Below are 72089 nucleotides of genomic sequence, written 5' to 3'. Positions count from 1 at the left end.
TGTGTACATATTTCATCATCAAACACGTTTATGTGAGAAGACACGTGGAGAGCATGCCGACCAAGTCATCAAAACATGATGACACACGCCCACATCCAAGAATCCCATCCCGTCGACGTCGGATCTTCGCCCGAACAAATCCAAGGGCAGAAGTTGAAGGATGTACCAAAAGCACGGTGTACTGCGGAGCACCAAATAACTCCCGAAGAGTTGCTTTATCTCATCCCCAAAAGAAGCCAAGATCAACGGTGAAGAGAAGGTTGACTGACATGGACGTGACAGGGGCAGAAGACACTTGTCTGACATGAGCATGCGTCTCAACTACCCGCATTAAACACTCTGAGCAGTGTACGTGTCGATCAACCCCTGGAACGAACGAGGATGACTCTGCGTGATCAAGCAATGAACGAAGACCTCTGCGTGATGGACACAAATCACAAGAAGATAAGGTTCCAACGGCTCTTAGAAACGGGTCCCACATTCTAACCCTATAAATACCCCCTCTCCACCAAGAGAGAGGGGATCGAAAAAGAGAGAGAGGTTGAGAGAGAAGTCGAGAGAGAAGAATTGTTAGTGTAAGTTTACCTTTTAAAATTCGACTACCTCTGTAATCATTCGACTACCTATGTAAACTCCAAAGTCATTCGACTACCTCTGTAATCGTCAAATCCATAGTGAAAGCGACAACCTCGTGGATGTAGGCCTTAGTGCTAAACCACGTAAATCCCAGTCTTATTTATATTTCAGCACTTTAGATCCATTTCATACTCCACGAGTATTACTTTTACACTTCGTTTTCTTTATCTTCCTCTATGTGAACGCCTCTGGTGATGATATTAGACGAGGCAATGATAAACCCGAAGGTTTTGAGCCAAGGAATCAATACAATCGTCTCATCAGTGCGAGCATGTGTATAGAATGCGAACATTTTTTGTGAACATATAGATGCCTTCGAGATTTACGTGTTCACATCCAGATACAATGAAAACTTTCTGGAAATTAAAATCTTCTTCGTTACAACTTCTAATTCATCACATAACTGAAACTATCTTCTTTCACCCACTCTGTTCGTCATAGTCTTCAACGGCAATAACTCCTTTTCTTCCTTGTATTTCCGTTTTCTTGTTGTCCAACGAATCTGAGAATAACCATTCTCTTCTAGTCCCATCGAAACTCTAGAACACCGCTCAATTTATACAATTAATCATATGCGACCAATGGCATGTTAGAATATATATTTGAATTAGAATCAGTTATGTTATGCTGATAAAGTTAGAAACCAGTTATGTTGGTAAGAATCGGTTTCATAGTTGCATCCTATTTAAGGAATGACTTTTGAATGTTAATGAATAGTAATGAGATAATCATCAATGTAGTCTATGTTCTTGTTCTTGTTCATGTGTTTCACTCTCTGCCGGATCTCTATGCCACTCTAACAGTGGTATCAGAACTAGGGTATAGAAAGGGTAGAGAGTGATTATTTAAGGAGAGAAAATTGAAAGTGAAGATTTTGATGTTTGAAAACTTATGTCCTGAAAAATTGAAGTTCGGCAAGCAAAAATCCGTGAAGAAATCAAAGATGATGTTGATTATGATGATGATGATATTGATGATGATCATGATGGCGTTCTTATGATGATGCCGGTATGATGATGTTGGTATTATGAATGTTTGAATTAAGGGGGTGATGCATAGAAATCTTATTATTTGTTGCCAAGAATTGTTTTCATGGTGTTTCTGTAGCGCAATATTCATTTCATGTCATCCAACAAGCAAGTGTAAGAGAACCGCAGTTCTGGCATGTTGGGTAGATGACGGAATTTAAAGTATCAAGGAATGATTCAAATGCATACTCGGCGAGTAAATGTAATAGAACCGCAGTTCTAGAAAAAGGGTGGTCTGTAAGCATATGGATCTCGTGAATTAATTTTCATGTATGTAATTGGCTATCCATGTATGCCTCTTTTCATGTAAACTTAACATTAGAAACGTTTCAGTTTAAGGGAGTGTGTTAGAAGATATATTTGAATTAGAATCAGTAGTTGATAAGGTTAGAAATCCAATGCAAACCTTGGCTCTCTTCTCTGAATAATCGTATTTTCCAAATAATTCCAATTTATGTTTTTCCATCTTCTCCATCTTTGGACCTAGATTTGCTCGGATTTATCTGAGATATCAGATATTCCGAGTAGATTTGGATTTGTGTAATTAGTTTTTTATGTTTTCAATAAAAAAATCACATTATTTGTGATTTTAGGTTTTAGGGTTTGTTTTATTTTTTAGTTTTACTGTTGATATCTCATGGCTTCTCTATGTCATGCAGTATTCGCCATTAGTGCGATTTTCTGTAGCCTTTGAGCATTTCAATTGGAACTCGATGATATATTCAAGTATATCTTCGAAGGCAATCAATTTCGATGTGACGATGATCAAGATTCAATCAAACAAGATCAATGGCTACTGGAATTCGTTATGATAATGATGTTTAGTGCAAATTATCCTTTTTACAAAGGATTTTCTCTTAATGAAGAAAAAGAATTTTCCAAATGGTGGATGTAGAATCAAAACACCATCCCTAAGATTATATCGATTACTTCTATGATCAACAATTATGTACGTTTGTTATATAACAATTCCTATGTTGTTGTAGTATTTTGCTTTTGTACTTCTTTGTTGTATATATTCGATGTACTTGAATTAGCCAGTTCATGACTTCCAATTAATATAATCTAAAGAGGTTCATCCTCTTTTTTCCTTTAAAAAAAAAAGGAAATCAGTTATGTTGGTTAGAGTCGGTTTCATAGTTGCAGCCTATTTAAGGAATGACTTTTGAATGTTAATGAATAGTAATGAGATAATCATCAATGTAGTCTCTGTTCTTGTTCATGTTTTCACTCTCTGCCCGATCTCTATGCCATTCTAACACGGCATCTAATTATTCTTTTCTCGTAACTTTTCGTTCTTGTTCATGTTTTCACTCTCTGCCCGATCTCTATGCCATTCTAACACGGCATCTAATTATTCTTTTCTCGTAACTTTTCGGCACAATTCACCTATTCAAAACCTTTAAGGGTTGATCCTTGGTGATCTGTGTTTAGACATTAGAGAACAGAATATTTTACGCTATGATTTGCATATAAAAACAAAAGTTGAATCACCTGATTTTCTTTCTAACACGATTTCCATACTAACAGTCTACGGTAACACAATTTCCTTAATTAGGCATTCAAAAGATGAATCACCAATTTCCTTTGTAACACGATTTCCTTAATTAAATGGTAAGCAAAGAGTATTACGATTTTCTAATTATTTTTTTTTAATGATTTTGATATAAGTTTCGTCCATGTTTGACGGTGTTCGTAACTTACAGTTAAGTTTTGGTGTAAACATGGTGTAATAAAATTATTTAAGTTCAAATTCTGACATAAGTGTTGTTCACCTACTTTTTTGTCTACACTGTTACTAACGAACAGTTAAGTAATTGATGTAAACAAAGTGTAACCAAATTTTAATTATCACAACCAATAGAGTTATGCCAAGTGTCCTCACCATAGCTTATCTATTACAAAAGGTCTATTCCAGCCAATAGAAAGCGAGGGTTTCATCACCGTTTAACGTGAGAGTATTTATCAATCTTTAAGGGACAAGGTGGTAGTTAACCATTGCTCTTCCGAGTCTTCGACTCGCCCGGATCTTACTTGAAATGCATTTGACTTGATGCAGGGAACGTGGTTTTCATTAATTTCTAGTAGCAGTGACTAACATTTTATCGAACATTTTAGTGCATGTTAGGTTTTTGATATGTACTAATTAAGCGGAAGTGATGGATCCGGCTGTGTGTACCGTGTGAGAGTGAGAGAGTGGTCCCCCTGACCCGGTGGTTTAACAGGGGTGGGTTTAGTGTGGGTCCCATCCCACACTCACTTTCTTTTCAGGAGACAATCCGTGCAATACAAATCATTCTGGCTAATCAAATCTGGTACATTTAAGAATTATAAGTAAACCATTTTAATGCATGTTAGCTCTAATTTTATTTAGTTAAAGAGGAATTCTTCCTTTTCTCATGGTACTGTATAATGTCCTCCATGAAAGTATGGGACGAACGAGTCATCACAATACTAAGCAGATTGATTGGACCTGCTGGTGATAAATTATCTGATAATAAAAAGTAGAAGTAACTCTGGTCTCATTGAAAGAGGCCAAAGGTTTTGGCGGAAGGGTAGTATTCCAATGGGTTATGCTATCTTTGTCTGATAATGTTTCCCTAAGTTGCAATTATTCTCCGAAAGACATGGCGTTCGGAGTATGTTCAACTTCGTCCATTATTAGAATCCTGTTAGAAATGTGATTGATTAAGTGTTTAAAGTTACGGGACTAAGTCTTATATAGACTTGTAGACTCAAAGAAAAAGAAAATAATAGGCGGTGACCGGCAACAGGACTAAGTCTTATAAGTCTTATATAGACTCGTAGACTCAAAGATACAGGACTAAGCCTATAATCCATGAATGTGTGGTCCATTTAGTTATCTAGTGTTTCCCCTTTATATATATTGTATTCATACAACTCTAAGAGACAGATGAATGGAAACTCTATTGCCTCTTTGTCTTCCATACATTTCCACTACAATAATTTTCCTCTTTTAACCTTCTATTTAGATTATTTAATTCAATTATGTGGAGTCATATCTTTGATCTCTTTGTTTCGCGAGAACCAATAGCAAATCCCACCGTATTAAGATTTCAGTTGATTGGTGATCCACCAGATGGCAAAATTAATAGGTTTTTGAGTTTAATTAGTTGTACGTGATGACAATTTTAATCCAAAAGCACACATCTGCGGATCTGATTAGAATCGTCAATCATGGGTCCATCACAATTTCAACAACATCAAAATAAATTTTTAGTCTCAATTTCAAGTTGGTAATAGACGATCCCAAATTTTATTTTCTAAAACCAAGATCTAATATGCTAAACCCTAAACACAGAAACCGTAAGTTCCATATTTAACAAAAAGGAAGTTCCATATTTTGTAATCATTCGAGTTACATCTTAATTTTGTTTCTCGGAAAACTGTGAACAGAAAATACAAAGGAAGAAGAACTAAGAACATGAGAGACGGAGAAGCGGAACAAACAAAAAAAAAGATACGTAGGAATTACCTATAGATACTATTATAGTGGTACTATATCCATTAAAGCCCAGTAACCAGAGGTCCATAATTTTAGAGAAGAAAAAAATTGGACCCAAAATTTTATTCCCAGGTCCTAGACACGTGCGAGACTATTGGTGTACATATTTATAATACCCAAATTAACCTTTAGTGCAATAAATATATAAACAAGGGATTGATTATTTTTTCCATATTTGCTTTTTCTTTTCTCTTTCCTCTCACTGCTGCTACTGGATTTTGTTGAAATCCAATTCATTTTCTTCATCCTCTCTCGTTTGTGTATCATGAAAAGTTCTAGTGATGAATATTTTTATAAGGTCTTGATCGATTCACGAATCCAAGATCGATTATGTTTATATGGAGCTTCTGGTAAGTTGATTTAATCATTAATTAGTTGATGTTTGATTATGTTTTCCGGTCTTCGTGCTTAATTAGATCTGATATTTTATTTTCATTTTGTTGGTCTTTGATTTGTTTTTAGTTTGATTTTGTATATTAATCATCAGTACGTATATGATGTACTGGTGGTTTATGATGAAAATAGTTCAGATCTAGTTATAAAATCATGTTTTATGTTCATTTCGTTACTAAATCTGATATTTTTAGTTTTGTTTTTGTTGGCTTTTGGTTTAGTTTCAGTTTGCTTTTGTGTATTAACCATCAGTACATGTATGACGTACTATTTTTCCGTGTTTACTATGCATCTATAGGTTTGGTTTCAGTTTTGGTTGTGTATTAACCATCAGTTCGTATATGACATACTGTTTTTATGCATCTTGATCGTAATTATTCGATCTTTTTGGGTTAGATTATGATTTTTTTTATCTTATTTGACCTTTCAATTTGATTATCTTGTTATTTTCGTTTCTTTATTTTCTCAAAATCATGTTTGTTTGTTGTTTCACGGGTATTATCCGGCAGTACATATGTTGCATACTAATTTGAACTTCTTTTGATTTTGTTTTATTCTTAGTTTTATCACTTGTTGTGGTTTGATCCATAAGTACATATCTTTCGTACTAAAATAAGACTCTCGATTATGTTTTTTTGATAGATTCATTACATGTGGTTTGTTTTTTAGTTCATGAATCAGCAGTACATATGTGTCATACTGATACGAACTGCTTTTGATTATGTTTTATTCTTAGTTATATCATTTGTTGTTGTTTCATCCATAGTACATATATGTGATACTGAAATAAGACTCTCTCGATTCTGTTATTTTTCTCCATGGAGCTGTTTTAGATAGTGAATTAGCAGTATATATATTGAATACTGAAAAACTGCTTTTTGAATCAGTTTTATCATGTTTGAATCAGTTTTATACATATATTTTGTTAATTCTTATGATTTTGGCCAGTCTTATACGCAGCAACAACAAAGTTAGGTCCTAATACACTCGACCAGTTCCGCTCATTTCATCTCAGTCTACAACCAAAATACGAAGAGCTGCTGCCAAGAGTTCACCGTTGTCCAACAAAGTCGACCAGCAGCTAGTCACAGTTCTTGTGGTCGTGTTTGAGGAGGAAAGGCGTGATCCAGAAGCTCAGAACAACACGACAGAGTGATAGATTAATACCGAGAAACCAGTTGGGAAAGAGTTGTTGTCTGTCATTGATTGGAATGAAGATCAAGGGATATCAGGACTGGGATCTCGAAGCTGAGAAGGAAATAAAGATTGGGTATTCAATTTTGGAGAGTTTAGTTTGATTTTGAAGTCGTTTTGCTGCCAAGAGAAGGCAGTGAAGAGAAGACAAGCTGCTGTCGTTATGATGATAAGTGATGATGAATGTTTCTGAGTTTTGAATGAATTAGTTGTGGATGCTTGTGTAATTTAATTATTGTTGTAGGGAAGGAGACTGAAAGAGCTTAGGATTCAACATCAAGCTCAGAGCGATATATAAGCAAACTGCACACAGGCTGTTTGTAGAAAGGCCGGAAAGGGCATTTATTCACGGTTTCAAGATCAGCTGCAACCAGCTTAGTATGTCAGATGTAGGAGATGTTAAAAATGCAGACAAGGGATTGTGCAACCAGTATTCACAAATCCAAGTAAGTCTTTTGCAGTTATCAGCCATGGTTACGTTGGTTGTACAAGGGTTCGACCAGACTTTCGACAAGAGTTTGAGGCGAGTAATCAGTGAAGAGGGCAACAATTATGCCCAAGTATTGTGTAGCTTCTAGTCTTGGCTCGAGGCTGTGCACAAGGGCTGTCTGGCAAAGGCAAAAGCTTGATTTAGAACTTGAGATAAACATGGAAACATTGGTCGAATATTCAAAGATTGGGTTTGTAAAACTTGGACGAAGATATGTACTCGAATTTATAAGTATATAAGATATTTACTCAAATTTTTAAGCAGTGCAGCGGATATGTACTCAATATAATAAAGGTGTAGACACGCACACGTTTGGTAGTAGAGGGTATTATGGTCATTTCAATGTTTTCAATTAATTTTGGACCTCCAGATAAAAGAAAGTTCCGGTTGGACCTTACTATAAATAACTATATGGGCCCAGGACCAACCAACAAATTTTCCAAAAGATATCGAACTATAATTTTGGGCATACCAAAATCTTTCAAGGCATACTGAATGAAGACAAAAAAGGTTGTGAAATAGCAAAATCATATAACCCCTTAACCCAAAAAATTTTTAATGGCAAATCAGCCCTTTATGTATTAGTGTTAATAATCTTGATTAGTGATTAAATATTTTGTTTAGTGATTAAAATAATTTTCAGAATTATAAGAGTTTTTTAGATGAAAAATTTGAGGAAAAAAAATCAAAGTTTTGGTTTGGTTAAGAAGGAGAGAAAGAGAAGGAGAAAGTGAGAAAATTCTAATTCTTGATTCAATGGAGGATGAGGAGGGTCATCATTCATCTAAAAAACCTAGGAAAATACATATCAACTACAACAATGATCCATAAATGGCTGATTTCTTAGATTATGAGAATGATTTTACACCCACTCAAACTCAACCTCAAACTCAAACACAAACTCAAGATGATGATTTTTATGAGCAAAATCCTGATGATAAAGACATTGATGAGGAACCCAATGCTTCTAATACACATATACACTTATATCCTATACTTAATCTCACTTTTATAGCTCTCAATTATCAAAAGTTAGGTTTTTTGAATCATGGTTCGGCGAAACAGGTTGAGGTTCGGCTCACATCTATGAGCCGAATCTACCAATTGATGAACGGTTCGGCTTACTGAATCTGTTTACTGCATGCGCCGAACCTATAATTTCCAATTCCAACCCTTTTGCTAGACACTAGTTCGGCTTATATGAAAGTTTCATAGTAAGCCGAACAACATCCTGAATAGCCCGGAATAGAATCATTACTAATTCGGCTTACATACCCAAAATCGTATGTGCCGAACATAATTTTTTAATTTCTGGGTTGAAATATTGTTACTGGTTCGGCACATATGGAGAATATCGTATCAGCCGAAACCTCTTATGTTCAAGGTTCGGCACATAATGTGATTATCGTCTGAGCCGAACATGAATTTGTTAATTTTTGGGTTAAAATATTGTTCGTGGTTCGGCACATATTGAAGATATCGTATAAGCCGAAACCTGTAAATGTTTATAATTCAGCACATAATGTGATTATCGAATGCGCCGAACCTTGTTATTATATTCCCTTTCTAGTGTTTAACCTTGTGATATTCTTTGTAGATCGTGCTTGGACCCATGGAAAATCAACCTGATCCAGTAGACATAATTCACGAGGATACCAAGGATCACTTCCAAAATTATTTGGTATGGTTCGGCAAACCAGGACTATGTTTTCTATTGTACAACCTTTTTATAGGATGAACCAAACAAAAAAAGTGGAAATTACTAAAAATGTTAAGAAAGTGAGGTCTAATGATGGAGAATACCAAGGTCCATATTAAACTCATTAAAATCAATTAGATCTTACCTTCAACTTCAAGAGAATGAAAAGACAAACACAACGCAAAAAGAATGAGGTCATTCCGACATCGGACGAAAAAGTTATGGACAAAACAAGATCGAAAAACTTGAGTGTGCAAAGAGAAGGTTCGGCTGATAACTCAACAACACGAGCTAGACGAACCTAGAGCCTGCAAATCAATATTTTCGAAGTGTTTACAGAGAGAGGTTCGGCTTGAAAGTGATCTAATCGAGTCAGCCGAACCTGACAACCACCTGGGGTAAATTTCACTTCTCAGGTTCGGCCGGGAAGGTTTGCAAGGTATTAGCCGAACCTGGCACTGTTCTGGGACGTATTCAATACACATTTTGGGGTTCGGCTAAAAACTCAACTCAATTATCAGCCGAACTGTTCATAGACACTTTCAGGGAGAAATTTCAAGAACAGTTCGTCTCAAAACTCAACTCAATTATCAGCCGAACCCGCTACTGTAACCGTCAAAAACCCTAAGTTTTTAGCAATTTAACCCATTCAATCCATGAAAAACAACAAATAAAAGACTCGGTTTGTAGGGAATACCTTATTATCCTCATTTTAGTATTTGGAGCTTCAAATGGTTGAATTTCCGATTCAATTTCCGGTTCAATTATAGTTTTTACACCTTCATCTTCAATTGGTTCTTCTTCTTTAATTCATGGATTGGAAGAGGATTTAGAACACCTGACATTTGCTTTTTTCTTTGTACGATCCATTATATAGTTCAATTTAACCGATGATCGAATTTTCACGAATCGATAATTAATTACAGTGATGAAAAAAAATCCGAGAGAAAAGGAAGGAGGTTTAGCTAGAGGAAGAAGAAGAGATGTTTAAGATAGTTTATTTTTTGATTTTAAGTTCAAGGGTATATAGGTAATTGAACTACCCAATAGACACCCCTTATAAGGTCACCTAGGATGGGAAAACTATTTTGTATGCCTTGAAAGATTTTGGTATGCCCAAAATTATAGTTCAAGATATCTGCTCTCTTTTACTTTTACTCCATGGGTATTTATGGAAATAATTTTTAATTTTTAATGAAATACTTGATTTACCGAGGCGCGCAATGAAGTCCACAGAGGTTCCATGAAAAGTGATGAAAACGAGAACCCAAATAGACATTTATACCCTTCTTAACTTGTGTACGAGAGCACAAGTTAACAAAACTCTTATTTTTATTTTACTTTGGTTAAATACTTTTTCACCTTGACCCTTGACAGATGGCCTCTTGCTCTTCAATATTCTCCACTCACTCACTTTAAACAAACTAACAGAAACTGACGTATTTTTCACTTCCTTATCTTCTAAATTTGAATTTGAATTACTTTTTGTACGTACATCACCAAGCTACGCGTTCGTTGTTGTTCCCTTTATATATAGATAGACACATAATTTACTAGACTGAACTGTTGATAATATGAGTTTCCCTGGTCAATAGTTTCTTTAATTTACTCGATACACAATAGGCGTTACTACCACTGTTTAGCATAAGTTTTTCGCAATTTTGATAAACTACCTCCATTTTTTTATATCCATAAAATTAATATTTTCGTTTTGTTCGAACTTTCTAAAATGCCCTTATCGTTTATTTTCATTCCTTTGGCCCGCATAATAGAGTCAACCGTCGTTTACCTAATCAAAAACTGGGTCAAATTACTTAACTATCCTATTAAACTCAAACGCCCTATTATACTCCAGCTTCTCCACCGTTCCTTCACTCTTCTCCATCTTTCTCACTGTTTCCTTCCTTTTCTTGTCTCATCTCCTTCACTCGGACAATAACAACGACAACAACTCGTCTTCTCAATAACTCCAACTTAAAAAAGACTCCTTTTTTATAAACGTGAGTTAGGGTTTGCATGATGTTAAGAGTAAAGTTGGGTTTGATTCTGCTAGTGGATCTTCATCTGTTGGTAATGAATGATTTGGTTTCGGTGATTGTGAAAAAGATTGAAAGGTTTTGGTGAAGTCCAATTCGAGTCTGCTAATGATGAGTTAGGGTTTGACGAATCAATTTTGAAGACTATAACAGCACATAAGCGACGGGTTTGCAATGTAAACAACAATAAAGAAGGAATATGGTAAAGGATTCGAGAAATTGTGGAGAAATTAGTCTACAACAACAAGAAGAAAACTAAATCATGAAGTGGGTAGTTGACTTTGTATATGAATTGATGCTTCTTCATTTTCTATTGATTCAATTTGGGAATTTCTTGAATTAGGGTTCTGATGTTCTTCATGAGATTTGGTATTTTGATTTGAGTAAAGCATAAATTAATGAGGTTGTGATGATTGTGCTGATGTTGGATGAAATTGGAGCAATTGATGATGATTTAGGGTTCCTAAAACACAATTCGGGCGGATTTCAGATTCCAGTGTTGAATTGATGAGGTTTGAGGAGCTAGTCATGGAACTGGCAGATTCATCAAGGGCGAGTTCTTCTGAATCCAACAAGGGGAAGAGACGTGAGTGGCTAAAGTGGGAGGATTTTGGGTGAAATTTTTGAGTGGGAAACGAGCAGAAGTTGGGGATCTTATGTTGATATGGGATATACTTTAAGCCATGAAATTCACTCGATTAAGAGGAGGATGCGAAGTCGTTTCAGCTGTGAAGAAGAAGAAAGATAGAGCGAATCTGTTGGTATTTTGGACTAGACAAAGGGAAGAATTTGAGCTATTGATGCCGCGTATTCTGTTGGGTGTTTGGGTTAATCAGCAGGTCGAGTTTGTGTGGTGGTTGTAGCCCAAGTTTGCAGGCTGAATTGGGTTCAAAATGATGTATTTGATGGAGTTTCAAGACTGAAACTTAGTTGAATTAATGATGTTGATGATAATGAAAACTGTGTTTGATTAAATGATTATGGTTTGTGAATGAATGTGAAATTGCAGGTTAAAGCGGCTCATACAATTTTTGTGGTTGTTTGCCTGGTGGATTGTTTTACATGGTTTGAGCTGGATTTATTGATGACAGAGTTTGATGAGATTGAAGGAACTGGAGGTAGAAAACATGAAAGATGATAATGGTGTTGTTGTGGATAAGATGGTGGTTGAGATCCACAGAAGATGTTGAGAGAAGGGTTCGAACCATGGAGTTGATGCTGCTGTTGTTCTGGTGAGTGCAGGTGGCCTGAGATAATATTGCAGACGGCTGCTTAGAAGTATGCTTAGGTTACATGAGGTGGATATACTATAGAGAGGTATGACATGAGGTAGAGGAGAAATGGGTTTTTGCCGTAAATTGGTTGTGGTGCTAGCTATTTTATGAAGTTGTAATGTCTAGAAGAGACTGGCAAGGGAAGTAGATGAATACTAGGTTGTGCGGATGTTGTTATTGCTTCTTGAAGTGTTAGATAAACTAAATGGGTTTGTGATGCAGTGAGAGTCACAAGATGGCTTTGAATACAAAAAGTTACAGCAAGAGAAGTTAATGGATGAATTGTGTGTTGAGAGGGTGCAATTGCATGTAGTATCCAGTGGTGGTGTGTAAATGAGCAACTATTGGTGGTAGTCAGGTTATGCTTTGCATTACATGGAGTATAAGATGGATTTCAATACAAGAAGTTACAGCAAGAGAACTTAATGTTGCAGCTGGATGTTGAGATGAGTTTCGGCAGTTGGTGACAAAAGACGAAGTTAAAACCATCAACAATGGTAAGAGTTAGGAGTTGCAGGTGAATGAATGTGGTGGACTGGTTTGTATTGTAGAGCATAGTGTTGGTGTTGCAGGCAACAAGAAGAAGTAGAGTTGATTTAGAGCAGCAGAAGGAGCCATTATGGTTGGGACTAGACTCGACTCAGCGTTTCATATCGGTGATTCAAGAAAATCCAACTCTACTCAGGAGGAAGGGTTTTTTGGACATTTTGACCCTGTCACCTAAGCGTTAACAGCTGCTAACTTCCGTTAACCGTTTTTTGAATAAAACGGTCAAGGCAAGGGTACTTTAACAAATTTCAAAAACAGGGGAACTTTTTTTAGTGTAAAGTAAAAAGTAGAGGTACTTTATCAAAAAGCCCTAAGTTTTTCTTTAGGACATCACCGCCTGCAACTTTGCAAATTAAATAAAAATTATATAAAATTGATAAATTAACCCAATAACGACAACTTCTGGATGAAAAAGATATGTAAAATTTGATATTGTCTAAATGGACGAGAATGTAAAAATAGTCAGGATGTAAACAGTTTCATCCTACCCATTTTCAAATACTTTTTCTTATTTTTAATTTACATTAGGATGCATCGAGTTTCACCCTCTTTATTTTTTAAGTTTAAGCCAGGATGAATCCAGATCCATTCTTGCTATTTTTTTGATGTCCATTTCACCAATACTAATTTTTACTTGTCAATTAGAACCATCTTCTAAAAATATTTTGACAATTGACCCGACTTCTCTAAAAATTATTGGCAATTTTTATTTAACGTTGTTACAAATTATTCGACATTATAGAAGGCCTTGGGAAAAAACTCGCCCAAGGCTTTTCTGGAAACAGAATCGGCTTTGTAGCCAGTTACATGTTTCTTTTAGCTTTTATCTACTTCTTCTTGTAAAATGAACATTCCTAAAGGGGGCATTTTTCGTTAGGAGCAAAGAAAATAAAATAAAAAGAATTGAAGATAATTAGTTGAGTTATGAAATTCTCTACAAATCAGTAAGGTAATTTGGCCATGTATAAGAATTCAAGAATAAACCACTATACTTGTAGTATTATTCTTCCCTAAGCGGAAAGCAACATCCCCAAAATAGATAGGTTTCCATGCAAACATCTCCCTTCTTTAAGGAAAACAAGTTTAATTGAAATTCTTACTCTTATTTTGGTTCACCAAACGGAAAATGGTTAACCAAACAGATCAGGGACTAAAATGTTAAACAAAATAGGGACTGTTTAGTTAAAAAATATAAATAAGGACTGAAATGCTTAACAGAATAGGGACTTGAAAATAATAATAATATACGAAATCGAAAGGCCATTTTTATAAAAATAAAGATAAATATTTTAAAACATCCTATCTTCCAAATAGTACGTCGGATTTTTGTGAATTTTATATATTTAGAAAGCTCTTTCAATCACCTACACAAAGAGTATAAACAACCATATCAAATTTTTACTTTTTAATATATTTATAGTTCTTCGGAAAAACTTATGTACTTTTTATATGTTGCCTATATAATGCTCAAATACTTCACTTGATATACTATAAAATTACTTAGAAGAATCTATAAATTTTAGTTTCGATACGAAAGATTACCTCTGTTTCATTAAAAGTGATAGTTTTTTTTTTCTTTCCATTTTCACCTAATATTAGGCTAAATTGAAAAGTAAAATGAAGGTACCACATTTCAGAAATGTAATGGAAAATTAATGTTGCAAATTAATGTTGTCGACGTGCATCGCACGTGCTCACTACTTGTGGTAATTAATATATGTTGCATGGTATTTGGTTTGAGCATAATACATTGAAGTTAAAGAGTGGTTTCTTTTCTTATTGTTTTCTTTCATTCTCACGGCTCATCGTGTTTTGCATTTTTTTTCTATTTTTTTCTTTTTTTGAGATCCTGAAATCATGTAAAATAGCGGATTTACCAAAGTACAAAGATAGAATTGTACACTTCTTGAAAAGTAAAAGATCACTTTTCCTCAAACAAAAAAGTAGGGCGTTAAAAAAATTTAAATTGGTCAGCAAAATTTTCTTATATTTCATATTCTCTCTGATCTTAGTCATAAATTTCATTGCTTGGTAGGCGGTGTGATTATATTTCCCCAAAAAATGTTTACTTATACAGGGAGTAGTCGGGTACAAAATGTATGAATCACTGGTCACACATTAAAGTTGGACGATTATCACATAAATAAGATGAAAGTAAACATCAAAGCTATTAAACGAAAAAAAAAAAAATCGTGATTGCGAGGTTAAAAAGAATGCATACAAACCTTTGCAATATACATAGGTTTCTCTTAAATATAGCCCAAGCTTTTATTTTATTTTTGAAGGAAACATCTTGATTTCATTAACATAACAACAATGAATATATCCTGCTCAAGTACATCAAAGATGAAAACAATGATAAAATACATATATCTCGATTTTGGGTTTGTTTGTTTGATTTCAGTAACCAATTATAGGGTTTCTGTAAATGTTTGATTTTAAGGTTTTCTGTACTTAAGGATACGGGTTTTGTTTCTGCAGTAATTGATGGTTGGGTTTCGATTGTGTGGATTGATTATAGGTTTGTGAATAGATTTTTGGGTTTCTGTTTTTTTGAAGTTTCAATTGATTATAGGTTTGATTATAGGTTTGTGACGAAATCATCTAATTATGCCAAGGAGGAAATCATTTGTGTCGTGAGCATTTTTTTTTTGCCTAAATTTATCTTAAATTTTATATACTTAAACCTTGAGAAAGTCCAGATTGGAAAGCAATATGTCCATGTTTTAAAACAGTACTCAGTTTTTTTTTAGTTGAAATTTTATCCACCCTTTTAGTAATAGTTCTGCCAATTTAGATGTGAAGTCGGGCTAGTTTTATGGTTGATCTGTTCGCACCACCATCCATTAATTATTGTAAGATACATGCATATATTGTGCCCAATGCTCAAAACCAAAGGCCGGTTTCTTCATTCCATAATATGTAATATCGTCGCCTCTTTAATGCGAATTAAAGAAACCTTCTCCGTTAGTTCCTACTTCCAAAATGCACTATGACTGCAAAAATTGTTTGTAACGGAACTTCCACTGTGTATAAGAAATATTATACGACTCCATGATTCTTTTTGTATTAGTGAATGATTAGATAAAATAGAAGAAGCTGGTGATTAACGTAGAATTAATTCTTGTTGCAATTCTCCTTTGTACTTGCAGATATAAGAGATTCAATTGTGATTTCTTCCCTAGAGCTTTGACAGGAAATATAATTATTGTCATTTAAACTCTTTGCCCAAAAAGCATAACAGACATAACAGCACACAATATGTGAATTGAATGAGTCATTTGTTTGTCACTCACATGCAAAATAAGATGATCTAGCAGTGTGAACATTGTAGGGTTGACAATATAAGCAAAAGCAGGTTGTTAACATGTTACTTCCCAAAAAGGTCACGGCTTTTCTTCCCTATTTTGATTAAAACTCTCATTAGTAAATATAGGATATGATCGTATGCGTCCATATACTCTCCCAATCATTCACGCATCTTCCCAAATCATCAACATACTCGACAATGTTTCCACGTACTTTCCAAAAGCAAAGCCAATAAACCTGAGAATATATCCCTTCTCTGTTTTCTTTGAGAACGAATGTTAAACTTCTCACACGTCTTCTGTGCTAATACAAACTCTCTTACCATCGCTGGTTTGTCACCAATACTCATTATCAATCCAACTTTATCCATTCCCGTGAATATTTATCGCACTGTCTTGCTCCAACACGATGCTGCAACGAGTTCCTCGCCAAAAAGCAAAAATTCAAATGTAGAAGATGACACCCCTTATCCTGCTGATGGGTGCTTTTAACACTTAGGGTGTCCTGGGTGTAAATAACAAGTAGGTTCCCCTTAGTAATTGAGTGCCCCTTATCCAAATAAAGAGTGTCTTTAGTGATTTCCTCCCACGAGCGCAAATACCACTTTTTTGAGCCAATTTTCGCGCAAAAGCTTATTTCTCCAAAAACACCTACAAAAACATAAAATAATCAAATAAGTATAAAAGCGAGCACTAACAATACACATAATTGAGATCAAAATAGACACATAAATGTGTCTATCAATACATGCATCTACTGTGCCCAATGCTCAAAACCAAAGGCCGGTTTCTTCATTCCATAATCTGTAATATCGTCGCCTCTTTAATGCAAATTAAAGAAACCTTCTCCGTTAGTTCCTACTTCCAAAATGCACTATGACTGCAAAAATTGTTTGTAACGGAACTTCCACTGTGTATAAGAAATATTATACGACTCCATGATTCTTTTTGTATTAGTGAATGATTAGATTAAATAGAAAAAGCTGGTGATCAACGTTGAATTAATTCTTGTTGCAATTCTCCTTTGTACTTGCAGCTTTGAGAGATTCAGTTGTGATTTCTTCCCTAGAGCTTTGACAGGAAATATAATTATGGTCATTTAAACTCTTTGCCCAAAAAGCATAACAGACATAGCAGCACACAATATGTGAATTGAATGAGTCATTTGTTTATCACTCACATGCAAAATAAGATGTGATTTGTAGATGGTGGTAAAAGTGGTTCGATTCTCAGACTTGTGAAGGATACTAATTAGACTTAAATTCTAATATTAAAATAGAAAACTTACTAAAAAATTTAGCAAACTCAATCAAAGATGATATCAATATTAAAAGAAACACTGAGGCTAAGATTCCACCATTTTCCAAGTTCAAAGTGATTAAACCAATACTTATATTTATGCAATTTTCTCGTTTAATTTGATTCTAAAATATTGCAACAAGTAGATTTTCAAAAGTAGTAATTGTAAATACCAAGTATGAAGCATCAAAAGTCTTAAAACTAAGCATACTCCATCAAATAGATCACAATCACTCAAATAAAAATCATATTCAATAATAGTTCAAGGAAATAATCATATAATTATTCCAAACAAAAAGATAAAATAGAATATACCACTTTTTGTTGGAAAAATAGCTTCCTCTATCGCCTCAGCAATGGGGTTTAGCTCCTCATATTAATCATGATCTCAAAATATGTGTTTGTTGCTCAAAAGATGATTAAAAGAGTGAAAAGTAATAACACAGACTGTTTCCAATAGTGTATTGGTGTTGCAAAACATCTGTTACAATGGAGCTGTTACAGAAAACTGTTGTAAATATTGTTGCTTTGTCGCTGATTTAAAGACCCCAGAAACGACTGTCTTCAATAGCCTTTTGTTCTTCGTGTTCTTCCTTGTGCACCAGCAGAAACGATTTCCTGCAACTCGATCTTTGGAGCTCTGTGGTGTTCTAAACTTCTCCTATGGTTTTGTTCCCTCCATGTTTCGGTACCAGCATCCTATTTATATAAACAAAAACCAAAACTACCGATTAAATCTCTGGTTTTCTTTTCCAAAAAGGTCACGGCTTTTCTTCCCTCTTTTGATTAAAACTCACATTAGTAAATATAGGATATGATCCTATGCGTCCATATACTCTCTAAATCATTCACGTATCTTCCCAAATCATCAACATACTCGACAATGTTTCCACGTACTTTCCAAAAGCAAAGCCAATAAACCCGAGAATATATCCCTTCTCTTTTTTCTTTGAGAACGAATGTTAATCTTCTCACACGTCTTCTGTGCTAATACAAACTCTCTTACCATCGCTGGTTTGTCGCCAATACTCATTATCGATCCAAGTTTATCCATTCCCGTGAATATCTATCGCACTGTCTTGCTCCAACACGATGCTCCAACGAGTTTCCCGCCAAAAAGCAAAAATTCATATGTAGAAGATGACGCCCCTTATCCTAATGCTGGGTGCTTTTAACACCTAGGGTGTCCTGAATGTAAATAACAAGTAGGTTCCCCTTAGTAATTGAGTACCCCTTATCCAAATAAAGAGTGTCTTTAGTGATTTCCTCCCACGATCTCAAATACCACTTTTTTGAGCCAATTTTCGCGCAAAAGCTTATTTCTCCAAAAACACCTACAAAAACATAAAATAATCAAATAAGTATAAAAGCGAGCACTAACAATACACATAATTGAGATCAAAATAGACACATAAATGTGTCTATCAATACATGCATCTACTGTGCCCAATGCTCAAAACCAAAGGCCGGTTTCTTCATTCCATAATCTGTAATATCGTCGCCTCTTTAATGCAAATTAAAGAAACCTTCTCCGTTAGTTCCTACTTCCAAAATGCACTATGACTGCAAAAATTGTTTGTAACGGAACTTCCACTGTGTATAAGAAATATTATACGACTCCATGATTCTTTTTGTATTAGTGAATGATTAGATTAAATAGAAAAAGCTGGTGATCAACGTTGAATTAATTCTTGTTGCAATTCTCCTTTGTACTTGCAGCTTTGAGAGATTCAGTTGTGATTTCTTCCCTAGAGCTTTGACAGGAAATATAATTATGGTCATTTAAACTCTTTGCCCAAAAAGCATAACAGACATAGCAGCACACAATATGTGAATTGAATGAGTCATTTGTTTGTCACTCACATGCAAAATAAGATGTGATTTGTAGATGGTGGTAAAAGTGGTTCGATTCTCAGACTTGTGAAGGATACTAATTAGACTTAAATTCTAATATTAAAATAGAAAACTTACTAAAAAATTTAGCAAACTCAATCAAAGATGATATCAATATTAAAAGAAACACTGAGGCTAAGATTCCACTATTTTTCAAGTTCAAAGTGATTAAACCAATACTTATATTTATGCAATTTTCTCTTTTAATTTGATTCTAAAATATTGCAACAAGTAGATTTTCAAAAGTAGTAATTGTAAATACCAAGTATGAAGCATCAAAAGTTTTAAAACTAAGCATACTCCATCAAATATATCACAATCACTCAAATAAAAATCATATTCAATAATAGTTCAAGGAAATAATCATATAATTATTGCAAATAAAAAGATAAAATAGAACATACCACTTTTTGTTGGAAAAATAGCTTCCTCTATCGCCTCAGCAATGGGGTTTAGATCCTCATATTAATCATGATCTCAAAATATGTGTTTGTTGCTCAAAAGATGATTAACAGAGTGAAAAGTAATAAACAGACTGTTTGCAATAGTGTATTGGTGTTGCAAAACAGCTGTTACAATGGAACTGTTACAGAAAACTGTTGTAAATATTGTTGCTTTGTCGCTGATTTTAAGACCCCAGAAACGACTGTCTTCAATGGCCTTTTGTTCTTCGTGTTCTTCCTTGTGCACCAGCAGAAACGATTTCCTGCAACTCGATCTCTGGAGCTCTGTGGTGTTCTAAACTTCTCCTAAGGTTTTGTTCCCTCCCTGTTTCGGTACCAGCATCCTATTTATATACACAACAACAAAAAATACCGATTAAATCTCTGGTTTTCTTTTCCAAAAAGGTCACGGCTTTTCTTCCCTGTTTTGATTAAAACTCTCATTAGTAAATATAGGATATGATCATATGCGTCCATATACTCTCTAAATCATTCACGTATCTTCCCAAATCATCAACATACTCGACAATGTTTCCACGTACTTTCCAAAAGCAAAGCCAATAAACCCGAGAATATATCCCTTCTCTTTTTTCTTTGAGAACGAATGTTAATCTTCTCACACGTCTTATGTGCTAATACAAACTCTCTTACCATCGCTGGTTTTTCGCCAATACTCATTATCAATCCAAGTTTATCCATTCCCGTGAATATCTATCGCACTGTCTTGCTCCAACACGATGCTCCAACGAGTTTCCCGCCAAAAAGCAAAAATTCAAATGTAGAAGATGACGCCCCTTATCCTGCTGCTGGGTGCTTTTAACACTTAGGGTGTCCTGGATGTAAATAACAAGTAGGTTCCCCTTAGTAATTGAGTGCCCCTTATCCAAATAAAGAGTGTGTTTAGTGATTTCCTCCCACGAGCACAAATACCACTTTTTTGAGCCTATTTTCGCGCAAAAGCTTATTTCTCCAAAAATACCTACAAAAACATAAAATAATCAAATAAGTATAAAAGCGAGCACTGAAATACACATAATTGAGATCAAAATAGACACATAAATGTGTCTATCAATACATGCATCTACTGTGCCCAATGCTCAAAACCAAAGGCCGGTTTCTTTATTCCATAATCTGTAATATCGTCGCCTCTTTAATGCAAATTAAAGAAACCTTCTCCGTTAGTTCCTACTTCCAAAATGCACGATGACTGCAAAAATTGTTTGTAACGGAACTTCCACTGTGTATAAGAAATATTATACGACTCCATGATTCTTTTTGTATTAGTGAATGATTATATAAAATAGAAAAAGATGGTGATCAACGTAGAATTAATTCTTGTTGCAATTCTCCTTTGTACTTGCAGCTATGAGAGATTCAGTTGTGATTTCTTCCCTAGAGCTTTGACAGGAAATATAATTATTGTCATTTAAACTCTTTGCCCAAAAAGCATAACAGACATAGCAACACACAATATGTGAATTGAATGAGTCATTTGTTTGTCACTCACATGCAAAATAAGATGTGATTTGTAGATGGTGGTAAAAGTGGTTCGATTTTCAGACTTGTGAAGGATACTAATTAGACTTAAATTCTAATATTAAAATAGAAAACTTACTAAAATTTTTAGCAAACTCAATCAAAGATGATATCAATATTAAAAGAAACACTGAGGCTAAGATTCCACTATTTTCCAAGTTCAAAGTGATTAAACCAATACTTATATTTATGCAATTTTCTCGTTTAATTTGATTCTAAAATATTGCAACAAGTAGATTTTCAAAAGTAGTAATTGTAAATACCAAGTATGAAGCATCAAAAGTCTTAAAACTAAGCATACTCCATCAAAATAGATCACAATCACTCAAATAAAAATCATATTCAATAATAGTTCAAGGAAATAATCATATAATTATTGCAAATAAAAAGATAAAATAGAATATACCACTTTTTGTTGGAAAAATAGCTTCCTCTATCGCCTCAGCAATGGGGTTTAGCTCCTCATATTAATCATGATCTCAAAATATGTGTTTGTTGCTCAAAAGATGATTAAAAGAGTGAAAAGTAATAACACAAATTGTTTGCAACAGTGTATTGGTGTTGCAAAACAGCTGTTACAATGGAACTGTTACAGAAAACTGTTGTAAATATTGTTGCTTTGTCGCTGATTTTAAGACCCCAGAAACGATTGTCTTCAATGGCCTTTTGTTCTTCGTGTTCTTCCTTGTGCACCAGCAGAAACGATTTCCTGCAACTCGATCTCTGGAGCTCTGTGGTGTTCTAAACTTCTCCTAAGGTTTTGTTCCCTCCCTGTTTCGGTACCAGCATCCTATTTATATACACAGCAACCAAAAATACCGATTAAATCTCTGGTTTTCTTTTCCAAAAAGGTCACGGCTTTTCTTCCCTGTTTTGATTAAAACTCTCATTAGTAAATATAGGATATGTCCAATGCGTCCATATACTCTCTCAATCATTCACGTATCTTCCGAAATCATCAATATACTCGACAATGTTTCCACGTACTTTCCAAAAGCAAAGCCAATAAACCTGAGTATATATCTCTTCTTTGTTTTCTTTGAGAATGAATGTTAATCTTCTCACACGTCTTCTGTACTAATGCAAACTCTCTTACCATCGCTGGTTTGTCACCAATACTCATTATCAATCCAAGTTTATCCATTCTCGTGAATATCTATTGCACTGTCTTGCTCCAACACGATGCTGCAACGAGTTTCCCGTCAAAAAGAAAAAATTCAAATGTAGAGGATGACGCCCCTTATCCTGCTGTTGGGTGATTTTAACACTTAGGGTGTCCTGGGTGTAAATAACAAGTAGGTGCCCCTTAGTAATTGAGTGCCCCTTAGTAATTGAGTGCCCCTTATCCAAATAAAGCGTGTCTTTAGTGATTTCCTCCCACGAGTGCAAATACCACTTTTTTGAGCCAATTTTCGCGCAAAAGCTTATTTCTCCAAAAACACCTACAAAAACATAAAATAATCAAATAAGTATAAAAGCGAGCACTAACAATACACATAATTGAGATCAAAATAGACACATAAATGCGTCTATGAAATACCCCCAAACTTATTATTTGCTAGTCCTCGAGAAAAAATAAAATAAAAATCCTAACTCACTGTCGCAAGCATTGTCGATTGCATTTAGCGTATGCAATAAGCCTTTAAACCCCTAGGTGTCCCTAGTGGCGGAGTGTTGTCTCCGGAGGGATTACCAGAGGTATACCCACAAAACCTTTATACTCCAGACCCTAGCTTTCTACATAGAACCTTGGAAGGCACTAAAGAATCTCCTTGGTTGGCATACTTACTGACTACAGGAGGAAGTACCCTGATGCGAAATTCCAATTGTTGTACACGAGTTTGCACTCAAGCATACTAAAATTCATATATAAGTGTCAGAGCTCTACTCAGATAGTTGCACTATGGACATCAATATCCGGAGTCGAAACTAATCAAATGGATAGATCAAGAAGATGGATATAGAAATACATAGATGGTTTTGATGTTTACTAGGTGAACGGTGTTTCTCATATCTGTCTGAAGGCCTCCGCCCAAATAAACCTATCCTAATGGACTGAGATACCGGTCTGACTAATATCAACACACTGGTATATACAAGGGTACCAGTGGTCGATAATCCTAACTCTAGGTCAACACAACTGGCATATACAAGGGTTCCAGTGGTCGACTTTATTGAATTTATTCCAGTTGGTCTGATGGTCTGGTCTCTTTTTCTTTTTTTCGTATCTCAATCACTCTAATTCACCCTAGCATTGGTAACAACTTGAATTGTGAGCCCCACCTAATCACTTAGAGAAACATAGTTTAAAAACAAAATAAAATAAAAATAGAAGTGAAAAGGACTCAACGAGTTATGGTGAAACTATCATGTTATTTCTAACCTGAGCTCTGTGCTTTTATGAATAGACTCTTTAGATGTTGCCATCTAGTCAGATTGGTTCCTCAACTCCTACAACCAAAATGCTTCCATCCACTTAGATTGGTTAGTGCCATCCTTAATAGGGATAAATTTCTAGGCTCTGGAGTTTATTTATTGCAACGAAAAGGTAACAAAAAGTTCTACCCCACCCCCAAACTTAAATCTAACGTTGTCCTCAATGTTTGTAATCAAAGAACAGTACCAAAAATATAAGTAACATGAGGAAATAGTAAAGAGAGAAGTCGGAAAGATAGTTACTGGGTGAAGTGTAACCAAAAACCTACAAAAATATTATACAACATACAAAATCGCCTCGATGGTCAATCAAGGTAAACAGGGTCCTCCAGAGGGACCTCCTCAACATCACCTGTAGGAAAAGGATCTAAAAAGGGCTTCAATCGCTGACCGTTAACCTTCAAAGAACTACTACCATCTGGTGTCTCAATCTCAACAGCGCCATGAGGAAAAACAGTACGGACCACAAAAGGACCGGTCCACCGAGAGTGCAACTTCCCGGGGAATAACTTTTTGACCTCGAGAAAATGACTTTCGTAAAATATTCCTATCATGCACAAGTTTCGTTTTGTTCTTATACTCGTGAGCACTACCGTATGCATCTCTACGAATCTCGTCCAACTCATTGAGATGGAGCTTTCTTTGATCTCCTGCCTTGTCAAGTGAAAAGTTTAAGTTCTTAATAGCCCAATAGGCTCGATGCTCTAACTCAACAGGCAGGTGACATGCCTTGACAAACACTAAACGATAAGGTGACATTCCAATGGGTGTCTTAAACGCAGTACGGTAAGCCCATAAGGCATCAGTAAGCCTCGACGACCAGTCTTTCCTATTTGGATTAACTGTTTTCTCTAGAATACGTTTAATTTTCCTATTGGAAACCTCTACCTGACCACTAGTCTGAGGGTGATATGGGGTTGCTACTTTATGGGTAATACCTTATTGTTTCATTAAAAGAGCAAATGGTCTATTACAAAAGTGTGAACTTCCATCACTAATTATAGCTCGCTGATGAGTGCTAAAAAGTGCATATTTCTATATATTTTTCTTGGCATTTAACTCATCTTTTGTGCATTAATTCTACATTTTATCCCATATTCTGTGTTTTCGTTGTTTTCAAGAATAAATACTTTTCTTAATTAATTTTGCATTTTTAGGTACTAAATAAAGCCTGGTTAACTCACGGAGCGAAAAGAGTAAAGGAACGGCAAAGACTCTCGCTAGGAGGAAGCAAAGAATGATGTTTGCAAGAGACGGATCAACTAGGAGTGGGCTTGAAGAGGAAGAACTGTTCTTAAAGAAGATATGGGCTTGGCATACCCAAGGCCCAAAACCCTTACCCAAATCCATTTCCATTATCCACACCCATTTCCATGAGAGCCGTCAGATTGGATCCATCTTGTCATCCAACGGTCGCCTCATCATTGTGCATCAAAATCCGAAGCTCCTGTCAAACACCATAGTACCTAACTCCATCTGAAGCCGTCAATTTTGTTGTATCTCATAATCCAACGGTCGCCACATACCTCTCCATCGTAGCCGTTCGATTCAATCTATATGGGATCATCCAACGCTCTTTACTCGATGTTCATCAAAGTTCGCTATCCCTGCTTCACACCCTAGTCACCGAACCCTATTACCCAACCAAACGGACCCTTCTTCTCCATCGGATTCTTCTTCTCATCTTCCCCAAACTGCAGAGAGCTGCTCCACAGTTCTGTAACTCCATCACCTCCACCAGCTACACCTTCTTCTCGAACCACACCACCACCACAACCACCCGACAACACCACGACATCTCTCTCTAGCCTAGACTTCTTTCCAAATTCACATCTCTGAACCCTAGGTGTGGGTTTGACAAGAAAGCTCGAGCTAGGGTTTCACCAACAGCGAGGAGAAGACAAAATTGAGGGCAGGAAAAGCTTCAGAAGAGCAGAGGGGACATACCCAAAGCATGGGTCGAGCTCAATTCAGGAAATTGGTGAGAGAATTTGATTTTCCCCAAAAAATTAGGGTTTCGAATTAGGGTTTTGTATTTTTGAAAAAACTATAAAAGGGAAGCTGTAGAGAATGCAAAGGTTGATCTTGGGTCATCCGAGAAACCCCCTAATTGGGTTAATTTAATTTAATGTCAATTTGATTTCACTGTTAATTTTTAGGGTTCTTCATTTACAATTTTCATTCACTGTTTAGTTGTTTAAATGCTATGTTATGTCACATGATCATGTTTAGTTCCATTTTAATGTTAATTATGTTCTGAGTTTACTGCTGAGGCTCAGATGAAACCTTAGTGCGCTATTGAATGATGAATTGCTAGGAAGGCCTGTTTTGCTTGAGTAATGGGAAGAAGTTGTTGCTATGATATGCGTGTGATTGACTGTGCTTTCAAAAGACATTCAATGCTAGGGGCAAATCAGTGAGCAAGCTGATTTTCTTCCCATTCTAGTTGGATGCTTAAGTTTTTAAATCTAGAATTGCATTGTTTAGCTAGGACACAAGGTGGATTCTAAGCCTTAGCTTAGCCACAGCTGCAAACTCCTCCCTGCCCTTGGCTAACAGCCTTGGTTTATTTGGATTTGTTTCCTGTTAACTGCCACTGTTACCTTTGCTTCACTGTCACATTTACTTCACTGCCTTGGTCTTTCTCTTTGCTTCATTTCCATTGCCATCCTCACTGCCATTTTCACCATTTCCTTTGCTTTTCTTCACTATCACTCTCCACTGCCACTGTCACCTGTTTTGTGTTTTGTATTTGTATCTGTTTTCTTGTGTTTATTGTTTTATCATCCATTGTCTTATTATTTCACTACCATCTTCATTGCCATTGTAAATTTGCATCCTTTTTCCCTGTGCTGCTTCCATGTATATACCATTGTCCCTTTTTCTTTGTACATGTCATTGTAAATGCCATCCTTGGCCCTGTGTGATTTAGTGCCCTGTCTGCCTAGAGCCTGCTTTACCTTGTCTGCCTGCACAGCTCCTTCTCTCCCTTTCCCTGCTGAGCACCTGCCCTTTGCACTGCTGCTGCTGCAACTGAGCTTGGCTCAGCTAAGACCAAAGTTTAGTTCAAGGCCCAGCCACAGTTCAGGTTAAGGCCTAAGGCCCAGGTCACTGTTACCAAGCCCAGTTCACATCAAAAGACCAAAAGCCCATAAGTTCACAGTCAATCCAAAAGCCCACTGAGCCCAAAACCATTTCATTGTTACAAAAACCCACTAAGCCCAATAGAAATTTAGAGCCCAAATAGCTAGAAACTCCAAACACCCCCAGTCTCTGTGGATCGACCCGTACTTGCACGAGCTATAACTGATGACCGTGCACTTGTTGTATTACTGTAGGCCCGTTTCATTTCGCTTCAATTTTATACGCTTTCCCGGGCCCACCAAGTTTTTGGCGCCGCTGCCAGGGACTCGGGTTTGTTTCTCTAGTAGTTTTATTAGCTATTTTTGCATTTCACTGTATAGCATTTGCATCTGCATCTGCTTCACTTCATTTGTTGTTGGACCTGCTGTTCTGAACTCGGTTTTTCCTCTGCTGGGACGCCACCAAGGAAAAGAACCAAAGCCCAACTGGGTTTTTGCAACAATATCAGAGCAGCTGGGCTGTGCTTAAAATGTAACCCATTTAAGAGAACCCGAATTGTGGGCTTCCAATTTTTTTGTGGGCTTGTAATATTAAAGCCAATTTTTGGGCTTTTTATTTTCTGTTGGGTTTGTAATTAATTTTTGTGGGGTTGTTTGTTTAATTTGTGGGCTTGTATTTAATTTTTGTGAGCTTGTTTAATTTGGACTGGTATTTTGTATTCTGGGTTTTTAAACCCAGCTGAGCTTGTAACCGATCATGCTAGGTTAACTCGTTAGTGGGCCGAGTACCCAAATTCTAGGCCGAGATTTTGGACTCAGTTTCACCAAACGTTTTCAAACCAGCTGAGCCAAAGCAAACACAAAACCAACAGTGGGTTTGCTCCCATTCAAAAACCAAATTTTATTTTCTGTTAAAAAAAAAAAAACCAAAATTTTGCTCCTAATTTCAAAAACCAAAACTTTTCTCCCATTCAAAAACCAAATTTTACTTGCTCCCATTTTAACAACCAAATTTTTTTTTTCTTCTTTAACCCATTAAAACCAAACTTGCTCCCAAAATTTTAAAAAACCAAAAAAATGTCTCCCGCCAAAACCAAATTTTTCCCAAAAATCCAAACCCTTTAAAAAACCAAATTTTGAGCTTTGTAAATTCTTTACTTAGCTTTTGAGCCAATCATGAATAGATCTTTTTCTACAGTTGGGGAGTACAACAAATCCCTTAGAGAACTTGCATATGGACAAACTTCACGTTATGAACCTTCCACGGACCATGATGTGAATAGTCATAGGAATTATTATGGACATTTTCAAAGTCCCGAGCCGCAATACATGAACCCTAATGACTATTCATACATGCATCATTCATCGCAACGTGAAAATGAACATTCTGCTAGAGCCTCACTCACACAATCATCACTTATGGATCAAATAGAAGCTCGAATCACAGCTTTAGAAATGCAATCACATGAGGAATCTGTCACATCTAATTTTCTTAGGCAACCTGAAATCTATGCATGTCCCGCATGTGGTAGTTTAGACCACCCTGTTGAGAATTGTCATATTTTGCATAATTTTAGGCAATATAGAGAAAGTCCAAGGTATGAAATGCCCATAAATTGTGAGAATGGTAGTCATTGGGACCATAATCAATCCTTTGAGGGTTGCGATCAATATTTTATAAACCCTAATGACCATGCACACATGTACCATTCACCACAATTTGAACATGAAGAATTTTGTACTCCCATGAATTTAGACTCCACCACAGAAGCTTTAAGACTCTGCAAGCAAGACTATGATAGATCTACATCACGAATTCATGCATATTTAGATCAGATTTTGCTTCACCTACAAAAGGAGGAAATTCATGAGGAAATGTATGTTGTCCCTAATGAAGTGTCTAGTCCCATTCATGTAAATAATGTTGAATATGAACCTAATTTAGAGGAACATGAATCGACTAATGACACCACCACTGTTAATGAGGACCAATATGCATGCTACCATGATGATGATTATGATGATGATGATATGTTAGAAGAACATGAAAATATTGTGGAACCTGTTGGTTCAAAAACATATGGCTTCTCGCCCTCGACCTTCATGCATGTTGTTCTTTCTAATACTCATTGTAATTCATATGATTTTGATATTGACATGGGATTCGTACAATTATTCTGTGAAGATGAGCATGACATAGGAATAGTTGAATCTTCTGTAGACACTAATATGCATGAAAATATATTTGATGTGTCTGATTCTCTACCTAGGTCACATTGTGATATTTCTCCTGATTTGCCGATGCATGAGAATGAATCTGTTGATGATGTTGATGACTCTGATTGTGATCTTGCCAATTTGTTTGATGATTGTGAGCATGTTGTGACACTTGTAGAAGACTTAGGAGATGTTGATGTGATTAGTAATTATGTGCCTATCGTCCTACATAAGTCACAATCGGATGGCCTTCCACCCAACCTAGATTTGGTTTGTACCGATATTGTCAAACCAATTTTTCTGAGAATTCCCAACCTAGGTTTGGAACTGTGTGCTTCCCAAGTCCTCTTGGACTATTTTGCTTCTAAGTATAATACATCTGAGGAACCACAGTTGGAATTAGCATGTTTGCCCGTCCCTAGTACAGTTCACTTTGAGCTAGACCTTGTGCATGATGAACCCCCAAAACTGCGAGATTTTGTTTCCAAAATTTTATCCGTTGAAAAATCCAGGTTTGGGGGTAGCTCATTTTGTTTCACAGCTTCACTTTCATGCCTATCATATTATTATTGTGTGAAGCTGTTGAAACCTCTACACTTTGTCTTTTGGGTTGATCCTCAACTCTTTAGATTGTTAGTGTATGGTGAATTTTTTGTATATAATCCAGTAGATAAAATTTCTTAAAAACCCTTTTGTTCCTTTTGTATATATTTTGCTAATCCAATATGATCTCGGCTGACATATGTTGGATTCTTGCCCTGAATAACGGAGTTCTAATATTGCTTTCGCCGAAATCGGGTATTCTCTTTCCTTTTTCTCTACTCAACATGATCCTCTTCATATGTTGTATTATAATTTTGTTCATATTTTGAAACGTTGAGGACAATGTTTAGTTTAGGTTTGGGGGTGAAAAGTAGATACTTTGATAATATGCCATAATTGAAAACAAGAACTCCTTCTTTTTGAAAAAAATGAAAATATCAAAATAAAAAAATTAAAAATTGAAAAAAAATTCGTAAAAATGGAGCTCATTTACCTTGAAATGTTGACTCTTGTGCAAATATGTAATTATTAGGAGTCTTAGTCTAGATATTTAGGCACCCTGATTCTAGCACAATTCACATAGTGATAAGAAATTTGCACGCGCACGATCTACCAATACATGTATAGCCTCGATCTTCAAGGTGTTTGATAGGAAGTCACGATTGCCAATCACTTTAGAATACTGAACGAAACTTGACTAACTTGTTCTTTGGTTGGTTGGGATAGAAGGTGGAGGTTACATTAAGAAAGACAACCATCGAATTTAACTGGGTGCATCAAAAAGGGCTACCTCTTGCAAAGTGTCATGTAATTTTTTTGTTTCTTGTTATGTATCAAAAGAGCTACCATATGTAAAAATCAATTTCAAGTTCTTGTGCAAATTAAAAAAAAAAAAATTCAAGTATTTATCAATTCCATCCTCTCTTGTTCCAAAAATAAAAGAGAGTAGTCAATGTAAATAAGAGTCATGTAAAGAGTCATCTTTTGTGTTTTATTGTAATAATCAAGGAAGGGTGTATGCCATTGATGTACAACGCGAGTAATTGTGAAATACCTCCAACTCATTCACAATTCTCGTAAAGTCCGGACAGCTAGCTAGATTTCGACCTTGGTTCTTAGCCTGAGAAACTATCTCTTGGTGATTAGTAGTCATAACATCCGATCTTTCTTTACACATGTGTAGATACACTTTACACTCTTATCACATGTTTTTTTTTGTTATCAGTGCTAGGATCGTGCCTTGATAGCTAGATTGACATCTCCATTTTGCTGTGAGCTTAACTGACTTGCACATGTCACATTTGATGGAATCTGAGCTTATATTTTGACCTAGAACTTTGTAGGTACGTTCTAAGCAAACCTTCACGAGACTTCAACTCGTCCACTAGGGACACTGAGTGGTTTAAAAGGCTTAGTGCATACGCTAAATGCATTCGAGAGACCAGCGACAGTGTTATAGGTAGGATTTCCTTAGTTTTGTTTTACTTGAGGACAAGTAAAATTCAGGTTTGGGGGTATTTGATGAGTGCTAAAAAGTGCATATTTCTATATATTTTTCTTGGCATTTAACTCATCTTTTGTGCATTAATTCTACATTTTATCCCATATTCTGTGTTTTCGTTGTTTTCAAGAATAAATACTTTTCTTAATTAATTTTGCATTTTTAGGTACTAAATAAAGCCTGGTTAACTCACGGAGCGAAAAGAGTAAAGGAACGGCAAAGACTCTCGCTAGGAGGAAGCAAAGAATGATGTTTGCAAGAGCCGGATCAACTAGGAGTGGGTTTGAAGAGGAAGAACTGTTCTTAAAGAAGATATGGGCTTGGCATACCCAAGGCCCAAAACCCTTACCCAAATCCATTTCCATTATCCACACCCATTTCCATGAGAGCCGTCAGATTGGATCCATCTTGTCATCCAACGGTCGCCTCATCATTGTGCATCAAAATCCGAGGCTCCTGTCAAACACCATAGTACCTAACTCCATCTGAAGCCATCAATTTTGTTGTATCTCATAATCCAACGGTCGCCACATACCTCTCCATCGTAGCCGTTCGATTCAATCTATATGGGATCATCCAACGCTCTTTACTCGATGTTCATCAAAGTTCGCTATCCCTGCTTCACACCCTAGTCACCGAACCCTATTACCCAACCAAACGGACCCTTCTTCTCCATCGGGTTCTTCTTCTCATCTTCCCCAAACTGCAGAGAGCTGCTCCACAGTTCTGCAACTCCATCACCTCCACCAGCTACACCTTCTTCTCGAACCACACCACCACCACAACCACCCGACAACACCACGACATCTCTCTCTAGCCTAGACTTCTTTCCAAATTCACATCTCTGAACCCTAGGTGTGGGTTTGACAAGAAATCTCGAGCTAGGGTTTCACCAACAGCGAGGAGAAGACAAAATTGAGGGCAGGAAAATCTTCAGAAGAGCAGAGGGGACATACCCAAAGCATGGGTCGAGCTCAATTCAGGAAATTGGTGAGAGAATTTGATTTTCCCCAAAAAATTAGGGTTTCGAATTAGGGTTTTGTATTTTTGAAAAAACTATAAAAGGGAAGCTGTAGAGAATGCAAAGGTTGTTCTTGGGTCATCCGAGAAACCCCCTAATTGGGTTAATTTAATTTAATGTCAATTTGTTTTCACTGTTAATTTTTAGGGTTCTTCATTTGCAATTTTCATTCATTGTTTAGTTGTTTAAATGCTATGTTATTTCACATGATCATGTTTAGTTCCATTTTAATGTTAATTATGTTCTGAGTTTACTGCTGAGGCTCAGATGAAACCTTAGTGCGCTATTGAATGATGAATTGCTAGGAAGGCCTGTTTCGCTTGAGTAATGGGAAGAAGTTGGTGCTCTGATATGCCTGTGATTGACTGTGCTTTCAAAAGACAGTCAATGCTAGGGGCAAATCAGTGAGCAAGTTGATTTTCTTCCCATTCTAGTTGGATGCTTAAGTTTTTAAATCTAGAATTGCATTGTTTAGCTAGGACACAAGGTGGATTCTAAGCCTTAGCTTAGCCACAGCTGCAAACTCCTCCCTGCCCTTGGCTAACATCCTTGGTTTATTTGGCTTTGTTTCCTGTTAACTGCCACTGTTACCTTTGCTTCACTGTCACATTTACTTCACTGCCTTGGTCTTTCTCTTTGCTTCATTTCCATTGCCATCCTCACTGCCATTTTCACCATTTCCTTTGCTTTTCTTCACTATCACTCTCCACTGCCACTGTCACCTGTTTTGTGTTTTGTATTTGTATCTGTTTTCTTGTGTTTATTGTTTTATCATCCATTGTCTCATTATTTCACTACCATCTTCATTGCCATTGTAAATTTGCATCCTTTTGCCCTGTGTTGCTTCCATGTATATACCATTGTCCCTTTTTATTTGTACATGTCATTGTAAATGCCATCCTTGGCCCTGTGTGATTTAGTGCCCTGTCTGCCTAGAGCCTGCTTTACCTTGTCTGCCTGCACAGCTCCTGCTCTCCCTTTCCCTGCTGAGCACCTGCCCTTTGCACTGCTGCTGCAACTGAGCTTGGCTCAGCTAAGACCAAAGTTTAGTTCAAGGCCCAGCCACAGTTCAGGTTAAGGCCTAAGGCCCAGTTCATTGTTACCAAGCCCAGTTCACATCAAAAGACCAAAAGCCCATAAGTTCACAGTCAATCCAAAAGCCCACTGAGCCCAAAACCATTTCATTGTTACAAAAACCCACTAAGCCCAATAGCAATTTAGAGCCCAAATAGCTAGAAACTCCAAACACCCCCAGTCTCTGTGGATCGACCCGTACTTGCACGAGCTACAACTGACGACCGTGCACTTGCGGTATTACTGTAGGCCCGTTTCATTTCGCTTCAATTTTATACGCTTTCCCGGGCCCACCAAGTTTTTGGCGCCGCTGCCGGGGACTCAGGTTTGTTTCTCTAGTAGTTTTATTAGCTATTTTTCCATTTCACTGTATAACATTTGCATCTGCATCTGCTTCACTTCATTTGCTGTTGGACCTGCTGTTCTGAACTCGGTTTTTCCTCTGCTGGGACGCCACCAAGGAAAAGAACCAAAGCCCAACTGGGTTTTTGCAACAATATCAGAGCAGCTGGGCTGTGCTTAAAAGGTAACCCATTTAAGAGAACCCGAATTGTGGGCTTCCAATTTTTTTGTGGGCTTGTAATATTAAAGCCAATTTTTGGGCTTTTTATTTTCTGTTGGGTTTGTAATTAATTTTTGTGGGCTTGTTTGTTTAATTTGTGGGCTTGTATTTAATTTTTGTGAGCTTGTTTAATTTGGACTGGTATTTTTTATTCTGGGTTTTTAAACCCAGCTGAGCTTGTAACCGATCACGCTAGGTTAACTCGTTAGTGGGCCGAGTACCCAAATTCTAGGCCGAGATTTTGGACTCAGTTTCACCAAACGTTTTCAAACCAGCTGAGCCAAAGCAAACACAAAACCAACAGTGGGCTTTCTCCCATTCAAAACAAGCATCATCAAAGACAAACTTAACATCTTTTGCAAGCAAATTGCAAAGAGGTCTAGAAATAAAGCTAAAATCCTTAATGAATCGACAGTAAAAACCTGCATGTCCTAGGAATGACCTAATATATTTTACGGTTTTTGGGACCTGTAAGTCTTAATAAGGTCAACTTTGGCTTTGTCTACCTCTATACCCTTTGAAGATACGATGTGCCCTAACACAATTCCCGATTTAACCATGAAATGATATTTTTTCCAATTAAGCACTAATTTTTTTCCTTACACCTAGTCAACACTAATGTCAAATGATGCAAGCACTCATCGAAAGATGAACCAAACACTGGAAAATCATCCATAAAGACCTCTAAGAACCGTTCTACCATATCAGAAAATATGCTCATCATACAGCGCTGAAAAGTTACAGGGGCATTACATATCCCGAAAGGCATGCTTCTATAAGCAAAGGTACCAAAGGGACAGGTAAAAGTGGTTTTATCTTGGTCTTCTGGGGCAATAACGATCTGATTATAACCGGAGTAGCCATCTAAGAAGCAATAGTGACTATGTCCAGCTAATCGCTCTAGCATTTGGTCGATAAAAGGAAGGGGAAAGTGATCCTTCCTTGTGACCTTGTTCAATTTCCTATAGTCAATACACACACGCCATCCCGTGGTCACTCGGGTTGGGATTAATTCATTATTATCATTCTGGACTACAGTGATACCTGATTTCTTGGGGACAACATGAACAAGGCTGACCCACTTACTGTCTGAAATTGGGTAAATAATACCCGCATCTAACAACTTAAGAACCTCTTTTCGAACTACCTCTTTCATGTTAGGGTTCAGTCGACGTTGCATCTACCTAGAAGGTTTGGAGTCTTCCTCTAAATGAATCTGATGCATACACACAGAAGGACTTATACCCTTAATGTCTGTTATAGTCCACCCTAAAGATCCCTTATTGTCTTGAAGTACATTTACTAGCCTACTTTCCTGATCACTATCCAAATCGGAAGCTATAATCACAGGTAAAGTCTTATATGGACCTAAAAACACATACTTTATAGTACCGGGTAGTGGTTTAGGGTCCAACTTTGGGGGATCTTCTAAAGAAGGAATGAGAGTAGTCTCAGAGACTGGTAATGGTTCGAACCTAGATTTCCATATATAAGTGTCTAACACAGGGGTAGAATTTAATAGAGCATTCACATGTTCAATAGTGCTATCGTCGTCAAAATCTAAACCAAAATGGGATAGACAACTTTCTAATGGGTCTTCAGACAAGATGTTTGGTAATGACTCCTGAACTAAGGACTCTATCATGTTCACCTCCTCAACACATGTGTCATCTAGCTCATGAGGTTGCTTACTGACATTAAAAATGTTCATCTCCATAGTCATATTACCAAAAGAAAAACTCATCACACCATTTCGACAGTTAATGATCGCATTAGACGTAGCTAAAAATGGGCGACCTAAAATCACAGGTATCTGGTTCTCTAGGTCAGGGACAGGTTGGGTATCTAGGACCACGAAATCCACTGGATAAATAAACTTGTCGACCTCAATAAGAACATCCTCGATAACACCTCGAGGGATTTTAACAGACCTATCAGCTAACTGCAGTGTCCTCTGAGTAGGTTTCATTTCACCAAGTCCTAGCTGTAAGTATACATGGAATGGCAGTAAGTTCACACTGGATCCTAAGTCAAGTAAATCTTTTTCTACCCGGAAGTTACCTATTGTGCAAGCAATGGTAGGAGAACCTGGGTCTTTGTACTTCGGAGTTGTGAATGATTGAACTTACGTGACTAGCTAAAAAGGCTTTCTTATGGACGCTAAGTTTTCGCTTTCGCGTACACATATCCTTAAGGAACTTGGCATAAGCAGGAATTTGCCTAATTGCATCTAATAAGGGAAGGTTTATGGTAACTTTCTTAAAAACCTCCACTATATCATTAAAGTTCGATTCCTTCTTTGTTGGTACTAATAACTGAGGAAATGGGGCTCTAGACCTAAAATCAGACCTTTCAGGAACCGAATTCACATCATCAAAAACTTTATCAGCCTCTTTAGCTACTGGTCCTGAGAGGTGAGATCCTGAGAGGTGAACTACAGTATGTTCACTATCGGGCATGGTTACCTTATTGCCTACAACTCTACCACTTCTAAGGGTTCTAACAACATTCAATTGATTCGATGGTTTTGCACCTAATTCATGAACTCCTCTAGGGTTGGGTTGTGTTTGACTAGGAAATTTACCTTTTTCTCTCAAAGAATCACTTATCAGACCAACCTAGGTTTTTAACTCGGAAATAGCCTGATTATTTTCTTGTCCAATCCTGTTACTAGTTTGTAGACTCTGTTCTACGGATAACTGAAATTTTGCAGTTTGCTGAGTTAACAAGGCGAGAGATTCCTATAAACTTAGGATTTTCTTATCTGACTGATTCTGAAACTGAGCTAGTCCTTAAGGATTCTTAGTATAGCCAAAACCTGGGGGAGCATTAGAATTACTAAACTGACCTTGACTTTGGCCCTTAGACCACGAAAGTTTCGGATGGTTTCTCCAACCAGGATTATAGGTTTCTGAATATGGGTCAATCTTTTGACGGTTATCAAATCTAGTTTTATTATAAAGAGCATTGTCCTGCTCTTCAATATTATGTCCTTCCCAAAAAGGCTCCACTCTACCATTAGTCTGGCCCACTTCTAAGGCTTCTAACCTTTTTGCTTTAGTAGCAATTTTGGCATCTGATTCATAGCCTCCTTCTACCCTATTAACGTTTCCTCTACTTAAAAGAATTGTTTTCTGGGGTGCCCTACTATTTTCCCATTGCTGGGTTTTTTTGGCGATTTCATTAAAAATTTCCATCGCCGTATCAACAGTTTGGTTTTCAAATCCACCAGTGCATAGAGACTCAACCATGGTCATTGTGGAACAATCTAAACCCTCATAAAGGATCTGAACTAGCCTAACCTTTTCTAAACCATGATGAGGACACTGGGATAATAAATCATTGAACCTTTCCAAATACCTATATAAAGATTCTCCCTCTTGTTGTGAAAATGTGCATATTTGCGTCCTAATAGACGATGTTTTGTGCCTAGTGAAAAACTTATTGAAGAAGGCAGATGTAAGTTGTTTATATGTCTCAATTGACTCGGAGTCCAAACTATACAGCCACGACTTGGCCTTATCTTTCAGGGAAAATGAGAATAACCTAAGTTTCAAAGCATCATCATCTAAGCCTCTAATTCTTAGAGTACTACAAATTTCCTCAAAATCCCTAACATGGTAATAAGGGTTTTCATTTTCTTTCCCTAAAAAGATTGGGAGCATCTGTAAGGTCCCAGGTTTCAGTTTATAGGGTGCCTCCGTTTCAGCTAACTTAATACACGAAGGACGAGTAGTCCTAGTTGGATTCAACAAAGCTTTAAAAGTTGCCATTTCTGGCGCTATCGGAGCAACATGGATTCTCTCCTCAGTCAAAGAACGTTCAAAAACAGACTCTTCAAAAGTCGGACTTTCTATATTAAGGTAATCGAGACGCTTCGAACTACTAGGTTTCTATTTAACAAATCTACCTAGTGCGTCTCTTTTACGTTCATGCATACAATCGAATTTTCTAAATTGGAAGGGTAAGCAAACACAGATCAAGGCCGACTCAACCAAATCAAACATATCGATTTCTAGCAAACAAAAAGCATGATGGCTCCACTTAGATTGTTTTTAGACCAACTTCTAATCCTTCGAACGGGAATTCGTTACAATTTAAGCAAACCCCTATGGAATCAATCCGAGTTAATGTAAGTTGAATAGAGGCGAGGGAAGCTCGGTAGAGATTTGATACCCAAGGCCTCACCGGTATTACAAGGCGGCGCAGTCACGCATTCAACTTACAGAAACCGTCAAGAATTTCGAAGTATGCTTAAAAGAGTAACCAATATTTTTCGAATGACTTTCCTGTTAAGCTCGCTACCCTATCGGTCTCGTTCTAGTCAAAATTTTAGGCTTAGGTTCGCGTAGGTTACGTGTTCCTAAAGCGGGCAAGAAGAGAACGGTGAAGAAATCCGAACCCTTATCTTGTATGGCCAGGCCTTTCCCTTTACTAGAAAAATAAATGTCCGTATTCAGTCCTCAACATATATGCATACGAAGGAGTCCAGTAACTCGCTGACAGGGGATTCGCGAGTGTTTAGAATCTTACCTCCCGTTCCAGACGGGGGATGAATCTGTTGAAGTCGACTCGGGCCACTGACTCCGATGTATAGTGTACGAACCCAAGGTGGAGAGACAATATCGTAATTGTTCTCCTTCTCTGCAAACAGTTTATATTTAAAGTACCCTTCCGTAGGGTAATAAAAAAATAACGTCCCAAAGTCCAAAAGTCCAAAAAAATAAAGAAAAATTACAAAAATAATAAACCCCAATACAATTTTTTTTAAAATAAAATAAACAAACCCTAAACTAAAATTGTCTTCTTTTCTGTTCTTTTTTGCTTTAACCTTTAGCTCCAAGTCTTTATGAAATCACCAAACTCCTTGGCTTAATTTCCTTTATGATCCAGAACCTGTAGACACAAGATAAATACCCAAAAACATAAAAAAGGACAAAAATAATAAAAAATAAAAAATCTAAAACCCTAAAAGCAATTCCGCGTCGGCGACGCCAAAAATTGATGTGATTTGTAGATGGTGGTAAAAGTGGTTTGATTCTCAGACTTGTGAAGGATACTAATTAGACTTAAATTCTAATATTAAAATAGAAAACTTACTAAAATTTTTAGCAAACTCAATCAAAGATGATATCAATATTAAAAGAAACACTGAGGCTAAGATTCCACTATTTTCCAAGTTCAAAGTGATTAAACCAATACTTATATTTATGCAATTTTCTCGTTTGATTTGATTATAAAATATTGCAACAAGTAGATTTTCAAAAGTAGTAATTGTAAATACCAAGTATGAAGCATCAAAAGTCTTAAAACTAAGCATACTCCATCAAAATAGATCACAATCACTCAAATAAAAATCATATTCAATAATAGTTCAAGGCAAATAATCATATATTTATTGCAAATAAAAAGATAAAATAGAATATACCACTTTTTGTTGGGAAAATCGCTTCCTCTATAGCAATGGGGTTTAGCTCCTCATATTAATCATGATCTCAAAATATCCGTTTGTTGTTCAAAAGATGATTAAAAGAGTGAAAAGTAATAACACAGACTGTTTGCAACAATGTATTAGTGTTGCAAAACAGCTGTTACAATGGAACTGTTACAGAAAACTGTTGTAAATACTGTTCCTTTCTCGCTGATTTTAAGACCCCAGAAACGACTGTCTTCAATGGCCTTTTGTTCTTCGTGTTCTTCCTTGTGCACCAGCAGAAACGATTTCCTGCAACCCGATCTCTGGAGCTCTGTGGTGTTCTAAACTTCTCCTAAGGTTTTCTTCCCTCCCTGTTTCGCTCCCAGCATCCTATTTATATACACAACAACCAAAAATACCGATTAAAACTCTGGTTTTCTTTTCCAAAAAGGTCACAGATTTTCTTCCCTATTTTGATTAAAACTCTCATTAGTAAATATAGGATATGATCCCAATATACTCTCCCAATCATTCACGCATCTTCCCAAATCATCAACATACTCGACAATGTTTCCACGTACTTTCCAAAAGCAAAGCCAATAAACCTGAGAATATATCCCTTCTCTGTTTTCTTTGAGAACGAATGTTAAACTTCTCACACGTCTTCTGTGCTAATACAAACTCTCTTACCATCGCTGGTTTGTCACCAATACTCATTATCAATCAAACTTTATCCATTCCCGTGAATATTTATCGCACTGTCTTGCTCCAACACGATGCTGCAACGAGTTCCTCGCCAAAAAGCAAAAATTCAAATGTAGAAGATGACACCCCTTATCCTGCTGATGGGTGCTTTTAACACTTAGGGTGTCCTGGGTGTAAATAACAAGTAGGTTCCCCTTAGTAATTGAGTGCCCCTTATCCAAATAAAGAGTGTCTTTAGTGATTTCCTCCCACGAGCGCAAATACCACTTTTTTGAGCCAATTTTCGCGCAAAAGCTTATTTCTCCAAAAACACCTACAAAAACATAAAATAATCAAATAAGTATAAAAGCGAGCACTAACAATACACATAATTGAGATCAAAATAGACACATAAATGTGTTTATCAATACATGCATCTACTGTGCCCAATGCTCAAAACCAAAGGCCGGTTTCTTCATTCCATAATCTGTAATATCGTCGCCTCTTTAATGCAAATTAAAGAAACCTTCTCCGTTAGTTCCTACTTCCAAAATGCACTATGACTGCAAAAATTGTTTGTAACGGAACTTCCACTGTGTATAAGAAATATTATACGATTCCATGATTCTTTTTGTATTAGTGAATGATTAGATAAAATAGAAGAAGCTGGTGATCAACGTAGAATTAATTCTTGTTGCAATTCTCCTTTGTACTTGCAGCTATAAGAGATTCAGTTGTGATTTCTTCCCTAGAGCTTTGACAGGAAATATAATTATTGTCATTTAAACTCTTTGCCCAAAAAGCATAACAGACATAACAGCACACAATATGTGAATTGAATGAGTCATTTGTTTGTTACTCACATGCAAAATAAGATGATCTAGCAGTGTGAACATTAGAGGGTTGACAATATAAGCACAAGCAGGCTGTTAACCTGTTACTATATTTGATTAAGCATTTTTGGTAGAATCCTGTCATTTGTAAACTCATTCTATGGCTGCTGACAGATAAACTAATATTATGTGAGCTAGTATCATGTAAAAAGAAGTATTATTGACTTTAAGCAAAAGAAAAAAAGAGGAGAATCCCGTAGAAGTAATTTACATATGCTGTGAAAGCTTTACTGTTGGTTATCACTACTCAACAACTTGTGTTGGAGGTCTAGTTGGAGGAAATCCTAAAGGATTCAAAGAAGACAATAGTTGATGCTCCACCAAAGAGAAAGTGCAAAGCTACAGCTGATGCAAATTCTGGAGGTTCATCTGCAGCAAATCCTCAACCTTCTGCTAGGGGTGGAAACAACAACAACAAATCAAATACTTCAACAAGTTTTGCTTCTTCTTCTCAGCCAACTGCAATATATTCTGCAAAAGCCAAAGGTGTCAAGAGAAAGGAAGGTGATGATTCTTGTTCTCAACCCACTTTCAGTCAGCACAACATCCATGTTGCATCTGTTAGCAACAACATTACCTTTACAACTCCAGGCCCAAAAAGAAAGAAGAAAGCAAAGAAGTATACGAAGCTTTAGATGTACCTAGTTTATTTTTATGTTTAGTATGATGGATTGTTATGTATCTTAAGACAATTTCTGGAATGTTATGTTAAGATAAGACAATGCAGTTTCTGAAATAGACAAGTCTTTGTTAAACTATTCCAGTTACATTTACATATTTCATGTACTTTTCCCATGATTTTGTTGTTGCTGATGCTTGAAGTTGAGGCTTTTGAAACATCCATCCCACCACCCGATCTGAAACAGTTACAAAAAAAAAGTAGAGAAAGTAGAGATGTGCGAGAGAGAGAATTATATATGGAAGAGAAAAAAATTTGCCACGTAGATGTATAGATATGACATGTACACAACTGACATTAAACAATGGACGAGTTGTCAAGTGAGTTGGCATGACTTAACTGTACACGTGGAGGATAATTCTCCGTTAGTCATTTTTTCAAAAAACGGTCCAAATCGGGATACATTTGTAAAAGTGAAAAAAACGGGATACATTTGTTTCCTCCCAAAATAACATGGGTACATCTGTATTTCACCCGAAGATATTTTGTTTTTTTTTCCGATCCTAAAAACCCAATATTGGTAAGATATTGCATCAGTTTCCCAAGAACAGTCGGTCAAAAACTCCATTAATGGAAACCCAGAATCTGCATCTTCAACATTTTGTCCACAACAGAAGGAATTGAGACAAGTACCGGTTACTTTTGGTATGCATTTATGCCCCCTAATTTCTCTATTCTCAATCTTTTAATAGGAAATGCTCAAATTTGGAGCCAATTCATCAATTCTGTTAGTTTGTACTGTATTAATTTCCTGAGAAAACAGAATCTGTGGTAGTTTAATTTATTTAGGAATTCCTGGAATTGGGTTTTATCTCTTGGTGTCAATTTAAAGAATCACAGATAGATGAAAATTCAGAGATGAATGGATTAAGAAATCTGTTGAAATACAAGAGCATTGTGAAAGAAGCATTTGATAAGACATTTCTAGCTGGAAAATTGTTTTGCGTTCTTCATGTTACTAACACCTACATCTGCAGTCCTCTTCTTGTAAGCAAATCCTAATTCCAATTCTCTATTATCTGAAACAATTATGTTCGAAAGGTTTGTCATTTTTTGCTGTTTCTTTTCAGGGGCATGGTCCTAGTATGCTTCCAACTCTGAAGCTAACAGGTGATTGGATTTTGTCAGAAAAGATATCGATTCGTTTAGGGAAGGTGCAAAATGGAGATATAGTGACTGCACGCTCACCTGAAAATCCAAAAAAGATTGTTGTTAAACGAATTATGGGTATGGAAGGAGATACTGTAACTTACATTGTCGACCCCAAGAATTCGGAGAAATGTCGAACTATTACGGTAAGGATTGTTGTTGTTCCGAAGCGTTTTGATTGGTACATCTTTGCAAAAATCAATAACCTATGAAACAAGTTATGTCTCTTATTTCAAGGTTCTCAACATATAAGCTTCTCTCAAGGATGTCGTTAAAATGTTACTACATTGTTGAACTTTTGTGTTTTACTTGTCTGGAACAGGTGCCGAAAGGACATGTTTGGATCCAGGGAGATAACATATATTCCTCAAATGATTCGCGCCATTTTGGTTCTATTCCGTATGGTCTTGTTCAAGGCAAGGTGTTTTTCAGGGTGAGCTTTTTTAGTTTGTTCTTTTCATTTATATATGTATGCTTGGTGTTAGGATTTTAAATTTTAATGTGTTGTCGATCAGAATTGAGCAGCAGAACTGTCAATAATGGTAGTAAGAAATGTTTCAAACAAAACGTAAAACATAGTTCGTGTGGGGGACAAAGATATAGCAAGACTAGGATTGTTTCCAAGTGAACAAAGAAGCGTGATAAGAAATGTAGTGTCCAGCTGCAAACCTGATTTTCACGAAATGATGTAGGTCTTAACCTTAGGTACATTCATAAGTAATGGTCAGTGAAGAAAAATTGAAGCTTTTTTGGGTTTAGCCCAAACCCTTTCAGTGTTCCTTGCTAGATGGTTGTTGGAACTATTTTCCAAAGAAAGTTATCAAGTATTGTATTTGATCTCAATCAGTGAACTGGTAACCTGACTATCACGGTGAAATTTGCATATAGAGGATGTTTTAAACTGAAAACCTTTGTAAGTTGAAATAGTAGAACAAAAGTGTTGCAAAGGGGTTTGCTTTTGGCTACAGAGATAAACTACCCTTCTATTACCCCAATCACAACCAATTTTAGGGACATCACAACAGTGCCGGGGCTTTTCGTTTTATCTTCAGCATCATATAACAGCATTGAAACAATCAGCATAGTTCAGACTAACACTTCCACCCTGCCAGAACTCATTTGCCCGACCTCCACATCACGGCATCCACCATTATCCCAACTTCTGAACACTGTCAGTCTTGTTGCCAAATTCGCTCTAAAAACTAGGGAATTCATCACATCTACTGTCAAAATCCTGTCCACCAACAACCCAACCGTGGCTTACCAACATATAGGTCTTTTGATGTATAAGTTCAATGTTTTTGCCAAATTGATGTCATAATTAACTTGGCTTCGATGTAATTGAAGGTGATTTTGCTATTTTGCAGTTCCAAGCGTTTTAGTCACTAATTTTGTTTTGGGAATGAAAGTTCACTTTTATTAGCTGCTGTTTTTGTAGATTTGGCCAGTCGATGGTTTTGGATCACTAGGACAAGAAGTCTAGTACTGGTTTGATAGCAAAGGTGATTTCCCAACTGTAACAATTTTACATTCTTTTTTTCAGTGCACTCCATTTTGTCTCTCGTTCTTATTTTATGGGCTCCCTGAGAGAGATTAAAGTACATAGTCTACATTGATTTACTATCATTCTTAATTGTGTATCTCTTAATTGTTTCAAAAGAATAAAATAGCACCAGAGATGTAAGGAAAGGACACGAGATTTGCTTGCCAGTATTTGTAACATGACTATCATTCTTGCTAATTTCAAGGTTATTACTCCTGGTGGTCACATGTCCTTCCAGGATTGTACAGTATGACAATTGCTGGTACTTAATTTGAGTTCAAAGCGTATTCTCTGAAATGAATGATGCATTTGTATTGGCTCTCTTTTTTGCTCTGCTCTCACACTCAGCTCTGGAATGAAGCTTGGGCCATTCTCGAAGCAGCGAAATGGGCTCATCAACAAGGCTAGCAACATGTCCAGTTTCAAACAGACAACACATCAGATTAGTGAATAGTGATGCTCTTAATGACAGTGATTATGGTTCCCCATGACAATGTCTAGCTATCCTTAACCAAATCGGTCCTGTGTCCATAGTTCTTCTGCGTGTAATACGACAGCGAACACACTTGTAAAACAAGTGAGGACTCATCAGCTCAGGCAAGATTTTTGTGAACCCTTGTGCACAAAATCGGACTCCTAATTTTAGTACATATTGTCAAAGAAATGGAAGGTAATTGGACACGTTACAGAAAAATCAAAGCTAATTTTAGTACATAGAATTTGACATAGCATCCATGTGGCACCCCAACCAATCTGACCCATTATGAATTTATCACAAAAATACAAAAAAAAATATGAAAATTGAGAGGACAAGAATAGAGAGGCTAAAAAACAGTTTGTGAGTTATCCACTCAAACAAAACAAAACAAGAAAGCCAGAAAGAAATCAAAAGATAAAAAAATGGCAATCATAGCATCATCTTCATCTTTGAAACTCTCAAACCCATTCCCATCTTCACTAAAATTCTCACCACCAAATTCTTCTTCAAGATCTCTACTACTTTCCTTAACAAGAAAAGCTACAGAATCTGAAAACAATGAGTCCTCCTCATCAGAAACCACTGAAACCCCAGCAGAATCCACAGACACCACATCAACCTCAACAGAAGACCAAGACAGTTTTGAGAACAAACTAGCACAAGTAAGACTAAGATACAAAAGTGGAACTGGAAAGAAAGCTGAGCTAAGAAAAGGAAAGAAGTCAAAGGGAACAAATGGTGGCAGTGGTGGTGGTGGTAATGTCTTTTTGCCACCAGTACCATTAAAAGAACCAGTGTCTGGTGGGGTGAAAGTGGAGATGGGGTTTAGTAGATATACAGAGAGGCTGAATGGAAGGTTGGCTGGTTTAGGATTAGCTGCATTGTTGTTGGTGGAATTGGCTACTGGTAAGAGCGTGTTGAATTATCATAGTCCATCTATTGTTTTCATTCAGATTTATTTTGTTGCTGCTGTTTCTGCAATGTATGTCAAATTTGAAAAGGAGAAGGTTAGTATTTGGCCTAGGTGATTGGGATTTCATTTGGGCAATTGGAATTTGATGGAAAACTAAGGTTACTGAGATTTGTATGGTTGATGTAAACAGAAATGTATAATTTTACAGTTTTTGCTGAGAACATATGCTTTGTTGATAAATTGTTCTCTATAGAAGAAATTACTGCTGCTACTAACAACTGCCCGTCTAGCTCAGTTGGTAGAGCGCAAGGCTCTTAACCTTGTGGTCGTGGGTTCGAGCCCCACGGTGGGCGCGTTTTCTTTTTGTTTTTCTTGTGCTTGGAGGCCAAACCCATCTCTTATTTTTATCCAAAAAAAAAAAAAAAAAACATCTCTTATAAATATTTGTTTTTCTTTTCCATCCAACGAAAGATCAGAGTATTTCTGAGCAGGGATATTATTTGGAGTTTCTGCCATTAGTAACCTACCTCACATATTCTGCCTGTCAGCTAATAGTTGATAGGTGTGATAGCTTAATCAATCAGTGAAAGGATCCAAGAATATGCATGAGAATGAGATGAAAGATCAAAAACAACAAGATACAACTGGAGTAGCCAAAAATGAAATAAAGGATCGATGCCTAGCACGAGGCTGAATCAGAAGTACAGGTCTTATGTCTGAATTTCAATTCAATCCTTCATCATTTTACTCATGTCATTTGTGGTGTTTCTGTTTGCCAATTAGAACCCCCAACTTGTATCTATAAACATAATTGGCATACAATGCATGTCCAGATTAGAAACCATCTCAGATGAAGCTTTTCTATTTTGTGTGAGGTCAGAAGTTCGGAATGATAAGAAATGTATGATCTCACAAAGGTCAGATTATGAAGTTTGAAATACTCTTCTTCATAGCACAAAAATAGTCTAACTTATTAGTTATTACCATATATCATACATGATCCTCAGATAAACTATTTAAACAAAGATGTGACCGTAAAGCTTCTAAGTATCAAGAAAAGTGAAATATTATCTCAGACCAAAGAATTTGAACTACCAAAAAATTGATGTAGTTGCTATTAAGCAAGCAGTTCCAAGTGATCCACAAGACTAGGAATTCAAGTCACTCCTCCACAAGACTAGCTAACAGGACAGTTTGAAAGCGTGTAACTCGTTCTATTTAGTTAGCTACTTTATCGTCTTTGAATACCTATCTTTGTAACAACTTCAAGTATAAATAAGAAATCAATCTCCACTAGTTATCTGTGGAAGATATTAAACCAAAAATCCTGTTCCAACTTGGTATCAACTTTTCATCCAAGCCACCTTCCGCAAATCAAAAACAAAACACAACCTAAAAAAAAAATCTGATCCATCAAAAATGGCAGATACTACAAACACCGTCCGACAAGTACAAATTCATCATCTAGTAACCTTGAAGCATACAGACACAAATCATCTGCTCTAGAAGGCTCAATTTAAATCTATCCTGAAAGGTCATGATCTCACAAGCTTTATAGATGGAACAAAACAAAAACCTTGACCAATCTATCCTGAAAGGTCATGATCTCACAAGCTTTATAGATGGTCAAGGTTCTCAGTATCATCAAAACACAAATCAATCTTTCAAGAGAAAAAACAACAATTCATACCAGCGCAATCACCAGCAGCAACCACAGAATGATAACAACACAGGGCCAATGTGCCAGATTTGCAAGAAGAGGAATCATCTTGCAGATAGATGTTGGTCTCGTTATGACAAACCTAACACCAATCAGCAGCGCCAACCGGCAGCTTACATATCTCTACCAGGAGGACACCAAGACACCCGATGGGTTACAGACACATGAGCTACACATCATCTGACAGCAGACATGAGAAATTTAACTATTCCTTATGAGTATGATGGCACTGAACAAGTGCAAGTGGGTAATGGTAATGCCTTGAATATTGCTCATATTGGTAACATTTCTTTTACAAAAAATTCCAGATATTTTTGCTTGAATAATGTTTATCATGTACCTGAGATCAAGTGTAATTTGATGTCGGTGTCTCAATTCTGTAAAGACAATGCAGTTTTCTTTGAATTTGACACTTCCTTTTTTGTTGTGAAGGACAAGCACACGGGGTTCCCACTGCTGAGAGGACTTGAAAGGAATGGACTGTACGCTTTTGATGGAGTTAATGTGCTAGATCATCCAATAAAGCCACAGGCACATGTTGCTTCTAGTTTACCACTGTGGCACCAACGATTAGGTCATCCCATGTTACGGACAGTCTCTAGAATCTGTCGCCAATTTTTCCTTCCTGTTGCAAATAAAAACCTTGATTATTGTCACTCTTGCCACATCAGTAAGAGCAAGAAGTTGTCTTTCTCTCTTAGTACTATTGTTTGACAAGCCTTTAAGCTTGGTTGTTTCTGATATTTGGGTCTCACCACATTTTTCAAGAAATGGTTTTCGTTATTACCTTTTGATAATGGATGTCTTTTCACATTATACTTGGGTATTTCCTCTTGCGCAAAGGTCAGATGCTCTAAAAACTTTCATTCTATTTCACAAACAGGTTGAAAATCTAACAGATCATAAAATCAAAGTTTTTCAGTCAGATAATGCCTTAGTGTTTAAGAAGTTCACATCTTATCTCAATGAAACAGGTATACAACACAGATTCTCATGTCCACACACATCACCTCAAAATGGCCAGGCAGAACGTAGAATTCGTCATGTAACCGAGTCTGGTTTAGCTCATTTGTTTCATGCTAACATGCCATGCTCCTTCTGGGCTGATGCCTTTACAACAGCCTATTATTTGATCAACAGGCTTTCAAAGTCCAACACAGAATCCAAAACTCCAATATAACTTCTTTTTCAGAAATCTCCAGATTACTCCTTCTTACGAGTTTGCGGTTGTCTCGCTTATCCCTGCCTTAGGCCCGTATAATGAAGATAAACTTGAACCTAGATCTCTACCACGTGTCTTCATAGGATACAATAGTGCACACAAGGGTTATATGTGTTTGCACCAAGCAACCAACAGGCTATATATATCGCGTCATGTTCGGTTTGAAGAGCAGTCATTCCCATTCCAGTCTTCTCGGAAGTAACATACTCCATTGTGTTGTTCAGGTAATGTACCATCAAGTACATCTGTTTTACTTTCTCCTCCTTTTATACAATGTAACTCACAAGTACATCAGGAATCTGCTCAATTAGCTCAAAGAGATAATGTACCATCACCGGCTGCATCATATGCTAGCTCCAGATTCTCCAGATCTCAGTGGCTCTCTTGTACCAATGATGGATGTAACAGAACCTGATTCTGCATCGTCTAATACTATAGCAGCTTCAACAGGTATTTCTATTGAGCAACCAATTCAACCAGCAACTGTGGTTCATCCTATGAGAACACGTGCAAAATATGGCATCACAAAACCCATCCAGAAGCTGTGTTTAACTGCCACAATGCATCCACTCTTGGAGGGAGACTTCATGGAACCCACCTGCTATTTTATGGCCTGCAAACTTCCGAAATGGATAAAGGCTATGGACGTTCAAATCAATGAACTAATTCGAAATGGTACATACTCATTGGTACCTTATGAATAAGGAATGAATGTCGTAGGATTAAAATGGGTCTTTCGTGTTAAATAAAATCCAGATGGCAACTGTTTGAGGGTGAAAACGGTTTCTGCTGATTTCGGTAATTTCACGTGAGTGGGTGAGAAACGAGTCTAAACCCTAAACAATGTAATGAAAGGGAGTACTTTAGATTCGAGAGATCAATCTGTACAAATCCGGCCTAAACCAAGAAATGGTCGTTCTAGACTTGCTTCGGTCACAAAGAGGATGAGAAGGGTTGGTTTTGGGGAAGGAAGCGAAGAGAGTGTTGAGACCAGAATAGTCGGTTCTGGAAGAGTAGTTGTTTGACTTTTATAAGAAAGTGAAAGCTAACAGATGGGAAAGCTAACAAGTGATTTCTGAGTGTTGTATGTTCCTGACCGAAAACTTGTTGTTCGGTGGAAATAGGTAATGCCTATTTATACAAGTCGAAGTGAAACGTACTCTGGTCTCATTAAGAAATGGAAAACGGGTGAGTAAATGGGAGGAGGTGGTAACCGGTAACGCTTGGAATTGATGTTCCATAAAAGAAAGTGTTTCACCATTACTCCCTGTATTTACTAACCGCCTCATCCTTATGACATTTTCTTATAACGAGCGTAGTGTACGCCGCACGCTGTAAACCGCCAAACCAATACCCAATGAGCATCCCCCAGTTTGTGACATGTGTTGATGTCTCGAGTGTTTTCGTGGAAAACATGTAGCATGTTGTTGTTGTCTGGCAAGTTGAGCTTGGTAGACTTGCCGGCTCGGTGGCGACCTTCAACGGTCGAGATTTTGCATCTTAAGAGGAAGGTAGTCGTTGATTATTGCCACCTTTCGTTTGGTATCCAGTGGCATGAAAGTATGATGAGTATGGATTTAATGTGTCCCAGTTTAGGCGCGGCCAAAAGTTAGGGTTTTGGCTTTGTTTAGGCGCGACCAAACTAGGTCCAAAGGTTTCCATGCGTTAGCTGGTAACCTTGGACGGCTAAGATCTGCATCTTAGATGAAAAAGTGGCCGTTGATTGTTGCAGGCATTCGTTTTGGCAGCCGCATAGGGAAGGTCGGCATGGTATGGCGCGGCAAGGTGGTTGGCATGCCATTGGAACATGTGGCATGGCATGCCTTGGCGCGGTTTGGCGTGGCCAAAACTAGGGTTATGGGCCAAAGGTTACCATGCGTTGTTTGGCGACCTTGGACGGCTAGGATTTGCATCTAGGATAGAGGGGTGGCCGTTGATCGTCGCACGCCTTCGTTTTGGTAGCCACATGGGGAAGGCCGTCATGGTATGGCGCGACAAGGTGGTTGGCATGCCATTGGCACATGTGGCATGGCATGCCTTGGCGCGGTTTGGCGTGGCGAAAACTAGGGTTTCGGGCCAAAGGTTACCATGCGTTGTTTGGCGACCTTGGACGGCTAGGATTTGCATCTAGGATAGAAGGGTGGTCGTTGATCGTCGCACGCCTTCGTTTTGGTATCCGCATAGGGAAGGCCGGAATGGTGTAGCGCGGCAAGGTGGTTGGCATGGCATTGGCACATGTGGCATGGCATTCCTTGGCACGGTTTGGCGTGGCAAAAACTAGGGTTTTGGGCCAAAGGTTACCATGCGTTTTTTGGCGACCTTGGACGGCTAAGATTTGCATCCAGGATGGAAGGGTGGTCGTTGATCGACGCACGCCTTCGTTTTGGTAGCCGCATAGGGAAGGTCGGCATGGTATGGCGCGGCAAGTTGGTTGGCATGCCATTGGCACGGTTTGGCGTGGCCAAAACTAGGATTTTGGGCCAAAGGTCACCATGCGTTGTTTGGCGACCTTGGACGACTAGGATTTGCATCCATGATGGAAGGGTGGTTGTTGATCGTTGCAATGGTAGGGCCAAGGCCAATGGCGCGGATGGCTTGACATAGTGGGGCCAAGGGTTTGGCATGCCATTGGCGCATGGTGCGGCTAGCATGGTTGGGGACAAGGCAATGTGCGGTTGGCTTGGCATAGTGGGGCCAAAGGTTTGGCACGGACGGCTTGGCATGGTGGGGCCAAGGCAAGGTGCGGTTGGCTTGGCATGGTGGGGCCAAGGGTTTGGAATGCCATTGGCGCATGGTGCGGCTAGCATGGTTGGGCCCAAGGCAAGGTGTGGTTGGCTTGGCATAGTGGGGTCAAGGGTTTGGCATGTCATTGGCGCATGGTGCGGCTAGCATGGTCGGTATGCCTTGGCACGATAAACGTGGATGGCATGGTTTGCCATTGGCGCATGGTGCGGCTAGCATGGTCGGCATGCCTTGGCGCGATAAACGTGGCTGGCATGGTTTGCCATTGGCACAGTGGTGTGGCTGGCATGGTTGGCATGCCTTGGCGCGGAGATGTAGCTGGCATGGTTTGCTATTGGCACAGTGGTGCGGCTGGGATGGTTGGCATGCCTTGGCGCGGAGATGTGGCTGGCATGTTTTGCCATTGGCACTGTGGTGCAGTTGACATGGTTGGCATGCATTGGCGCAGAGACGTGGCTGGCATGGTTTGCCATTGGCACGGTAGCGTGAGAATTAGGGTTTGGTATAGATGATGTCGGTCAATGCTAAGGGTTCTGCCGTGGAACATGACATATGTAGAAAAAAGGTACCATGGTAATTCTTACGTAGGAATGCTGATTGGTTCAATAAATGCGCTAATGGTCATAGTGACGTCATGTCGGATCCGCAATATCTCTTGCAGACGCATTCCCTATTTGAATAGAGCATATCACAATTCATTGTCTATTCTAAATTGTTCTGTCTAGGTCGGAAATAACATATCTACATAAAATGTCTTGATTGGGGTGTTCAAAATTTTACGTTACACAACAATTTAAGAAGTTGTACTTTTAACTTCTAAAAGCGACAAAACAACAACATAAAATTTCACCCTGAATAGATTTGGAAAACGACAATTCCTATACAAATAGTTTATAAGTCAAAACTTAAATCATGAGAGCAACAAAAAGATTTTTTTTTTTTTTTTTTGCTTTTGAAAAGTACTTTTACTTATGATTGTCGAATGCCTTCGTGGCATCTGTTTGGCAATTAGAAAAAGAATATATTTTCTCTGGAATCATGTGTATGTCTTAGAAGTCAAAAGTGAAATGGTGTTACTTCACAAAAGCTATTTATTTACTTTTACAAATTAAATCACTCTATATGTGAGTTTCATACTAAAGTTTGCAAGTTAAAAAAAAATCGGTGTCATATGTGAATCTGAACACTCTCATAGTCTTTAAATCAAGTTAACTTTGTTAGATCTAATTATCTAATCTACGGTTTAGGTTCAAAAGTATGAACATCTCCTCGATTTAGGGCAACATCAAAAAATTGATAGTTTTAAATGCGTAATCACAATTGTGCTAGAGACTCGATTCAACAAATGAAACGATAAGAGACAAAGCTACATATAAGTTAAAGATGGCTTTCGCCTCTTCCAAAACTTTAAAAATCTTTTCTAGTTCATGTTAACTTATTTTGTTAAAATTTTTTATTTTTAATAAATATTTTAAAAATTAGAGAATATATCAAAAGATATTTTATAATAAATTTATCATCATTTTAGTTAGGTTAATACCACGTATGACGATTTCTTTTGCAATTTTTTTAGCTCTAGTCTTTATTAACTTGTTTTTATTTTTAACATAACATTTTCTCTTTTGTTTTCATATCCACATAAAGATCAAAAAAGAAGTAAAAAGTGAACAAGAAAGTAGTAGCTAATAAACCGAAGGTGCTATTCACAACTCTAAAATACCTCTCTATTTCAAAACATCTAAACCCTATTTCTCTTAAATGTTAAATCATTTTACCTAACGGTGGGTTCCGACTGAACCGTCCTGAACCAGTACCCTTACAACACTTAGCACTGAGTGCTGAATAAAGCTCTGAATGGAGAGGTGAATACCATTTCCGCTAATAAACTCATGTACATTATATAAAGTTGGCTCAATGGCTGACCCGGTATCTAATTTTACCATGTTGCATTTCTACATGCAAACAAGTATATAAACAAGTTGGTTTTCTAATTTTCCAAGCCACGTCCAAAAAAGACTACAAATAAACACCTTAGTGTACTAGTTTAGTAGATTGAAACATTAAGAGATTACTTAGATCTTATTTATTTATTTTTTATATCTTGTTCTCCACTACTCTTGTATGCTTATTTGGTATTAATTTACAGATGAAATAGATATCTATAAGTCGGGCCTTAAATAGTACAATCCTTTAACTAGTTGCAATTAGTAATAGAGACGTGCGGAGAAGACTATAAAAGGTTTAATAACATTACAACACGTTATCGGCACGAATAACTCGATGTTATTCACATGTGGAGACGTTGCCGCGAAAAAAGAATAATTCTCTTTTACCCTTGCATATTCGATTTAATTATTCAGTAGTTATATGCATATGATTTTTATTATTTATAACTTGGTTCATGTTTGATTAGGACTTATTAAAGAGGAAGTTAGACATCTCACCGTTCCTTGTATGTGTTATTAGCAACACGAACAATTATGTTTTATAAGAAGAGATATGAAAGATAGGTACGTATTAGCAATGATTTATATTTTCTTGCTAAGAGTCGTCCTCTATAACCCAGGTTCTCCATGAACTGTATTCTAGGTTATGACTGTGAATACTTCACTTAGGAATTTGTGAATCCCGGTCATATTATCTTTTACCTTGATATTTCTTGTATTCGGACCTTGTTCTTATTGATCTTTGAGCTTTCGTAATTTCGGATCAGGAACGAGATAGATAGAAATCGTAAAGTTTTGTTAGTCTTAGACTTTGTGATTCCTCGATATAGATAAACTCTTATTTGATTTTATTTGGATTGTTCTCGAGAGGTGGTTAGTAATCCATACTTCTCAGCTAACTGAATGTAGGTATTTGATAGACACATTTATGTGTCTATTTTCTTCTCTTTTGTGTATTTTGTTAGTATCCATTTGTTCTTATTACGGTGTTTTTATGTTTGTTTAGGTGTTTTTGGAGAAAATACCCTTCTGTGGAAAGAGTTGCTCAAAAAGTGATGATTTACACCCCGGAGAAATGTACCGAAGGCACCCCAGAAATGCACCGGAAACGTCCCAGAAATGTACCGGAGGATCCCAGAAAAATTATCATTTCCACCCCAAAATTACTATTTCCACCCAAATTACTATTCGCACCCCAGCACTCTGGATAAGGGGCACCTTCTTCTCAAATTCAAATAAACTTTTTGGCGGGAAAATTGGTTCATCAACTGGCAGAAATTCAATCGACAAAATGAAGGTGTTGTGGTGCGATTCAATGGCTCAAACTTGGTAGGAAGATGTGATATAGGTTAAGGAACACGTTTTGGGCTTTTGGTTCGATCAAATTTGGCCATAATTAGCTGGACAATTCACGGAAGAAAAACAGGGAAACACGGGTTGGACACGGGATTGGAGAAGATTTGAACGTGTTCTTCTCATGCATGAGGGCTCTAGCAACGTTTTGGGACGTGTTTAAACACTTCTAGAGTGACCAGGATGGAAATATATGCGTACCAGAGCAAGAATGGAAAGAAAATATTCCCAAGAATATTTTTCTTTACTGCCGAGTTAAAGAGAATTATATGGAGTAATTGAGGGAGATTCAACGAGATGTAGGTGTATAAATATGTTCCCTGGGAGTACTAGTGAAGTTTAGGAAGAATTTGGAGAGGTTTAGAACACTACAGAGCAAGAAAATCCAACTTGCAGAGAGTCTGGTTCTGCTGCTGCTGCTGCGAGGAGGAAGAACGTGAAGAACAGACTCCCCAGGACAGACGTTTATCAACAGCAACATCGACTGTCTTCTTTGGGTCGTAGTTCTTCAGCGACAACAGCACTTTAGGTCTGTCGTTGATTCTGGACGCTTTTCGTGGGTCGCATAATCCTGTTTTACATCATTTTCTTGTCTTTCTCTCATTGTAAAACACTTTTGAGCATCAATGAAATATTTTGAGAGGTTTTCCAACATGATGAGCGGCTAAATTCTTGGTGATTGAGGCAATGGAGGATCTATTCACTCATGTTTGATTGGTAATATTTTTATTTATAATTTCTTTAATTATTTACTTTATTTAATTCACTTGGATAAATATAAAAAAAAGGATAAAATGGTTTTCTTAATTAGTTGTGAATCAGTTTGATGTTTTATGCTTAGAATAATTCTTTGATAAATCATGCTTAAGGATTACAACTTAATATTTGGACACCTTTTAAATTAAAAAGTGATGTAATAAGAAAAAGAGCTTAATAATAATTTATGAAATATTATTTATAACCAATCAACTTGGAGTGGTAGTGAATCCTGAGCCTCAATCCTTCTAAATCTTGACATTACTATTAATTTCCTTCATTTATTTATTTGTTTAAATCTAAAAAAAAGAGTTACCTTCACAAGTTCGAAAAGAACCCAGTTTTTATCACTATTACTACAACAACATTTGAAAATACAACAAGTTTTTGGCGCCGCTGCCGGGGACCTGTGCTTAGGTAGAATTTTTTTTTTAGGTTTATTATTTTTTTTTAGAATTGTTTGTTCCTTTTTACGTTTCTTTTTGTCTTTATTTTGCAGGTTCAAAGTGAAAACTAAGGACTTGGAGAGGAAAAAGCTTAAAGCGAAAAGCGAAAAGAGAAGAAAAAAGGACAATTTTAGGATTTAATTTTTAAATTTGTTTTTTTTTTTAGAGTGTGTGAGGAAAACTGTAAATTTTTTTTTTTATTTATTTTGGACTTTGACTTTATTCTGGACAATTGGACTTTATTCTTTTTTTAACCCTACGGAAGGGTATTATTATTAAAAAAAAAAAAAAATATTTATAAACTGTGTGCAGGGAAGGACGACGATTACTATATCGTCTCGGCCCCTCGGGTTCGCACACGGCATAGGAGTCGTGGCCCGAGTCGACGACAACGGTTCATCGCCCGTCTGGTACGGGAGGTAAGTCCATCGAGACACTCGCGAATCTCCTGTAAGCGAGTTACTGTCTGCCTTAAGGTGATAATTGTTTGAGGACGAACCGGACTGTTTTTAAATTCCTAGTAAAGGGCAAGGCCTGGCCAAATCAAGATAAGGACTCGGATTTCATCACCGTTTCCTTCTTGCCCGCCTTAGGAAAACAAAACCGAACGCGAACCTAAGCTTTAAAATTTGGAATAGAACGAGACCGATAGGGTAACGAGCTTAATAGGAAACTCGTTCGAAAAATATTGGTTGCTCTTTAAGCACACTTCAAAGTTCATGATGGTTTCTGTGAGTTGAATGCGTGACTGCGCCGCCTAATGCGGTGAGGCCTTGGGTATCAAAGCTCTACTAAGCTTCCCTCGCCTCAATTCAACTTACATTAGCTCGGATTGATTCCAGAGGGGTGTGCTCAAATTGTAACGAATTCCTTTTCGAAGGAATAGAAGCTGGTCTAGAAAACAATCTAAGTGGAGCCATCATGCTTTTTGTTTGCTAGAAATCTTTAGGTTTGTTTTGGTGGAGTCGAGTCGGCCTTGTTTGTGGTTGTGTAGAATTCCCTTGCAATTAAGAATGTCGAACTGGTATGATAGAAGCCAATACAATGAGTATCGACCTGAATTTGAATATGGACATCCTCATTTTTATGACCATGTTGGGAATAGTGGTTGGGAACGCCATCCTTTGGAAGGATATGGGTCATACCCTGGTGAGCCTAATTACTATCCACACATGCATCAGTCTTACGAGAAAGAAGATTATAGTACTAGTTCTTCGTCTCTAGAGGATACAATCAAACTATTGAAAAGTAGTCCTTTTTATGATCCTTCAGTTCCCATTCCTTCTCTAGAAGAGTCTCTCAGGAAATTAGAAGAGTCGACACGTAAGTTAGCAGAAATGAATAACTTAGTTTTTGACGAAAGAGAACTTTCTATAGAGGAATCCCTCAAGTTGATGGCTGAGACGAACGAAAGACTTGCTCGAAATAATCTAAATTTCCAAAATAGTGTTTCTAATTTTACCCTTGATATCAATAATGAATATTTGCCTAATTTAGAGGACGAGGTTAGAATAAAAGACACTACTTATTTAGATAAGGTTCAATCATTTTCGTACTATGATGATGAGGATAGCAGTAATGAAGAATCTGAAATATGTAGGCATAGTGATCAGGAGTCTAGTAATCCAATTGAGTTGTATAGTGATTATATTATTTCTAGTTCAAATCCAAATAATTTTTATGATTATTCACCTATTCAAAAGGACGAGGATTTGATTAGGGATACAACCGTTTTAGACGATGTAGTATTTCCTGCTTACGAAGCCGATAGTGGTTTAGAGGAACGAGTTCATTTCGAAAATACTGTTTTAGAGTCTAGCGACTTAGAAACAATAGTCTTGGAAGAAGAAGATAGACCCGTAGAGATGAGTAAAGATGCACTACCTGATAATAACTTAGAAGAATCTCTTGAATATTTTAAGGACTCTGAAGATACGGAAATTCAAGAAATAATTAGAGATCTATCTAAAGACACTGAAAACTCTAAGTTTGGGGGTGATTATCACTTCCCTAGTGCCTTACCTTTAACTCTCAGAAAGTCCCTACACTTAGGACTTGATATCTGTGCCTCGACCATTTTACAAGATTACCTTCATACTCGTTTTCCCGAGCCCAATGTTGTCCATGAAGGAGTTCAGTCGTTAGAAACCCATTCTCTGGTTGATGTGGTTTGCCCAGGCTATGATCACCAGATTGACTTTGTTTTCCCACCAAATAGTTTTCTTCCAATTGTGGGAACATATAAATTTCAGATGTGTCAATTATTAAGTTTTGAGACTAAACCTAATTACTTTAGGAGATTAGGGTCGACACATCTGTTTAAGGAAGACCACCACTCTCTTTGTGGTCAACTGTGTAAGTCAAATCTGATTGACTTTAAGGATCCCCATTTATTCAGGTTGTTATTATTTTTAATTGAGTTTTTCCAGACTTTTAAACCTGAACTGTTGGATCTTAGCTATGAGGAAGTGCATCCAATGAAAATTTTCTATCAAGATCCTTTCATAGAACCTGAACCTGAACCACAATGGGACATAGGTATCTTAATCAGGAAACTAGATAAGGGTATGCAGTACATGTTCATTTTCTTGGCTTGTTGCAGATTCCTTTTACTTGTGATAGCTCTATTTGGTTTCGATAACCCACAATTATTTCGGCTATTGCTATATGATTCGAGGAGATTAAACCTTTCTTAGTCTGGCTGAAGACTTTAAACTTAGCACTTCTTGGGAGGTAACCCAATCTCACGCAACACGGTAATATCCTTCCTTATCTCTTTTGCTTCAAGTGGTAACAGTTTCTCCTTGTTCATGCTTTTAGTTTCATCTTTAGAACATTGAGGACAATGTTAGATTTAAGTTTGGGGGTATGGGAGAAACTTTTTAGTTGCGTAATAAATAAACTCCAGAGCCTAGAAATTTATGCGTATTTAGGATAGCACTAACCAATCTAAGTGGATGGAAACATTTTTGTTTTAGGAGTTGAGGAACCAATCTGACTAGATGGAAACATCTATAGAGTCTATTCATAAAAGCACAGAGCTCAGGTGTTAGAAATAACATGATAGTTTCGCCATATCTTGTCGAGTCCTTTTCACTTTCTATTTTTAGTTTTCTTTTGTTTCAAGTGATTTGGTGGGGCACACGATTCAAGTTGTTACCTTTTCTAGGGTGAAATAGAGTGACTGAGTTACCTTTTTCAAAAAAAAAAAAAAAAAAAGACCGGACCAGTTAGACCAATCGGAATAAGTATTAACACTTGGATAGCAATATGCGTGTGTTCTCCCTGTTTCCGTCGCCTAAGCAAGCGTGGAATGCAGGACCCGTGGGAACTATCGTGTAATCTGCTGACAAGAAGCATGCGCTTGGATCCAAAAGATCTATTCATGCCGTTAAGTTAAAAAAAAATGATTATTGTTATGTGTAGTCAACTGCTGGTTCCCTTGTATATGCCAGTGTGTTAATATTAGTCAGACCGGTATCTCAGTCATTTAGGTTAGGTTCATCTTGGCAGAGGCCTTCAGACAGATATGGGAAACACCGTTCACTTTTCAACCATCTACATTTTTCTTTTTCCATCTTCTTAATCTTTTCATGTGATTAGTCTGACTCCGAGTATGATGTCCATCGTGAAACTATCTTAGTAGAGCTCTGTCACTTATATGAATTTTAGTATGCTTGAGTGCAAACTCGTGTACAGCAATTGGAATTTCGCATCAGGGTTCTTCCTCTTAGAGTCAATAATTGTATGCCAACCAAGGAGGTTCTTTAGTGCTTTCCAAGGTTCTGCGTAGATAGCTAGGGTCTGGAGTATTGGTTTTTGTGGGTACACCTCTGATAAACCCACCCGAGATTAACTCGGTCACTTTTCTAGATTAGATTTGCTCGGGACTAGCAAATAATAAGTTTGGGGGTATTTGATAGACACATTTATGTGTCTATTTTCTTCTCTTTTGTGTATTTTGTTAGTATCCATTTGTTCTTATTACGGTGTTTTTATGTTTGTTTAGGTGTTTTTGGAGAAAATACCCTTCTGTGGAAAGAGTTGCTCAAAAAGTGATGATTTACACCCCGGAGAAATGTACCGAAGGCACCCCAGAAATGCACCGGAAACGTCCCAGAAATGTACCGGAGGATCCCAGAAAAATTATCATTTCCACCCCAAAATTACTATTTCCACCCAAATTACTATTCGCACCCCAGCACTCTGGATAAGGGGCACCTTCTTCTCAAATTCAAATAAACTTTTTGGCGGGAAAATTGGTTCATCAACTGGCAGAAATTCAATCGACAAAATGAAGGTGTTGTGGTGCGATTCAATGGCTCAAACTTGGTAGGAAGATGTGATATAGGTTAAGGAACACGTTTTGGGCTTTTGGTTCGATCAAATTTGGCCATAATTAGCTGGACAATTCACGGAAGAAAAACAGGGAAACACGGGTTGGACACGGGATTGGAGAAGATTTGAACGTGTTCTTCTCATGCATGAGGGCTCTAGCAACGTTTTGGGACGTGTTTAAACACTTCTAGAGTGACCAGGATGGAAATCTATGCGTACCAGAGCAAGAATGGAAAGAAAATATTCCCAAGAATATTTTTCTTTACTGCCGAGTTAAAGAGAATTATATGGAGTAATTGAGGGAGATTCAACGAGATGTAGGTGTATAAATATGTTCCCTGGGAGTACTAGTGAAGTTTAGGAAGAATTTGGAGAGGTTTAGAACACTACAGAGCAAGAAAATCCAACTTGCAGAGAGTCTGGTTCTGCTGCTGCTGCTGCGAGGAGGAAGAACGTGAAGAACAGACTCCCCAGGACAGACGTTTATCAACAGCAACATCGACTGTCTTTTTTGGGTCGTAGTTCTTCAGCGACAACAGCACTTTAGGTCTGTCGTTGATTCTGGACGCTTTTCGTGGGTCGCATAATCCTGTTTTACATCATTTTCTTGTCTTTCTCTCATTGTAAAACACTTTTGAGCATCAATGAAATATTTTGAGAGGTTTTCCAACATGATGAGCGGCTAAATTCTTGGTGATTGAGGCAATGGAGGATCTATTCACTCATGTTTGATTGGTAATATTTTTATTTATAATTTCTTTAATTATTTACTTTATTTAATTCACTTGGATAAATATAAAAAAAAGGATAAAATGGTTTTCTTAATTAGTTGTGAATCAGTTTGATGTTTTATGCTTAGAATAATTCTTTGATAAATCATGCTTAAGGATTACAACTTAATATTTGGACACCTTTTAAATTAAAAAGTGATGTAATAAGAAAAAGAGCTTAATAATAATTTATGAAATATTATTTATAACCAATCAACTTGGAGTGGTAGTGAATCCTGAGCCTCAATCCTTCTAAATCTTGACATTACTATTAATTTCCTTCATTTATTTATTTGTTTAAATCTAAAAAAAAGAGTTACCTTCACAAGTTCGAAAAGAACCCAGTTTTTATCACTATTACTACAACAACATTTGAAAATACAACAGTATTCCAGATTCGTCAGGTTTGCTTGACTTTATCTACTGCAAACATATTTCCAAAACTATATTAAAAAATCAAAAGAGAAATCAAATAGGTTTATATGTAAGAGGCGGATTGGTATCAAAAGTCTTTACTGAGGTTGAAGCAACTCTTAGGATGTAAAGGACGTCGGCTAAGGGAACCAATTGCGTAGAATCTTGAGAGGTTCAAAAGTCATAAAGAACACGACTGCAATTGAATTCTTTGGAGGGTTAGTTCGATCTCAACTATATTTCAGTCTGAAGTCTGATAATAGGTTGTAGCGGCTTAATACAGTTTGGTGCTCAAAGCTGGAAGAAGTCCCGGGGTTTATCTGTAGGAGCATTTTTGCTCATTAATAAAACTTCTGGTGTCTTGTATTTTTGTTTTTCCGCATTATATGGTTTAATTCCTTATTAACTGTGATAAAAAAAAAACAAGACTTTATCTTGTTGAATTCGTATCTTGAAAGATAGATTTCAATTTTCATACTTGTTAGAATTTGGATCCTCTTGATATACGAATAGGTTGATCTTGGATACTGATTTTTGAGATCGTCCAAGAACTCTTCTACACTATCAGGTTCACGTACTTTTAGTCTAAACATATTGATTGTGTGAGAGAAATGAGAACTCTACATACATATTTGTCAAGGATCTTTGCTTTATGTCTACTTGCAATTGTATCGGATTTTGTCCATACAGGTTGTCGAACGAAAAGTTTGCGGTGTACTTGGTACCTCTCCTTTTTCAGTCACCGTATTAGTGTATAAAAGATTGCGAGTCAATCTGATTTCTGAAAGTTATCTTATCAAGATGTATGTTTGCGTAGTAGTTTTTCCTTTCAAACTAAATCTAAATCATGTTAATTTAGTTTGCAGGTGAATTATATTATGTGATTTTTTTTTTTTTGCTTTCATCTGAAAAGAAAGAAAATCGGAAGGTTTTGTGCAAAGAGAGAAACTAAGACAACCAAAAAATCAATAGACCTTTAAGTCAATGCTACAACAATTTTTAGCTTGTGTTTCATCTTTTTAAGTACACAGAAACTAACACAACAAACAAAAAGAAAAATAAAAGAAAAATGTACCTACAAGATCATATAACTCCATTTTGCATCCGATTTGCAATTTTTCCTTTTCTTTCCGTAGAAGTACCATTTACGAAACAGTTCGCTCTTTGCAGTTTGCAGCACTAATAACAACTTGGCCCGAAAAACTTGATAATCATTCAACACGATTTTTTAGTTTTCAAGACTCTTTTCTACACCATCGCAAAAGATAAAAAAATCATCCACAAAGAATAAGTACGATGAATGTATGCCCTTTCTGATCACCGTTGGTCGAATATCAGAAGAATTTAATAGTTGGCTGATTTTCCTACTTAGAATGTCCCCTGCAATCAGAAAGAGAATGAGAGACAAGAGGTCGTCTTGCTTTAATCCTCTCCCAGTACCAAAGTAGCCCTCCGGACCACCATATAATAGAGATTTTGTTGTACCCGACCCGGAAGACCAAAATTTTACCCTTAAATTTTATATTGCAGGCGCATCCCACGTGCTCCCTGTTCTACTAGTGTATAAACCTAACCGCAGCAAAGAGATTTGGGTTTTTGTCGATCTCACGATGGCGGCTTCTTCTTCAGCTAGTAGAACTCGTTCATCACTATCGGACAATATCTTGATTGAGATTTTTACTTATCTTCCTCTGAATTCGATCTATAAGTTCAAATGCCTCTCAAAGGTATGGTTATCAAACTTTTCAAGCCCTAATTTCATTTACAAATGGTTTCAAATCAATAACAAATCTCTCCCATGGATACACTATCATACAATTGCTTACAGCGGTTCTAAGAGAAAATTGGGATTTAGAAATGCATATATTGATTTACATTCCGAGTTTATGCATAGAAATGAACATTTGTTCTCTTTTCAGTTTCTTATGAATGAGAAACCATTTCTGGGATGTAAATTAGACCTGCTAGGTTCCAGTAATGGTTTGGTGCTTTTTCAATCAGTGCCACGTTCAGGTTATCAGAAGAGGGGGTATTATGTTTGTAATCCACTTACTCAGAAATGGGTTTCACTTCCTTCCCCACCGCGTTCCAAGGCTAAAGGAGGACTTGCTACCAGTGGTATATTTTGTGATAATTCATCATTTAACAGTAGTTGTTATAAGGTTGTGCATATCCCAGAATTCGATACGCCTTCCAAGAATTTTAATGTTGATCTGTTTTGTTCTGATTTGGGTGTATGGAAAAGTTTTCAAGTTTCTTGTGATGAAAATGTTCAGTGGAGGCAGTCTATGTACCGTGAAGTTGTTATTCTTAATGGTGTTCTGTTTCGAATTGAAAAATTGAAGAGAATGTTTGTTTACAATCTCAATCAGAACAACGGAAGTGGTGGACATCAATGTAGTGTGATTAACATGCCAGATGAGGAGTCTGGTCTTCTTAACTTCAGTGGATGTATTGGAGAGTCAGAAGGAGGGGTTTGTTACACTAAAACCACATGGAAAGGAATGGAAATGGTTATGAGTATTTGGGTGCTCGACAAGGTTAACTGGCAAATATTACATAAGGATATTTCAGTAAACAATATCTTTGCAGAATTTCGTCGGGTAGGTGATGCAGCCCCAGTCCATGTTTTAGGTTTCAGTCCAGTAGACCGTAATGTTGTTTTTTTCGGTTGCAAGGACTGGTTATGGGGGTTCAATATCCAAACCAGAAGCCTTGAAGAGCTCTGCATGGGTAACGGACACTTATCTAATCCATGTTTGATGGTCCAGCCGTTTGTGCTAAAGCCAATGCCAACAGTACTTCCACCGCCCTCGTGTGATTGAACTTAAAAGTGATCTTTGCATTTCATATGCAGAAAGGACGAAGACAGCGTAAGTGGTCTTCTTACCTATTTTCGAAATCCTTGCGTATTCAGCATATCTAAGATTCACTCTATAACTGAATTTTCTTTCAAACCAAGTATATCGTGATGATATTCTGTTTTTGCTTACTGTTATAAATTCGGTGTGTTTAGGGAAGTAACTCTCGGACCAATTATTAAGAAGCTTTCAGTCAATTGATTATGGAGTTGTTGCTTTGGTTTATTTTTGAGTGCAATTCTTTCGACATGGTTTGTGAATATCATCTTATTGTTGAAATGAAATATGGGTTTCTTATAATTTTCTCTGTGTAGTAATAGTTTTCTTGGATTAGCACTGCCAACATTAGAATCGCTTAGCTTGTAACATTGTTAAGAAAATGCGCTTCTTAGGATTTCATAGGAGGTGCTCTGCAGAATTTGAGATACAGACTGCATATAAGTGTCTCTTTATTCCAAGTTTGGTGTAACAGATGTTTATAGCATCTTTTGTTTTTCGTTATGGTGTTTGGTGTTGTACTACACGGGTTTAAAAGATTATCAGTTGACTAGATGTTACCGTTTTTGTTCTCTCCATTCCATGTCTTAACTAGTGGATTTTGAAATTTATTTTTTTAAGAATGAAATAGCATAACATAGTGTGTGATGAATATTGTTCAAGAAAGCTTTAGTGATCAAGAATGATGTGAACTGTTTTAACCACAACTTTTTTTCCTTCCCCATCTGGAAGATGGATATGAATATGAATCATAAGCTTAACATGTTGTAAGCATTCTGACTTAGAAGTTAGAACTGTAGAGTCACTTATAAGCACCAGGACTCCCTATCGGAAATCCAGAGTTCAGTTTATTATATTTTTTATGATAAGGTCTAAATTGTAAGAAGTTATTTTTCAGTTCTTAATTGCTTCTTTTAATTCATTACTCAAGGTTTATCATATAAGTAGTTGGGTATATTGCTTCAAAAAAAAAGAAAAAAAAATAGTAAGTTGGAACGTAAAACATCTGTTACTGTATGGTTAGAATTCTGACAGAGCATACATTTTCAAAGGTTATGAACGTTCTGATCATACAAGTAGATATCCCTTTTAGCATGATATTGGTTTTTTTATGGATTCATGGAATAGAATATGAGATTCAAGGTTTTAAAAAGCGAAAGCGTGGGGCGAAGCGCTCTCATACCAAAGCGTAAAGCGCTGCGAAAGCGTAAAGCGAAAGCGAGCTTTCTGAAATATATAATACTATACAAAAATAAGAAGTTATCAACCTAGTAAAAGAAAACTACGAAGTTCAGACATAATGAAAGGGACAATTATACTAACTAAGCATATGGCATACTGATATTGCATATTGTACCCAAGAGCTATTTAAATATACTAGCCACGAAGGTCTGCATCATTCATATCATCTTGTAGATAGTCATCATCATCATGATCACCATGCCCTATAAATTAGGTTTATTAGTATTTAGTTAGAAAATGTGAAACAAACTCTACTTGGCTTCAAAGGCCGACTTTTCACTTTCTAATATAAACCAATTCGTAAAGTGGCGCTCTAAAAGAGCCTAGGACCTGAAGCGCAAAAAAGCGCCTTAAAGCGCGCCCCACAAACGCCTTTTTAAACCATGATGAGATTCCTACCTACTGAGATATCCAGTTTCATGGAATGGAAGTAAAAGAGTTCTGTTGTCTGCTCCTCATACTGACCAGTTAGTTATTATCTGCTTTGCAGGTCTACCTTCTAAGAATTATTTAGTCGATTGGTTGCACAAATTCTTGTAGATTAAAAATCTGATCAAAGTTATCTGCACTTGAGTCGGTTGTTAACCATTTAGCTTGTTGGAAATTTTGCAGGTAAGAAAAGCATGGGCCGCAAAGCTGGTGGATTGTACATTAATCCAAGGAAAAGAGATATTGCTTGCAACACTGTTACGAAAAAGCGCTGCATTCAGATGGCTCTTTATGCCAAGTTTAGTGTAAATGGTTCATGAGGAGGTTATAATAGAGTAGTGGTGATGAGTGTAAATCTGGAAGGAATAAAAAGCTTGATGATGGTTTGAAATACTTGACCAACTCATTTTGGAAAGGCTATTACCATCTATTGATACATTTAATCATGAATTGGGATCATTAACGAAGATTAAATGCTATTCAGATGCGATTATGTTGGCTAAGAAGATAAATCTTTTTGGAGCAAAACCTGATTTATATTACACCCCACAGAAAATCAAACAGCACAGGCTTCAAGCAATGGTTTCCAGGCCATAGAGGTTTACAGTTGGATTGTTCGATTTGAGTATCAGACCACTTTTGCTTCCTTCAGAAAGATGGCATACATGGACCCAGACAAATTGAAATTTCCCCAAATCTTTTCCCAGAAAAGAAACATTCGCAGTGAGTGGTCAAACTAATGCCATTCTTCTATTAACTCAAAAATAAAACAAAATGGATCCACTGTAAAACTCGCATATACAAGAAGAGGAAATACAGATCTAAACTGTTTTCGCTCAATAACCAAAAACACTACCAACGGCGACAGCACTAGATGGTATCTGGAATGAAATACAGAATTGATGCACAATGACTAATGAGGCGATCGGCCATGAATTAGCCTTCAACATGTAACACATACTCCACACGTACACTACTGACAATAACTTCACCAGATCTTGGCTTCAATATGATAAACAGATTATCACAATCTGTTGCCCCAATATCCTTGAGTAAATAACTAATCCCAAGGTCTCATCTTTTTTGTTCCACTACCACTTCTTGATCCAGCTAAATCAACTAGACTCCCAGCAAATTGATCAAATTCATCAGGACCAGCAGCTTCATCTCCATCTCCTCCTCCTGCTGCTTGGGGTTTTGCAACAAACACATCAAATCTCACTGGTTCATCATTTAGAAATATCAATACCTTCCATACATAATACATAAGTTCCTTTTGGTTGGTGTATCATTGGTTTGCAACTAAAGATCTTATTGGGGTTTCAAGTTTTCTAGTTGACATCCAAACTCTTCAACTTTTATCAGCTGATCATTTTGGTGGTGATCATGATGATCATGGGTTGTTGGTGTTGATGAAGAAGATGATCCTTTTTGGGTAGGAGGTCCATTTTCCATTGTATACTCATGTGGACATAGAGAGTATTCCTCTGATCCTCCGATTGCATCTTTTGCTGACATATTTGGTTGAATATTCTTAAACATGTGCAAGGGGTTTCAAGAATATCACCTATAAGATCCTAAATTATCCAGGGGATTTGCCTTTGCTTTATTGATAAGATTGTGCACCACCTGTTGAGAATCGCCTTCAAGCTACTTTACTATAACCTTTTTTGACTGCCCACTGAGTTCCAAGCCGGAAACTGAGAGCTTCTGCTGCCAATGGATTTGACTGCTGGAGAATCTGAGAACCAGCCCCCTGAATTGCCTAGCATCATTTCGGAGCCACTGCAGCACCTACAGAGAATAGACAGACACTTAATTTACAAATCTCCATTAATCTTAAAATACAATGGAACTGGAATGTCAATAGAGCCAGCTTGTATGATTGGTGATTACAAGTGTAAGGTGATTTACAATCACCCATAAGATGTTTACTAACTACTCTTTTTCTTATCCCCCCTTTTCCTTAGCTGCCTGGATGAGATTTTTGAATAAGAAGAGTAGCAACTGTCCATTGCAGTTACTGCTGTTAGCTATCTAACCAAAGGCTGAAAATTGGTTTATACAGGAACTCATTTCAGGCAGATGATACTCCTGCCTCAACATAGAGGTATTTTCAAAATTCTTATCCTACGGTAAGTTAAGATGCTAAAGTGCTAAAACTGTCCCATATCACCTCATATTTACTACATCTTATTTTGAAACAGAATAACAAATGTTGTACCAGATAGGAAAATATTAGCCCGGTTGGAAGTCTTTGCGACCAACCATTCAGAAACACTAGACAACGACCATATGCTTAGCGAACCTATTAAACTACAAGGCGCTAAGGCAGTTTAAACTGCAAGCTTCGCTTTACTCAAATTTGTGTAGGGCATTAAAGTCTGTAAGCTACAAGATCTCTTTTTTGTTTTGAAACCTTTTGCAAGCATTCACTGGGCCTTTACTAGGCGGACTTAAAAAACCACTCAAAAGAGGGTACTAACAGAATCAAGTCTAATGAAATTGTGAAATCTAGAATTCTGAATATTGCCTGATCCACAGTAAGGAGAAGAACAAGTTCTATGTTAACAAGCAAGTGAAAGTTACAAGCTTGCTATCACACCACACCAATACCATGCTACAGTAACTACTTTCTCTACTCTTTACCTTCGCAGAACGTCTAATTGGAAAGTCAATTTTAAACATGGAGAGCAGTTTAGAAAAGCAGGAATATACAGAACTAAACCGGATTCAGAATTCAAATTGCACTTGAATGCATTCAAAGAATGAACAACTACACAGAAACTAAACCCTCATTTCCACACAACGAGAAATTACACATCAATTAAATAATCTGGGATTCAATAATTCTAGGCAGCAATACCAATATATTCCTACTCCGTTACATACGCTGAGATAATTGGTTGGACTAACTTTTCATCTTGGATAGAAATAACAAGAATACAACAAATATTTCAAAGACAAGAGGCAAGTTGATCATAAAATCAGATAAGCTGCAACAATTATATCCCCATCAAATAAGGAGTACTTCCTAATTTGTTCCAATTTTTCCAGAATCTCAACTTTCTGGAACTCCTACAGCATACTCCTTTATTAACCTCATAGAAAAAAGATTCATCAGTAGTTTTTAAAAGTGAGTACATAGTAAATTGATGCTTAATCAGATCCTTGGAGATTGAAATTCTGTAAAGTGAACACCCAACTACAAATCTTTCCTCAAAGCTAGAACTAATTTCATCCGGTATATTAGGCACAAGAGACGAGAGTGTAACATTATTTTCGGAGATCTTGAATAAACTCTATATACATATATATCAAAATGTATTACTATTACCCCTTTAGTCATATGACAACAGGAAAGCATAAATTTTCATCAAAAAAAGAGAGTCAAGTTTAATACCTTGATTGAGACAAGCTACACCCTATATATCTGTCAACATCCCCCAGAAGTACTCCTAGGTAGCTTATATCTAACTGCACTTGGGTACAGCTTCAGTAGTTCCGGAGCGTCTACCACAAACTTGATCTCAAACTTCTCCAAAAATGACTCATTACCCATTTGCATAAGCCAAGATAAGGAAATCTGATTCTTAACCAGACCTTTGGAAGTTAGAATTTTGTAAACAGAACACCTAGGCATAATCCTCTTCTCCAAGCTATAACTAATATTAGCTGGGCATTTGGCCATAAATGAAGGATTATAACCCATTTGATTCACAAGGAAATCCATTGTTGACATTATCTTCTTTTCAGAATGCATCATGCACTGAGGATGCTTCCTAAATGCATTTTGAATGTCGTCTTCTGTCCAACCCCATTTCCTGTAAGCATTCACTTTTATTTCCCAGGTGGGTTTGGTCATGGCTGTCAATCCCTGGAGACCATTAAGAAATTTAGTTTGTGAAGGATCAAAACCCATACCCTTAATCTGGTGCACAATCTCCTCAAATTTAGTGGTGCTGATTGTAAGTGAACTTGGTTGGTTCGTAAGAAAGTTCGAAAAATTGGATTGAGGGATACCTTCATCTCTCAAAAGCTCAATGTTGACCATCAAGTTTTGTAGATATATATTTCCGGTAAGAAGCCATGAATGGCATCTGATAATTACAAAAACGTTCTTGTCAAACTGAACAATGTTTTTCAGGGTATCACAACAAGGAATTATTTGGCCTTGTAAGCTCGTCTTAAGGACTATTGGGCTGCAAGAGAGGAAGAACTCCGCAAGGTCAGTTCCAGAAAGTCCTTTAGATTTGAAAAAATCGAATTTGGGTTTTAGGGTTTTCTGAACATTCGATTTTAGAATTTTTGGATACCAAGTAATGAGTTTGGAAATGTAAGGTTTAGTGAATCCGTAGTTTTCAAGTAGGTCTAAAACTGAATCTGGGTTTGATAATGTTTTGAAATTGACAGTTTAAGAAGCAGTAGCAGCTTGATGTTCAGATAATCCACATGAATTGATTAAGTAATTGACTACAAACGAAGAAGATGAAGAAGAATGGATGTTATGAACAAAAAGATATCTAAACCTAATAAGAGAAACAGTTGTTGAATTACTATTACCTCCATTGAATCTTCTTGTCTGAAACACTGAACGGCGAAAAGAAGATAACATTATTCTTGAAGATTTCAAAAGAAGTCACTGGTTGGGGAAATGCCGGAATTTGGACTTCGATGGAACTAGAATGTGAATTTTAGTGGAGTTCGTAAAAGAAGTTAAGTGCAAACCTGGAAATATGGGCTCTTTTTAAGGGGCGCCACCTGTGAAGTAAGCCAGCCGCCCGGCCTGATGGACGATAGAACTGTGACGGACGCATGGGTGTTTGGGAGCTTTGGTGTACCACCGTGCACGCACCTACACGAATGTATCTTCATTATCGTCGACTCTTGAGCAAAAGATAGATTTGAGCAAATAAAATAAAAAATGTTGGCGTAAATGTAATGGTAAATGGGTCATTTGTCAAAATATTTCTAAAACATGGTTCTAATGTACGGGTAAAAATTAGTATGTGTGAAATGGACAACAAAAAAATAACAAGAATGAACTTAAACTTAAAAAATAGCGAGGATGAAACTGGATGCATCCTGATGCAAATTAAAAAGAAGAAAAAGTATTTAAAAATGGATAGGATGAAACTGTTTATATCCTAGCTATTTTTACATTCTCGTCCATTTAAACGATTATCAAATTTTACATGTCTTTTTCACCCAGGAATTGCCATTATTGGGATATTGACCAATTTTGTGTAAATGTAAGTAGCTGGAAAAATGAAAGGTCGGAAACGCATAGTTGGCCTGTTAAACGGTGTGTATTCTATTGGTATCGCAAACACTAATTACATCTTTATTCGTATCTTCCACCACAAAAAACTGATACCATCAAATTTTTGTGGTACATTAACGGAACTCGATTCATGTGAACCTGGATTCACTATCTCGATATGCTGGATCGAACTAACACACATTGTTAGATCTTATTGTGTTTTTCTACTTTGCTACCAATTGAAACGACGAATGTACCGAGTAAACCATAATCTTTTCGATATCAACCTATGCGGACACACCTTGTGTACTTTTACCGTAACAATAACTTCTAAACATATTAATTCAATGAGTTGTGACTTGGTATATAGTCAAAGTTCGAAATCGAACTATATAAGAGCAAACTCTAATGATCCATACCTAATTTGATTGTTTGACAGGCCAGGTGGATGGTCAAAGTTAATTGTGTGTAGTGGAGAAGCAACATCTCGAGGAAAACACATTCGACCGTTGCAGCTTGGTTCGGACGACGCAAGTTGAACCGAGCCTCGGCTCCAACTGGCACGACAACGGTAACATTCCAACAGTAAAAAGCGGTCACATTTACACACCTTATAAATTCAACTCAATTTCAATCTTCTCTGCTCACAACAATTTATTTTATTCTCTACATAATTTCAACACAAATTCAATGTTCTCTATATCTTTTCAACACAAATGCAATCTTCTATACATCTTTTCAAACATAAATTCAATACTCATTTAACTACCATGCCTCCTTGATCTCCAGATTTTATTTTATTTTTGATCAACTCTCCAGATATTAGTCGACAAAGAAATAGAAAACCACATATAAATAAACATGGTCAAGTTCTACCATGGAGACGGGATGATTTGGAGGAAAATAACAATGCCCAACTGCTCTCATGTCCATAATTAGCAATTAGTGAAGGTCATTTGTCCACAAAAACAGAGTGAGATAGTTCTTTATAGAAAGAAAGAGGTGGTTGGTACGAAATTCATAAAGTTTATGAAAGATTTTATCCTGGTGTTAAAATTATTGTCGATCGATTTCCTTGGATTACTTTTTACCAT

The 72089-nt window shown here is 37.0% G+C and overlaps 3 protein-coding genes, 1 long non-coding RNA gene, 1 other non-coding gene and 1 pseudogene across 7 annotated transcripts; 5 read left to right on the top strand and 1 right to left on the bottom strand.

Moving 5' to 3' along the window:
- The first annotated feature begins 37050 nt into the window (after nucleotides 1-37050).
- LOC113325536 lies at nucleotides 37051-37150 on the top strand (annotated as a pseudogene).
- Nucleotides 37151-41922: 4772 nt separating this feature from the next.
- Nucleotides 41923-44064, top strand: LOC113322922 (mitochondrial inner membrane protease subunit 1-like). Of its 2 annotated transcripts, XM_026571108.1 has the most exons (5): nucleotides 41923-42058; nucleotides 42246-42400; nucleotides 42484-42708; nucleotides 42885-42995; nucleotides 44001-44064. In XM_026571108.1, the coding sequence occupies exons 2-5, from the start codon at nucleotides 42272-42274 to the stop codon at nucleotides 44043-44045; spliced, it is 510 nt and encodes a 169-aa protein (XP_026426893.1). In that variant the 5' UTR covers nucleotides 41923-42058; nucleotides 42246-42271; the 3' UTR covers nucleotides 44046-44064. The 2 variants fall into 2 exon arrangements, with proteins under 2 accessions (XP_026426893.1, XP_026426894.1); XM_026571109.1 differs by lacking the exon at nucleotides 42246-42400 and having other exon boundaries at nucleotides 41924-42058.
- An 877-nt stretch (nucleotides 44065-44941) lies between these two features.
- Nucleotides 44942-45737, top strand: LOC113322921. Its single transcript, XM_026571107.1, has one exon. It carries the CDS (start codon nucleotides 45006-45008, stop codon nucleotides 45609-45611), a length of 606 nt encoding a protein of 201 aa, XP_026426892.1. The 5' UTR covers nucleotides 44942-45005; the 3' UTR covers nucleotides 45612-45737.
- A 39-nt stretch (nucleotides 45738-45776) lies between these two features.
- TRNAK-CUU lies at nucleotides 45777-45849 on the top strand. Its single transcript has one exon. It is a non-coding gene; the product is annotated as a tRNA-Lys (tRNA).
- A 16921-nt stretch (nucleotides 45850-62770) lies between these two features.
- LOC113320618 (F-box protein At3g26010-like) lies at nucleotides 62771-66326 on the top strand. Of its 2 annotated transcripts, none has more exons than XM_026568522.1 (2): nucleotides 62771-64076; nucleotides 65916-66326. In XM_026568522.1, exon 1 carries the CDS (start codon nucleotides 62814-62816, stop codon nucleotides 64026-64028), a length of 1215 nt encoding a protein of 404 aa, XP_026424307.1. In that variant the 5' UTR covers nucleotides 62771-62813; the 3' UTR covers nucleotides 64029-64076; nucleotides 65916-66326. The 2 variants fall into 2 exon arrangements, with proteins under 2 accessions (XP_026424307.1, XP_026424308.1); XM_026568523.1 differs by lacking the exon at nucleotides 65916-66326 and adding an exon at nucleotides 64220-64639.
- A 137-nt stretch (nucleotides 66327-66463) lies between these two features.
- LOC113321393 lies at nucleotides 66464-70439 on the bottom strand. The gene is made up of 2 exons (XR_003346638.1): nucleotides 69136-70439; nucleotides 66464-67526 (listed from the first exon to the last, which is right to left on the bottom strand). It is a non-coding gene; the product is annotated as an uncharacterized LOC113321393 (long non-coding RNA).
- Nucleotides 70440-72089: the final 1650 nt, after the last annotated feature.

The sequence above is a fragment of the Papaver somniferum genome, chromosome 11 (genome assembly GCF_003573695.1).
Source record: "Papaver somniferum cultivar HN1 chromosome 11, ASM357369v1, whole genome shotgun sequence".
Lineage (NCBI taxonomy): Eukaryota > Viridiplantae > Streptophyta > Magnoliopsida > Ranunculales > Papaveraceae > Papaver > Papaver somniferum.
The sequence above is the reverse complement of the archived record's forward strand: the minus strand, read 5'-3'. Positions and strand labels throughout refer to the sequence as shown.

Bases quoted from the DNA above. Each gene is read 5' to 3' on its own strand.
- LOC113322922 (XM_026571108.1), top strand. From the start codon at position 42,272: ATGAATGGATTAAGAAATCTGTTGAAATACAAGAGCATTGTGAAAGAA. The intron at 42,401-42,483 runs GTAAGCAAATCC...GTTTCTTTTCAG, and splicing joins ACATCTGCAGTCCTCTTCTT to GGGCATGGTCCTAGTATGCT. The intron at 42,709-42,884 runs GTAAGGATTGTT...TGTCTGGAACAG, and splicing joins AGAAATGTCGAACTATTACG to GTGCCGAAAGGACATGTTTG.
- LOC113322921 (XM_026571107.1), top strand. From the start codon at position 45,006: ATGGCAATCATAGCATCATCTTCATCTTTGAAACTCTCAAACCCATTC.
- LOC113320618 (XM_026568522.1), top strand. From the start codon at position 62,814: ATGGCGGCTTCTTCTTCAGCTAGTAGAACTCGTTCATCACTATCGGAC.